The following is a 72,089-nucleotide window of genomic DNA, read 5'->3' as shown; positions in this document are numbered from 1 at the left end:
TTTGGACCTTTCTCTATAGCATCTAGCTTTTACATGTTCCATAACTTGAAATTATGCATACATTCAACATACATAACTTTAGCATATTAATAGTTCAACTAATTGGTGTTTTTCCCCACAATTAGAAGTTAAAAGAAAAATTTCCATGACTTTGTGAGCATTATATAACCAAAATCATCACAAATCGTGCCTCAACATTAGTAAGTTTGCAAAGTGACTTTGGGCTTTTGCAGCTCTGCACAAATTCAGGTTACAACTTACAACATGATCAACAAAAGTATTTGTAGATAGGGGTGGCAGTTTTTTATGCAACCCGCTGAACCCACCCAACCCACCCAATTCACCTAATCCACCCATTTATTTGGTGGGTTGAAAATGGGATGATCACCCATTGGATCAATTTAAATGGGTTGGGTTGGGTTGGGTTGTGGATAATCATTGGGTTAACCACTAAAGACATAAGTATTAATTCTTTAGCCATTTTTTTAAATTTTCTTCATTTGAATGAAATAATTTATAATTAATGCATTATTTTTCTATTAATTGTTGAATAAAATTAGTTGGATCGAATCAACACACTTCATCCAAATCGACATAAATCCAAATCAACTTGACCCAAGTCCAGACTAGCTCAAGTGCTCAACTTGATCTAAATATGAATAAGCTCGATCACCTTGGGTCGGTTAGCCTAGTCTAAACCCAACCTAGGACAGACTGATCCAGATCGACTCGAATCCGAAATGGGGTTGTCTGATCTGAACCCAAAATCTGCTCCACTTGCTTTGCCCACTTTGGATCGTCTAGTCTAGCTTGTACTTGCACAACCGACCCGAATCCAGACCAGTCCGATTTACTTCTCTTGACCTGTTTCAGGCCAGTTGGTTTGGCCCCAAACCTGTGCACAAACCTGATATGGGCTGGTCCAAGTCAATCTACCATTAATTGAACCAATTTGGTCTGGTTTGATTGGACTGATCTGGATCTAAATGGTTCAACCACTCTTGATGTGATTAACTCGAAGGCAATCCAATTAGAACCTTCATCACTTATATAAATAACAAATATTATTACCACCAAGCTATTGTCAAGAGGGAGTTAGTTTTTTGTTTTAAGTACATAAATATAAGATTAATGAGTTTGGACGGGTTGAATTGGGTTAATGTGGGTTTGGGTTGAACCCAACAAATTTAATTTTATATAACTAGGTCAATGGGTTGGTGGGTTAGACGGGTTGAGTTGAAACTCAACCCAAATCAAACCCAACCCAACCCGCCCGCCCAATTGCTACCGCTGGTTGTAGACCAAAGGGGCCAAAGCAACTATGTAATGATCAAGGATGTTATTAACACGTCTCTTGACTCTCATCCTTATACTAAAAAGGATTCTTAGTTAAGGATTCCATACAGTAACAAATCCACTGCAATCTTCCAAACCATGGATAACTGATTCTTAGTTAAGACATCAATGTATTGGATCCTCTGGCACCATTAGGAATCGATCTAGGACAACTGATGCCATGATGAACAATACAGGAAATTAATAATGAAGGGTACACGGATCTTAAATCCAGAGAGAGACTATCTGAATTTCTGGTGCTTTTTCTTCATCACTGATTAATCCTGAAAAACAAAGTATTTATGGATATTGGTAGATGAATATTTGCTGGGGCAACAACCTAAGGCCTCACAATATATGTCATGGGTTCATTATAGCTATAAGTTTCTCACCACATGACAAATCAGGAGGAATTGGTCGTCATTGGAAGCTCTTCAGTTGATTACAATTAACAATTGGTGGATGGCGAATCTGGCCAACTGCAATTACAATTGCTTCTACATTCTCTATTTACACTGGTTTTCAGCAAACTGAGGGGACAAAACTAACCTAACTATGAGATCTGCAAGCCTGTCTGAACCTGGTCCTGGTTTAAGATGGTATGGATCACCCACCTCGGAGCAAGGAGGGTTGCCAGAGCACCAACCACCAGGCGTGAAGCTTGTGTTTTTCCGGCCAAGGAGTTCGACATCAATCTTATCCAAGACAGGGTCATCTTGTTTGAATTTTCTAGCAAAGGGGGCATTGCTTTCAATCATCTTGCTTGTGTGGTTAACATCAAGGGTTAGAGGATGCTGTTTTGGGGGAATGTCCCATGCTATGTAGTGCATATCATGGTTGACAGTAGTATTTGCAAACTCTGGCACATTGCAGATGACTGTTTGGAAGTACCCTTCAGGAGAAGAGATGAAGTTGGTGTAGTACATGAGGAGGATTCTTGGCAAATTATCCCAGCCCCATATGCAGTACTGTACAAATGAACGCGATAGAACCATCCATGCTGATCCTGAACCAACAATAGAGGTGAATTGTATGAGTACAACATTTTAAATTACAGCTCCTTGACAGCCATTTCATTGATCTTTCACTCAGCAGATTGTGCCTGGTAAGTTTCTATACCATTAGCTATCTTGGCTTGCTTAATACTTTCTGACATTTTATCACAGGCTGGGGCTACTCTTAGGTTCCCTCCTTATATTGCAACTAAATACCCCTCACCTGATACTTGACCTAATAAAATAAAGATGCTCAGATGGTGGAAAATCCATGAACCCAGGCTTGGGTAAAACTTATATAGGAATAATCTATGGGACACACTGACTCATTGTTACCAGTTATAGCTGAAAAAGAAAAGGCAATAATTCTTGACTTTGGACAATCTGTGTGGGGCATAGAATGCTGAATTGCTCAAATGTCAATGAATTTGTAGCTGATTACCACAAGATAGGCAGGGGAAAGGAGGCTAACCAGTGAATAGCTTGAATGTTGTTGGCAGTGATCTCTTTTCAGAAGCCCAGAAAACATCTGACTTTGTTGACATGTAGAGTCCAGGATCAAAAATCAATGGCATTGCTCTATGTTCCCTGTGCATCACAACCAAATGCAAAGTTAATCACTTCTTAAATCTTAATTGAGGAAGAAAGTGAACAACAAGAAACTAAACTCACTCTTTCCACCCTAGCTGACTTGTATGCTCTATGAAATTCAGGTTTCTGTCCAAAGTAGAAAATGTGTGCAGAATATCTGCATCCCAACAAATCTGATCACTTGCAAGAACACCTAAAGATGCTTGAATCGAAATATTTTCTCATCCATCACCCAATAAAATAATGAGCTTGCATGCATATAGATGATAACTAAAAGGACTGAATTCAGGAAAAAAGTGGATAAAAAAACAAACCATCCTGTGTTACAAGAGGATAATCTGAAGCACTGAGGTTTATGAACCAATCCCATTCCTTATTTTCCTTGAGAAGAATGGCACAGGCGTGAAGAGTATTAGCAACCATTGTGGGTCCTCTGTAAGTAACCATATTAGCTTTCGTAATCATGCGAACATTCCCAACTTTTGTAAAAACTGTATCATTTTCCACGCGAGAAGCCAGCTCCAATCTTTCTGCAGCCGATGCCTCCAAGTCCATATGAATAATGTACAGGTTCAATGGGTGATACAATGCACGGAGCGTCCTCCAGAGCTTCTCCAAATCACCTTTTGATCCAGAGACAAGATAAGCTAGCCGAGGAATAGGAGGGGCAGCAGGTGGGGGTGCTAATTGTGAAAGCTTTGATTCAAAATAAATAGGCTCTGTTTGGTTTAAAGAGATGCGCAGTGGAAGGATGGAGAAGAATGAGTTGATTTTGTGCAATGAAGATATAAGACCCATGTTGAAGGATGTAGCGATGAGGAAGATGAAAATTAGACAGGTCACAACAAGCGGGAACACCCATTTCTTCTCTGCGTTATGGGTTCCCATTACAAAACCATATTATGTGCTCTGCTCAATTCTGTTAATTAACTGCTGAGCTGACACCTCAAGCTTCTCCCAAAGTATAGATCAAATCCAGCGCCAAATTCAGGTCATCATAGTTGCACTGATCACAGTTTAGTTTACCTGATGCACCAAACCTAGAAAAAGCAAAGGTTAGACCCCATTGATAAAGGAAGATGAAACCTTTAAGCAGCCACGGAAGATGATGAAAAAGAAGAAGTAAAAAAAAAAAAAAAACAAACAAAAACAAAAATGTAATTCCTAAAAGAACTAACACAGACACTAAGACAGTTGAAGGCTTTCTATGAATGAGCGGATACAAATCCAAGTTTTAGGAACAAAGAATAATTCAAACAAGCCAAACACTTCAGATACACGACGAAATCTAATTATGGTGGCAAGCATGCAAATCCGAAGGAAAATTTAAACAAATAGAAGAAATCCCAAAATTATAAATCATCAAATTTGCACCGTAATTCAATAAATAACGTCAATATTTTTTCACAATAGAACAAAAAAGAATTGAACCCAGAAACAACACAGGAAAGAGAAGAATTAAACAAGAACGACGGAGCCATATTTAATTATTTATGAATCAAACAAGAAACATTTGAAAAGAAATTCTCTAAATACAGAACTTGAGGGTGATGCATGAGGAGTATGAGAACGCAGTTTGTAGCACGTCCTCGGAGAGAGAGAGAGAGAGAGAGAGAGAACCAGGACATGTACGAATAGATGTTCTCCTGTCTGTGTCTGTGGTAGAACCTTCACTACTTCCGCTCTTAATAAATCGATTTCTCTGAGCAAGAAAATATATACAATTGGAGTTTCTTTAACGATTTGATTAAATAAATGGGAACGAGGAACGAAGCCCAATTTGCAGACGTCCCTTGTGCGTTTCTTGCCTTCTCTTTCATCTTCACGTTCTAGTTGTTTTTAGTTTATTCGGAGAGAGCACCGGTCTCGGAACTTGATTGACCCAGCGATATCTGTCTACAACTAAATCTGCTTTGACCTTTTAGCATACTACCGGATTTTTATCATCCACACGATCAGTCGACCAAATTATTTTGACACTGATGGTCCAATCCAACGGCTTATAAGAAGTTTCTGTTGTGTATCGTTTGACTGAATTCTTGCTAGTTTGGTCTTGTTGTATGCGCACACGTAAAGGTTATGACTTCACTATTTCGGTAGGGACCATCGGATCTACAGTTTCGTTGACGTACCATACCATCTAGGCATCTATCGTTCTTTGGGTTGTTTTGTTATGTGTGACTGTGTGTGTCGTCAAGAGAAGTGTAAGAGAGTTGGAATCTTCCACGTGGCAACTTGTTTGCTTTCAAAAGGGCCCGAACGGTGGATGTTCATGCCGCGTAGCCTATAGATGTTTAAGATCCTCTCAACATGGTCGATCCACCATAGAAAGAGCATTTTCGCTTTTCTAAAAGGAGTGGAAACAAGAAAAAAACTAGCCACGTGGCCAAGTAATGGATACCTGGTTCGTCAACATACACGTCCCCACTTGTAAGTTAGAATCTGGATCCACACGTGTGCAAATCCAAAGCTGACATTAAGAGTGCACTGTTCACATATACCCTAAATTATAAAACGTTGATTGCAAGAATGAAGGGCTCAAGATCAAAGAGCTTGAATGAGGGGAATACTGATGGTCTGATGGGCTGATGGGCTGAAAGGTGAACCTATTTGATAACTTGAAGTGGAATACTGATGACACGTGCAGTAATCGTGATTCATACGATTTTTTTCTGAACGTGGATGGAGATGAGATAACACGCCAAACTCCAAATTCGAAAGTCTCACCACCATCGGTTAGGGTCTGATTATTCGACCCGAACGATCGGCTTGTTTAAAAAAAATATATAAAATAAAAAATTGGAAAACGATGGAAACCATTCAAACAATTAACTGGTTGGTTCAATGATTTATTGACCAAAAAGAACGATTTTAAAAGAAAACGGAACCAATTAAGTGATCAATTTCCGATTTTTCCAGTCCAACCGTCTAATCCGATCCGATTTTGAAAAGTGCTCACCACCGCGTGCGTACACGTTGATACTTTCCTTGTCAACTTCATTCATCCTCCTCTTATCAATTCTACTACGTCAATTAGTCATCTGTAATGTATAGAAAGAATATGATTGTTATTATGCAAGTGTATAGCATGGAGAAAGAGCAAATAAGGAAAGATTTGGACCCACCAGGCATCTTGCCATTCACGTGTTGAGATCAGGATAGATTACAGCTAAGCGTTTGATTGGGTGAGGTGGGTCCCTTTGATTTAATGATGTTATCAAGTTTTTAAGACAAAACAGCACAACTACTCAATTCAATCTGGACCGTTTGGTACCATTTTATGAAAACTCCATACATAATGCAGTGCAATAATACATATATCTGATATTTGGCCTCAGGGCTTCATTATGATACCCGAAAGACATTATTGATGTCTGAAAAAACTTGTGATCAATCAACCTATATTAACGAATCAGGAGATATTTATCAAAATTAATTTATGGATGAATTTTCACTGATCAAAATTCTTTGGGTACCGTATCTTTTTGGCATCATAAAATTTCCCTTGGCCATAACGGGATCATTTTCTTGAAGAGTTTTCCAAGAGTGCATGAGAGAGAGAAGGTTTTCATTATTTTCACAACCATCTGAAAATATTGGTGGGAGAGCATAGACATCAAAGCCAACACAGACCCGGTTTAAATTACAAACATACCGTAGGAAACTATGGGATCCAGCCACTTCCATCTTCTCCAACCCATTCCTTTTTAGACCTTTAGAACTGACTCTCACTGCCATATTCATGGGGCTTACAATTGGAAATTTGTTTTTTTTTTTTTTTTATTGTTAGTTTTTTTTTTCATTTTTAATAATAGATCCTTTATCAACAAGTAAGCAAAAAAGAAAAAAGAAAAATAATAATAAAAAAAGCTCTCATATGGTAATTTGTTTATTTATTTGCAACACACAATTTCTAAAATTTGAAATCAAAGACCATAATCTATATTTAATTTATTTATGGTCCTTTGCTTAATATCAAAAACTAATTTTCTTTATTATTATTATTATTATTCATAGATAAAGGAGTTTGTGATAATTACATGCAGACCTGATTGGGGGACCCAATATGAGACCAGAAACACAATATTTACCTAATATCCAGATGTTGTGTTTAAAAAATCTAATAAAAAATTAAGGGGTGTTTGGCTACATGATTGGTTTGGTTTATCAAAACAAAAACTATAGCCACATCAGAAAAAATCAATATATTTCCAACCTGCAAGGTAAGTGGCAACCAACCTTAACCTATAGCATTTATTTTATTTTATTTTATTAAAGAAAAAAGGTACCTTTATACTCTTTTTTTTTCAGTGATGCGATTTTAACTACCATAAGGGCCAAATCCTATACGCCAGACCTAGTCAATGGATTAGTGGTGTAGTTACAAAGTGCATACAGGAATCATCGGGACACAACATGGAGAACCTGCCTTTCCGTGGTTTGAAACCAACTTGAAGTTGAATGGATTGACAATAACTTTAGATTCAAGCTTAGAGATTCATTGTATTTCTTCTGGGAAGAGTTGAAGTTAGAAATTAAATGGAAGTGAATTAAACAATGTTTCAGCTCTTTAGTGAGACTTTATTTATATTTTCTTATTCTATGTTAACAAATGTTTGGCAAGAAATCAGTGGGCTGCAGATATATTTGGCTACTCATGTAGACCCAATTGACATTATTTTTTTCTTTCTTTCATCTTCTTCCCTGATACTCTTGAGTGTTCCTATCTCTTATCCCTTAAATAAATATACTTCATCTTTATCTTAATGTGGCTGAGGTTTGCCTAAACTTGCTTCACACCCTAAAATTTGTAGCGTTTTAGAAGTAAATTAATACTTAAAATCTAAAACTTCCAAATGCAATTGACCTAATAAGCAAAGAATATTAGCCATGTTGAATGGCAGATAATTCTATCTATATATGCAATGAATGGAACCCAGGATCCAGATTGTACCAAAAAAATTAACTAGTAGTTTGGACTTGGACCCACAAGCCCACAAATTGGACCCAAAATGATCATGCACCCATTGAACACATGAAGCTCATTTGCTTAACAACAATATATTATAGATGATTTGATTGATTTCTTTTATACTTTTTAGTACACAGAGTACAAATGACGACTAGCACAAATAATTCATGCTAGGGGCCAATAATAATACAAATGAAGTACCGAAAAATTATTTTAGTTAGGTTCTTTTTGTTTTCTAAACTTCATCTTAAATCGTAATCCTTTCTTTAGCAACATACTCATTAGATCGTGTTGTAAATATTAAACTATCATATCTAGAGGATTCCATAAAAAGCACCCAGGTCTATGAAATATTGCATGGTTTGCTTAAAATCGCCTGATTCAATCACAGACCAATGGACTTTATGAAAATCAGGATCTTGATTTAAACACCAGAATCCTTTCTAGGCCATGGTTTAATTTGTCAGGTTCCTTCTGTGTCTTTCCTCCAGGCATGACAACAGCCATATATTGCACCATCTAATGGAGGGTCGTGGTGGGATGAGGTGGCAGATTAAGGGGGTGCGCTTTTGTTTTCATTTTGTTTTCAGAATCGCCACGTCAGCAAAAAAAAAAACAAAAATATGTTTTTAAACTTTGTTTTTGTTTTCAAAGGAAAAAAACGAGTTGGGTTTGTTTCAAAAAAACAGTATATGTTTTCGAAATCAACAAAATATTGGTTTTTGAAACTAGACAAATATTTTAGTATAAAAAGTATATAATTTATGGAATAGGATGTTGAATAATCAGATAAAAACATGTTTTTGATTTTAGTTTTGAAAATAGAAAACATAACCACAATCAAGAACATATTTTTAATGTTTTTATTTTAAGAAGCAATTTAGGTTTTGATTTATTTTTAAAAACCGACAACAAGAAAAACAATTCACGTTGTAGAATGCCCCTAAAATGACGTATTATTGTTGTTATACCAAGGCCATTCTGGCTGTTATATGTCCTCTTTATTTGTTTGTTTGTATCGCAGGCTAGTAAATATAATCATTGTAGTGGTTCATGGGAGTCAAATATTGGATAATTCAATAGACATTATCAACTCATTTCTTTTATTTATTTGTTTTCAAAGCTCACCTTAACCATTTCACTTGCACACGTCTATTGAATTAGTTTTAGCTGGAATTGAATTAACTTTATTGTATTAGTCAACTTTCTATTGGACTACCCACAGTGTCCCAACAACTCCCACGAAGTAACAATACACACACGAAAGAAAAAAAGAAAATTCTGTACTGACATTTCTATACTTTTATTGTTCATATCTCTCTCTATATATATATATATGAAATGTGTATGAAGAAAAGCTCACTATTTTTTTTTGTTTTTTTTTTAGAAATTACAAAAATGCTACATAAAGACAAATCCCTTTATGTGATTGATTTGTAATTGACCTTATGTTATTCGAAAATTACATAAATATCACATATAAGACAAATCTCCAACTTGTAATTGACTCCATAATATTCAAAAATTATAAAATTACCATATATAAGATAAACTTTCTAATTTAATTGACTCTCTTTATAAGGCATTCAAAAATTACAGGAATGCCATATATAAGACACATTTACTCTCTTTATAATAATGCCTCTATGATATTTGAAAATTACAAGAATGCCATATATAACTATTTACTATTATGCCATCCTACAAAATAAAATGTCATCCCTATTCTCTCATGCTTAATTCTCTCTCCTATTCTTTTTCTCAACTTTTATTTATTATCTAAGCATTTATTTATATAATAAAATTGAATAAACTATTTATAAATCAATAAAATAAAATAGATTTGACATTATGAGAAAGATTTTAATAGACATTAATTTAGGTATTTATTTTACTAAATTATTTACTAACAAATTATTCTCTCCCCTTCAGCCCAATATTTAGGTAGGGTTGTCAATGGATAGGTTCGACCCGATAGACCCAATGGATCTGAACCGGTTGGGCCAGTTCTAGTTTTGGGAATTGGAACCAACGAGTCGATTTATGGGTCCTAATATAGGGTATCAATTACTACCGGTTTGGAATATATATATATTAAATAAATAAATTATATATACTATACATATAACACATATATAATATTTAATGTATATCATACATAAATATTTATTTTTTATTTACTATAATCTAGTCTGTCGGATCAAACCCGATTGTCTCGAGAAACGGTCGATTCAGTTCTCATCCAAAAATTACAGACCCTATCCGGTCCAAGTCCAGATCCGGGTCCTCAACATTTCATGTTGGGTCAGTTCTAGTTCTAACCGGTTCTGACCCAGACCCAACTTGTTGACAGTCCTATATTTAGGGCTATTAATAGGTAGGTGTGAGTCCAATATTTATGAGGGGGGCCAAAATGTAAGTGGAATGGGGGACCATGGCTTCCTTGGGTTCCCTTGGCTCCACTCCTGGGGTTACGATTAAACCTATTCACAGGTCCCGTCGGAATGCGACCTTTGCCTTTATATCAATCGTACATATTCAAGTCCAAGTTTAAGCATGACTGGACTATTAGGCCTAGATCTTGAGCCCAAGCCTAACCCCCATCTAAAGCCCAAAACTCGATCAAGAAATTGAGAAAAAAGATTTATATTTTTTAATCTGTAGTTGATTCACGTGCCCACGCTTCACACATGCAAAAATGTATTTTAATTGTATAAAAGATGTGTGTCTCTAGTTTTCTGTATCCCTCCTTTTGAACCACTTATCCTCTCTTTTCTTCTTCCAGATCTTTCTTCCCATTCTCCCTGTCAATCTCCCGCCTCTTCCCTCCACTGAATGCAAGATTTAGGGGTGTTGCATTTCTCTACAACAACCCTCAACTCTTTTCTCCGTTTCCTCTGCCTCTCTCTTCATTTATCTATTTTTTATTATTTATTTATTTATTTTTTTTATTGAAGAAGGCTAAATTGCAGTCCGTATTGAACTTTCTAGTTTCCACCTCAAAACCTAAACCCTAATCCCGCGCTTTTGTTCGTTAGCTCAGAAGTCAAAACGATGTCTCATTTTGGGAGATCTGGTCCTCCAGATATTAGAGACACCTATTCTTCTCTTCTTGTGCTCAACATTACTTTCAGTAAATACTTATGTTCAATTTTGCTTCACCAGGAACCATTGCAGATGATCTCTTCCCTCTTTTTGACAAGTATGGAAAGGTCGTTGACATCTTCATCCCAAGAGGTCGAAGGGTTCTTGAAACTTCTATGCTCTTTATATATTTTTTCTTGCAATGAATCCTTCATTAAAGTGCCAAAAATTTCCTCTTGTTTATGCTAAAATGTGCTTTCTTTATGTCTGCATTTTTTCGGTACAAGTACACTGATGAAGCACAGAAGGTGGTGGACCGGAGAATCACGTTGGTTTTCATTTGATGGCAGGTCTTCTGAGGGCAACTGGCTTTTTGTTGCACTGTTGCAGTGCTTCACTTAATCGGCATAGCCTATTAGCCTTAGCCCTCGAAGGAGTCCAAGTCCACGCAAGACACCACCTTCCAGAGGTGAAAGCCTTGAAAGACGTAGACTTGTTGAGCGATCTACATCTCCCAGGAGTGTTTCTCCCCGTGGTCAACCTGCTGATTCTTAAAGTCCATCCCCTAGGAATTTAGATGTTGATGTAAGTCCTTTCACTTGGCATTCTGGTTTTGATTACAACTAGAATTTGGAAACTATTTTTAATTTATATCAATGTGTCTCTCTTGTAGGAAAGATGGAGAGGCATGACATGGGGTGACAAGCGTTGCTCACGTGCATGTGCATCTTGTGTAATCGTATATGTTTGGTTTGAAGAAAAAGGTAGGGAAAGGAAGGGAAAGACAGGAACAAGATATGCAAAAGTCTCCCTACCTTTCCTTTTCCTACATTTTCCTTCAAACCAAACATAGCCTTAATGTATCCTTCTCTTTAGTTAGGTGGTTGATTAATATCTGGACTCTTTGTAGTTTGTTGGAGATATGGAAATTTTCTAATGTCCATAATAGATCCCATATACTATTTCTATTTCAATATATCCTCTATTGTTTTTTAATCATCTCAAGCATGTGTGTTTTTAATTGTAGCCATTCTTCCTTTAATGGAAATTCTGACTTGAGATGAATCATATATTGGGATTTTATAGTTATGATCATGAAAAGAGTTAGTGTGTCTTATTGGGAAATGGGGTCATTGAAAGTTGGAGGAGAAGTTTTGAGGCATGTCTGAAAGCATTGTCTCTAGAATGTCAATTATTTCCCCCACTCAGTTCTACTGAATTTGCTGTTGAGTTATAGGCAAATCCGTTCCCAAGATATAACAGAGCCTAGGGCGAGAATCTACAACTAGCAAAGTTGAAGATTCTCCGAATAAACCTTCTGTGAGATAGTAGCAAACCGGACTGAGAAAGGGACAAAGTGATTTTCGAAAATTGTGTGTGCAAATGCTTGATTCATGCTCCTTAAATAATTTCTTAAGAGTCTTGGAGTAGAGGAAGGTGCTAGTTCAAAAAATGCTCCTTGAACAGTCACACTTTCAAAAATTGTGACTATTAAAAGGTATTTAATAATTAATGGCTATTAATTTTGAATGGTGCCTCTTGATCATATCTGATCGAATTGTGGCTATTGATCACACCAACGATCAGCCTCGCACCAAAAGCCAAAGCCATCCTTCATGCACGCCCGTTGCACAGTAGGAAGCCTCTGTATTCTCCTTTTTATATCTAAGGAGTGTAATTAGCTCCTATTAAAATATCCAAAACAATTCTTGTAATTTTTCAATGTGGGACAAGTTAAAAACTGGTTTTAGTAAGAGGAAAAGCTTTTTTTTGAAAAATGTGTGCATGTGTGTTTTTTCATATAATTGATCAATCAAACCCCATTGGATTTAATCTCTAATGAGATTAAAAATCCAATAATCCCCCACTTTGATTGAGCAATTACACAAGTCTCTCTCGATCCAAACTACTATGGCATAATTACACATACAAAATGTGTTCTATAACTTAAACCATTTATTAGTACAGATATCTCAAAGCTTTGTCAAAGTTATTGGTGGCAATACCTTAAACCAACTACTCTCAAGGTAGACCAGAGATACTCGTACACATAAAATGTATCGTCTCTACAACAGTTTCAAATTTTGCTTAGAATTGTTATGGTCATGTGCTTCTTTCCTGGTTTCATAAACAATCTTGAGAGAAAACCCAACCTCTCATGAGAAGCGACACCATTTCTATGTTCGCGTAGGTGAAATTTCACTATGTGTTTTGTTATTTGATACATTTTAGAACTTCATTAAGAGTTTAACTCAATATCTCATTATAATGAACAACACAATTTATGTTGTGATAGAAAATTTCTCAATGTCAATGCTAACAGTCACATTGTTGTAACTTGTTTTTACCCATTAAACCCAATACTAATGTTTTTAGTTTAGGTCGAGTTACCATTATAGGTGATTAAGTAAAGGGTTTTAATTTTGTCTCTTTAGTTATCATTCTTACCAATTCTTTAGGCAAACCTTTGGTAAGAGGATCAACTAAGTTTTTACTTAACCTCACATAAGTTATAGTGATGACTCCATCTTAAATCAATTGCCTAACAATTTCATGTCTCATACTTATATGTTTGGATTTACCACTATAGGTACCACTATAGTCTCTCAACAAAGTTGTCTTATTATTATAGTAAATGGAAATTGGAGGCATAGGACTAGGCTAAAGTTTTATATCCAATAATAAATTTCTAATCCATTCAGTCTCTTTTCCAGCAGTTGTCAAGGCTATGGATTAGGATTCCATGGTCGAGTGAGATATACAAGTTTGTTTCTTGGATGCCCAAGAAATCACACTCCCACCAAGGACAAAAATCCATTCAGAGGTGGACTTGTTATCTCCATTACCAATAATCCAACTCCCATTAGTGTACCCTTCTAGTACATCTAGATAATCACAGTAGAATAAGCCAAGTTCCACAGTTCTTTTGAGGTACCCAAGAACTCTCCCAATTGTCTTTCAATGTTCTGCACCGAGATTACTTGTAAACTAAATTTACTTACTACAAATGCAATATCAGGTCTAGTACAAAGCATAGCATACATTAAACTTCTTACTGCACTAACATACTCAAATTGTGCAATTGCTCTATCGGAATTCTCTACTAGCTTTATACTATAATCATATACTATGCTATATTCTTTAAATCCTAAATGCTTAAATTTCTCAAGTATTCTCTCAATATAATGTGATTGGCTGAATGCATAACCCCTACTATGCTTTTTAACATTTATTCCCAAGATGGTATCTATTTCTCCTAAATATTTCATCTTGAAGACAGAGGATAAATAGTTTTTAATTTCATTTATGCCAACCGTATTAGTACCTACAATAAGAATGTCATCAACATCAAGACATACAATTACATCATAATTTTCAGTAAACTTTGAGTAAATGCATCTATCAACACTATTGTGTTTAAAACCAAAATCTAGAATAAAAGAATCAAATTTCTCATGCCATTGTTTGGGTACTTGTTTTAAACCATACAATGATTTAACCAATTTATAGACTTTTTTTTCATTTCTAGGAGGAACAAATCCCTCTGGTTATTCCATATAGAGTTCTTCATTTAAATCATCGTTTAAAAAAATAGCTTTAACATCCATTTGATGAACAGATAAGTGATAAATGGAAGCTAATGCTATAAGTGTTCTAGTAGAAGTTGTTCTAGCCACTGGCGCATAAGTGTCAAAGTAGTCAACCCCTTCCTTTTGATTGAATACTTTAGCTACCAATCTAGCCTTAAGAGTTTGTACAACTCCACCAGTGTTGTATTTTCTTCTAAACACTCATTTACATTTGATTGATTTTGATCCTAGAGATAAATCTACTAGTACCCATGTGTTATTTGGCATTATTGAATCAATTTCATCATTTATAGCTTCCTTCCAAAATGCAGTGTCTCTAGAGGTCATGGCCTCATTGTAAGTCTTCGAATCATCTTCAATATTTAGTACAATGGGTACCTTATTTAAAATATTTTTTCTATTAGCTTCGACTAAGAATACAATTGACTGAGTAGAGATAAAATCAGAACTAAAGTGTTTCTCTATTTTTTGTCTTTGACTTCTTGTAGGTTCTACTGTAGGTGTTACAGTTGTGTCATTTCTTTTTTCAATCTCATTGTTATAATTGTATCTTTGACTTCTTGCAGTCTCATGGTGATGTAGTTGCTGCTGACGATCTTTTATACTTCCTAGATGGACGATGTTTACTTTGACGTTGGTCAAACAACATTAATCTTGTGGTTGCCTTTGCCTAAATGTTTAATTTTATATGATGATTTCTTGATGGGTAGGGTTGTAAAATTTATCTTTTAACCTCGTCATGCTCCCTGATCTTAAACGGTTGTAAAATTTTGGGCTGTAAGGAAAATAGGCATAGTTGTGATGGCCTAAAGATTGTTGAAAATATGCATGTTTTTATTTGTAGTTGATGGTGCCATTGGGAGTGGATCTGATGTTCAATTATGTTGCTCTTGGTATTTAAGTAGTCACTTAATATGCTGAGCTGGACAGGGTAACAAATGCATGGTTGCATTGCTTACATTCCTTTGATCATGTACTAGCATGTAATAAGACATGGGGTTGTGGTTGTACCTGTGAAGTGGTGGCTAATATCGATTTAGACTGAGTTTAGCTATCATTAAATATGGTGGAAATGATTTTGGTGTTGTGGCTAATTGACTGGTTTAGTTGCTAAGTTGTAGTCTCCAATAGATTTGTTTCCCTTGGTATACTTGTATTTGTTTCATGAAGATCAGTTGGAGCGGTTTGGATGAAGTAAATCTCATAGTATTGATGGTTTTGAAGGGAAGTAATGGAAGAACAAGAACATGAATTGGGTAAGAATGGAAAATAGGGCAATGTGTAGACAAATCTCATAATTGAGGCAAGGTTTCATTGAATTAAAGTGCTTTCTTTGTGTCACATGGAGGTTTCTTTTTTTTTTTTTTTTTTTTTCATTTTGCTTGTATTTTATTGATCAATGAGAAATATAATTTGCTATAGGATAGTGTTTTAAAAGGCATGTCTCTACGATTGGGCAAAAGAATCATTTTGTAGGGTGCCATGAACTAAGGGGGTGCTTGTTTGGGTTGTTATGTTTTGGCAAATTATCCTTGAATTTGATGTTGAATACATAATTTATAATATCTTAGATTGTATATGTGATGCTAGTAAATGCATAATCTTCGATAGGAGACAAAATTTCACAAGTAGACGATATTAAATTTACATGTTGATTGGTTGGGATTTAATGTGTTCTAGTATAAAGCTCTTATCACCTATATTTTTTGTGAGATTACTGAAATACTTGCTTCAAGCTTTCAAATTCACGAGTGCCTTGGGTCTCAACAATTATATTGCAATTTCAATCTCTCTTTCAAACATTCATAATTTCAATAGAGTTTTATATTATTGATCATAAAAGAAAACATATAGCAATACAAATTAGGCTACTACTTATGGATGCAGGATAACCTCCAATTTTAAGCAGGGGCAAGTGTGTTAATGCTCAAAGAACCTGAGGTTATAAACTTGTAATCAGATTGAATTTGGATTAAATCCAACTACATTTGAATCCAATTCGATTATTGTAACTTCAAATCTAACTTCCATGTGAAATTCGAAATATGAGACTCAAATATGCACCCAATTAAACCTTAATTCAATTTGGTTATTAATTGGATCAGATGGGGTCAAAACTGCATCTGGCCCCATTATTAAACAATTAGGATATATGGCTTTCAAAGTCCATTGGCAACCCTAATAGCGCCATGGTGCAAATTGATACCATGAGAGAGAGAGAGAAACCAATGAGGAAGTGAAGTTTGCTAGGCAATGGTGACCAACCACCATGTAGTCAAGTGTCACTATACAGTGCCATGTTAATAAACGATTCCCTCTTTTCATCCAATCTATAGTTGGAGAGTGACTCATGTCACTTTTTTAAAGGAATCCCCTTAAGTTGACCCTTCTCTTTCATTTTTATCTTCTAAATTTAATTTGTAATAAATACTGAAATTTGAGATTCTTTTACTTGAATTTACGTTTCATGCTATTGCATTCACCATGGGATAATGGGTATCTAAAATCCCATATTTGAGGTAATCTATGTTCCCTTGGCTTGAGTGGGATATAATTGGAATATGTGATGGTGGAATGTTTTATTCATAATAGTGTTCATCCCATATAATAACCTCCTAGGCCCTATTTAATAAGTGGAAATTGGGGATTATTGAAAATTCAACCTCCATATCTCATTATTCTTTGGACATTTGAGAGAGTCAATAGGATTCCATTATAGTCAATGGTCTTTGTAGTGTTTCTTGGGTTTGGATTCCTGTTCAAAACTATTATTTCCATTTTCTAAAAAATGAAAGAAATTATAGGAAAAAGAAGTTTCCTAAATTTTATAATTATTACATTTTTTGCAGCTCTACATCTATTAATAAGTTTAATTAATATACACAAAAATACTTAGGTGTATTACAGTAGGTACACACTTTTAGTAACTACATATTTGTTCAACACCTTCAATTGTGAAGCATGAACCAAATTACTTTGCTAGCCTGTGATTAGCACTACCAATAGTAACTACATATTCTGCTCCCCTAGTTACTGGGTATTACTCGCCCGTGCTGAGCACGACTGCCCCTTGCTAGTATAATACTAGGCCAATATTAGCTCAATATAGCAATATGACGTGGTGTGTCATAATTGGCCTAGTATCCTATGTTTTCGTAGAGGATTAGAATTTGTTGCTGCCAAGGATGGGTCAGGGTAACAATGTAATTATGCTTCCGTGGACGAGGGCTTGCTGATGAGTCCAAAGGCTGATGGAGCCAAGGGCCTATAAGTCTGACCTATGAAGGGAGAGGGACGTCAAAGGCCGCAGGTGTTAACCCAGGGGTGGAAACTTCGACGATCAAGTTAGTAAGTGCATACTGAGGGGGTGGACAAAGCCCAAGTGGAATAGCTCAAACGAAGTCACCAAGGAACTATAAATCTTAAAGCCATAAATGGCAAAATAACTTACCTAGGAAGTGACACTACTTATTTATACTTGAACCTGCTGGAGTTAGTTATGAGCGACGACCAAGATACAATAAGGGTTGTGCCACATGTCCTCATCCTGGGCCTGCCATGTGCGCCTACATCAGAACTGAATCTTCCTTTGGTGCCCACACTAAGGTCTAAAACACTTCTCTACTTTTTTTTTTTTTTCGTTTCAGAAATCGCATTGCATTTAGTTGACTTCATTCTCTTCTTTGTGTTTGTATCGTTTCCACCCAAACAAAATAAAAACAATGTCTTCCATAGAATATATTATAATGGGCTTCTTTGACTTGAACTAATTTAAATATCAAAAGAACCCAAATCAATATTACCATTCATGCATCAAATGAACAGTGTTTTATTGTTAAGTGAAAAATCAATTCTTAAATTACTTCTAGCTTGCAATTGTTTCACTTTTTTTTTCCTTTCTCTTTTATATGATCAATGTTTGAAAAGGCCCCAGAAAGGTAATTAAGAATTAATTAGCATGGCTTTGTAGATAGATCAAAGAATTGTCGTCCACGACATGATGACAAATGAAATCCCTATTTTTTTCTTACTAAATTGTGAAGCTTCTATGGCTGATATCATGAGAGAGAGAGACTCCAACCATGACAAAGAACTAAGAAGGGAGACCCATCACCCATCTTTGTGGTTATCCGTAATAGATACCTGAGTGTTTGAGTCAGGCTTGTCCTTGATGTTGGCTTGGTCTTTCCGTCTTTGGTTATTAGAATTGAGTGGGCCTCTTGGTCTAATAGATAAGTCAGATAAGATAATGCTTCCTCCATTTTTTAGCATTTGGGCTTCTATGTACACAAATGAGTTAGACCTAACTTTAATTTTCCTCTTTGTAAAGTAAGAGTGGGTATAATTCGGATTTATGGGGTATTTTGTATTGTGGATTGCTTCCTTTTGAACTTCACCCACAACCCATCAAGCATTTTGTTAAGGGCGTAGCATGTTAATTTGAAATCATCTGTGGATGATTTTGAAAATACAAAATATCACATTTCTCTTTCATACCATGATCTAAGGGGGTGTTCTGTAGTGTAAATGGGAAATTGGTTGGTGTGTTGTCATCCACACCACACCTATAGTGTGGATGAAAACATACTACACCCCAACAAGGTAGTTGTTCTGCACCGTGGACAAAGATGTGTGGATTGATCCACACTATAGGCCCATGGGCATTCTACAAGGTGTAGTGCATTTCAGTCCACATCTTGTGTTTGATTCTATAAATCTCAACTAGAACATTTGAGATGATCTATGTTGTAAAATAAATTATTTTTTTAATAATTACACAATAGAACAATATAAGTAAACTACTAATGTTTTTAGTAATTAATAAAAATAATATTAATAATATTTATTACCAACTAATGATATTAATAATATTAGCAATAATAATTGATAATATTTAATAATATTGTTAATGATTAATAATAGTAATAAAAAGTAATATTTAAAACTTATTAATTAATAAAAATATTATTAATATTGTTTTATGAAGTTATTGACATTATTAATATTTATTTATGTAAAAAAAATAAATAATCAAATATGCATTTATTCGATTAAAATGTACTTGCTTTTTCCATGCAAGCACATATATCATGATATATGCAATTCCAAAAAAACATGTTGATTTCATCCAAGTCCATACTTCTAATATGTTGTTATAGCTTACCTTGGTAAGACTCGTTATTGCCTTGTATTGCAGATCATAGCTTCTCAAAAGTAAAATAGTGGTTACTCATGTAATGATACAACACAAGTATGCACATCTCACTCTGAATACATTGTTGTAATGAAATCAATCTATAATCTCTGATATAACAAAATTTTCATATAAACAAATATAAGACTTATTAGATGAATCTGTCAAATAGAAATTAGTTGTAATAGTTCAGAGGCATACCCTAAATATTGCCGTTTGAGAATAGCTCAAGTAGTTGAGATGAAAAACTTGAAATGCATGCCGGTGACAATAGATTATTGGAGATCAAAATATGATTTAAACCTATTCTTGTTTGAACTTTGAACCAAATCATATCAAGCCTAGAGAACTTTAAATGATGGGAGCTTACTAGAAATTTATTACAGGGGTTTCACCTGTTCGAATATGGAATGGGGGTTTCTCATCTACAGCTCCGATTTGCAAAGGAAATAGTCGGTTGTAAAAGGAATATGGAACAAGGGTTTCACTTGTTCAAATAGACTTAAAGCGAGATAAGAAAGATAATAAAAAAACAAAATGAGATAGTGGTAGCAACAATAGTCGAATGAGAGCTTTATATCACTAGCAAAGTAGCAACTACAAAACTTGATAATAAATGATAGGGGTATCAGAAAACAAAATGGTAATGTAACATGGTAATAAATGGAGAAGGAATACTTAGCACTGGCAATTCGGTGCAGCAATGATCGGAGGAGTAGCAATGAGTGGTGCAAGAATAGTAATAGCAGTGAGCTCACATGCAATAGTAAAAAGAAAAAAGTTTGTATTAGGGTAAAACATGAAGCATGGGGTCATTACTAAAGAGTTAAAATGGTGTAGCATAGATGAGCCCACGAAAAAAAACTCGTGGATGAGAAAATGGGTTGTGGTGTGGACTGGTCCACGAGATAGCGTGGATCAATCCACACAACACCTCAACCAAACACACTAAACAGGCATGGTGTGGATTGAAACGCAAAATATCATGGCCCATCCACACCATAGAAGACCACCTAAGTAGATCAATCTACACCACAGGTACCTTATAGAGCGTCAAGTGGTTCAAACCATGCGGTTTCAACTAAACACATGTGGCCCAATAGATTCAAACACACCACACATTATAGACCATACTACCAAACACTCCCTAACTAAGCCTGCTTACACTCACTATTCTTGGGTGGACCAAGAGTATTATGATCCTATATATGATGTTGTAGGATATTAGTCCCCTTTGGCTGATGAGGGTGTGATTGAAACCAATGTGTCAATCTTATTCCTAATTTTCAATCTATTCTAGTGTCTTATCATTCCTTAGACCCTTTCTAGTATTTTATTTTAGGTTTTAAGCATGCACTTAGCTAGATACCTTTCACATAAGATGCTGAAGCTGCTAATGCAAAAATTTGCAACCACTTACGAGCTTGACACCACAATTAAATAGTTGAGAAATAGGATAAAATAAGGTAGGTTGTATTTGGCATTCCTTATTTTAAGGATTTATCTCCTTTTCACAATTAAAAACTCAGTATTTATAGAGGTATCTTAACAACAAAATGAAGATAAGTCCTTAAAATTACAAATGCCAAATGCAATCGTAATTGCCTCCATTGTTTATGCAAGCTTGGGAGTTGGGCTAGCATCATATACCTTTTGCATATTGAAGGAAGCAAGCAAGGAAAGAACAAGGCTAAGCAAAGTAACTTTCAACCAGATCAGAGGAGATTAGTCCATTTTTAAAACCTTGACTTTTAGTTAAGATGAAGATACATTACAATTAATATACTCTAAACTTTGTAAGCCAATAAGTGTAGAAAATTTCTGCATGTAAAAAGGAGTTCAAATCAGCGCCCCCCCCCCCACAAGATTGCCCCCCACAACGTCCCATAGCACATCCCGGCCATGTATTGGGAACACCTCCCGATGATGACATTATCATTTCTGGTATTATCATTGGGAGATGTTCCTAGTACACGGCGGGGATGTGCTGTGGGACATTGTGAGGGCTGATTTGATCTCTGTAAAAAGAGTATATTTAACAGGATTTGCCATTTATCGATCCCAACATCATAGGGAAGAAAGGCCCATAAATAATTATGAATATATAGTGGCCCTAGACTTCCTTAAGGTGCTTGTCCATAGCTTATTATACCAAATTCTTTGCATCCAAATATGATAATCTAGTCAAAAGAAAATCATGTCTAGTTGTTGTTATCCCTCTCTCTAAAGTTATGGCTGCAAAATGGTGTATTTCAGTTTGAATCATATCCTATCTGCTTTGGATATATTTCAAGTTTTCATAAGATGATTTTTAGTTTAATTTATTAATGTGGTATTTGATATTTGGATTCAATTATAGATCTGATGGATAAAATCCGATTCAAGTATGAATAATAACAAATCCAATTTTAAGTTACGTGTATTATTGAATCTAATCCATTTATAGCCCCTATCTCAAGGATTTTTGTGACTTATTTTAATCTTTGCACACACACACAGAGGAAATAAATGGATGATATTCTTTACATGGTGAATTGGATGTGAAGTCATGGCACATTGGCAGTATATAATAAAGCTGATGAAAGTTGGACAATGTTTACAACAGACCTGTATGAGAAAGACTAGGCCCGGACCCAATAAATATAGGCACAGAAGGCTCGAGTGGTTGAGCCTGGTCTATATAAGGCTGCACCTGGGCCTATGTTTCAAGCCTAGGGGTGTAAGCTTGGGTTGGCCCTGCCCATCATCACCTTGGGCAATAAGCCAAATCTTATAATGGTATATTAGTAAATAATTCAATAAAACATGAAAGAATGATTCCGACAAGATTATTTTCTCCATATGCAACATATTCTACATCCCTTTGCATTTAGTGGAGAACATCGTGTTGCCAAAATGATTATTTCTTATTTCAGAAGATTATTTTTGGTTTTCACCTAACTTACAAAGATCTGGGAGCAAATTCTTATTTACATTTATCTATTGTCAAGCATGAAACCGAAGACACCAAAGAGTAAAAAATTGAACCGAATGAAGTTTGTTAGACTGAAATTCTAGGGGGGTGTTTGTGAATGTATAATTTTGATTTCAAAACCAAGACAACCGTCACATCTTATTGAGCATTTTTTTCAAGACTTTCTTTTTTTTTTTTAATTTCTGTATAGGTATGGCCGTCTTAACTTGTGAACTGAGTTCAAGGATCAAAATTCACAACGTATCGGCCGATACGTGTGATCATAGATACACTGTTCTAAAGGTTTTTTTCTTAAAGTCTTTATTTTAAATGTTAAATAACATTATTTCCACCCCATCAGAAATTTTGAAAAAAAAATCATTAGATTCAAAGTACCAATACACCCCTTCCAACATATTGGGGTGTATTGATATTTAAAACCTTGGTTGAATTCATCGTAGATGGGCTAATGTTTTGTCTTTCAATTAAATCGCATGGGCCCGATTGGACTTGTGAACTAAAATCAATTAGATAGGTGGATATAGGCCCAAGTTTAGTAGAAGTGAAGTTGGTTTCATAGAGTATTATCAGACTGCAAAAGGATCGGATATCAATCCAATTCGAATTCGAACGTCATCGAATTAGGTAGGATTGAGAGAATTTTTGGAAATGCCACGTTACAATGAGAATGGGTAAACTGCACAGAACGTGCCCAGCCCAGGAACTGTCTTCACAGCCTATGCTGTTGGGCCCCATTAGCCAAAGTTAACCCAGATTCAGATATCCTCTTAGAGCTAATCAAATCGGAGAGGTGGTGTGTTAAGTTATCGAATCACATATACCACCAATACCCTTGGCATGGGGCAACATCTCCCGATTGGGAACATCTACCACCAATACCATCAGCCTCCCACAACATCTCACAGCACATCCCTACCATGTATTAGGAACATCTCCCGATGATGATATCATTTCTAGTATTATCATTGGAAGATTTTCCCAATACACGGCGAGGATGTGCTGTGGAACATTGTGGGGGGCAATCTTGTAAAGGGCTGATTTGATCTCAGCATGAGGTGCTTCACTTGGCTAACTAAATTTCATTTTATGCCAAGTGTCCGCTTGAACTATCACAGGTTAACAAATAAATACCTATGTTGGCATTTTGTCATGAAAACGGAAGGAAAATATCCCTATGCCCATCATTTAATGTATTAGATGTTTTTAAATGGCTCAATTATGCTTATCAATCATATTTTTCTTAAATAGGATGGATAATTTTGTCAAACTAATTAATTTAACAATGTGTTAATTACATATGAAATAAAGAAAGATAAGGGTGAAATCATCTAAAAGGGTAAATTGAGCATTCATAAATGTATAATGCATCCGTTATGCACACATTAGCATTTTCTCTCTTTTTTTTTTTATGAAATGCTAATGTAAGGTGGCGTTTGATAATACTTTTTGGACCTCTGAAGTCTGAAAATGTTACTTTTCAGATACCACATATGTTTGGATTGAGTCTAAAAAAAGGATCTGAAATGCATTTTAATTTCAGATCTAAACTTGTAAGAGGCGAACCAGTGACTTAACGCACTCAAACACGTTTCAAACCATGCTAAAAGACAAAAATGCCCATAAAAGTTATGCCCCCCATTCTTCTTCTTCTTCTTCACTTGAGGGCGAACCAGCAACACAAGCTTCTCTCTCTTTCCCCCTCTTCTTCTTCTTCCTCTTCACTTGACGGGGAACCAACGGTGCAAGCTTCTCCCTCCGCCCTTCTCTCTCTCCCCCCCCCCTCTCTTCTTCTTCGACGTTCTCTACATCCTCTGCTTCACAGATCCGCAGGTCCGTCCAAAGGGAACTCGCAGATCCACATGGCACCCATGGAGGGAACTCGCAGATCCGTCATGATGTTCTTTGCCCCAACATTCTCTGTAACTCTGTTGTCTAATCTGCCTTGCTGAAATTTTGGTTTAGAAGTTCAGGAATGTCGGTGATGATCCCAGCGATGTGATGGCGAAGGCACCATGACTAGTTACAACACTATCCCTACAACAATAGCTTCGACTTCAACCTCTGCAATCAAGTTTATATCCTGCACAAAGCAAAGAGGGAAATCGATATGCACTTCTTCTATGATGAGCCACTTGTAGTTTCTCTTCCATATCCTCCCGCCACCGCCGCTGCTGGGAAATCGATATACACTTCTTTCGTGATGAGCTACTTGTAGTCTCTCTCCCCTGTCTTCCCGTCACTGCTGTTGTAACTCTCAATAACAACGGTTAACACTCTCTCCCCTGTCTTCCTATACGTACTTTCCAACTGTATTCTTATTTTAATAAATTGTTTTTATAATTTTTATTTGTATTAATTATTTTAATTTTTATTAATTATTAAATATTTTAATAGTTTTAATATATTATTTGCTAATTATTAAACTTTTTCATTACTTCATGAACTTTATTACTATTTTTATTATTATTTTAACTTTTAATACTTTTATTTTTAATTTATAAATTTATATGTATTTTAAAATTTTTCTTATTTTAATAAATTATTTTTTATTTTTTATTAATTTATTCATTTTCTAATATTATTTTGAATTTAATAAATTATATTTTATAAAATAGTACAAATTAAACTCAAAATTACCAAATAGTTTGTTTTAGGTTAAAATAGTAAAAACATGGAATTTTAGATGTTGAAATTTTAATCCAACACAAACAACCTTCTCTATTCAGAGCCTCTAAAAACTCATAAAACATCTATGTCTCCTTTCAGATTTCAAACACTTTTAATATCTTTTGAACTTTTCAAACAATGAATTAAAATCAAGGTAAATTTATGTTTAACCTTTCTTCTGTTAATTAAATTACTCAACCATTGACCAAGGACCCAATTCACTGCCCAAACTTGGCAAACATGAGGCCTATGTAATACACCCATGAGCCCTATCAAAGCAAAATTGAAGAAAATAACATTTTCTCGAGTTGGGTGAGCAAATTCAAATCCAAGGAAACCATTATTTTATTAATGGGTAGCATTATCAACTTTTAATTGGCGTTTAATTTTATGAAAACAAATAGATTTGTATAATCATCTGAAGTTAGTTTTCTAGGTCATAGAAAATTCCAATATTTTCAAGAATAGCCATTGATTAATGAGTTATAGCTTTTTTTTGTCAAAATTAACTATTATTTATATATTAATTAATTATTAGTTGCAGTTCAATACCTTGCTTTATGCTAATAGCACTATTCTTTTTGAACCTTCTGGCATTGTTGCATCTACACCCCTCCATTATCTTGAGATGATGAAAGTGGCAAAATTACCAAAAACATTCAATGTTGATCATTTGAATGGTAATTGGCTTCTAAATTTACTATTCCCTATTACATTCACCATAATGTTCATAAAATACTATTCCCTATTACATTCCCTATTACTATTCCCTATTCCCTATTACAGCCCAAAGTTGAACATGTCAATCTAAAATTTTGTCCAAGCCTAATAAAAAACAGACAAATCAGACCAACCTATTAGGTTACTCGACCAATGAATATTGCCGCGCAACTTCCACAAACATATCTTTTCTTGACAAATAGAAATTCATTAAAGAGTAAAAATACAATAGCTAGTCATTTATTAATACATATTTACGCATAGCTCTAAAGTTCCTGTTAAAATATTTGATGCCTTACCTCATTCAAAAACTCTAATATATGGCCAATTGATGGTGGGTCAATGTAAATCCGAATGTTCTTTCTTCTTCAACCGACATCACATATGGATTAACCCGAACACATTTAGGTATTGTATTACAGGCTAGATCAATCATAAAATGGTCGGTGGTGGTTAATTTCCTACCAAACATTGGCCATTTTATCAAATCAAAATTGATCAGCGTTTACCTCTTTAGACCAACTCTTTCCCTAATTCAGGAGTAACATTGCTTTAACATTCCCGCTTGGCACCGCTACTTCCATATAAAACACAAACCCTTTTAAACCTCAAAAAACCATTATGAAGTCTGAAAAACTCTATAAAATCAGATCAGTAGTATACCTGCAATGCAAAAAACTTTCCTTTTAAGAGAAATTACGGGACTGTACTCAAAGTGACAACTTTTCTGCAACAAAAAAATAATAAATAAATATATGGAAACTTAAAACTTGAAGCAAAAGTTTCAAACTAATCTGTATTTAGGCAAAAACTTAAAACTGGCTTTAATGAATGGTTTACCTGCAACATTCCTACGACCTTATGTTATCGATGGTTTCTTTTGTACTTAATTTCTATTGCATTAGTTTCAAGAGATGTTGCGCTGAGTTTTTCTTTGTGGAATAATGGGGATGACGAAGATCAAAAGCGGCAAAAAGAGGGAGGTTTGTGAGTTTTTTAAGACAAGGAAAAAAGGAAGAAGAAGAACAAGTGCATCACGTTCGTGAACTGTGAATGAATAAAGAGAGAGGGAGCTTATGCTATGGGTATAATCTAGGAGAGAGAGAGAGAGAGAGAGAAAGGGATTGCTGCCTATAATCAGGGGGACTAGATTTCTTAGGGAAGAGGTTGTTTCCCAATCCATTACATTTGTGAAATTTAACTGAATAGAGAGAAGGGGATTACTGACTTGGCTTAATAGGAGTGGTGTAAGGGGGGAGGGAGAGAGAATTAAGGAGAGAGTAGCATGGGGTCTTGGAGTGAGAAGCAAGGTGACATGGACCATCTTGCTATATACATATAGATAGATATATAGATGTATATGTATTTATGGAGTTTATTTTATATATAATTCTTTTCAAATGTAGATATACATCTATACATCTATCTATATATAGCAAGATGGTCCACATCACCTTGCTTCTCCTTGCTCCATTACCCCAATCCTGCATTTCTCCTTGACTCTCTCTCCTCTCCCCCTTCCCACCACTCCTAGTTTGCCATCTCAGCATGGACCCCGGATCTCCTACCCACGTCCCACAATACACTACCCCCCGTGAATTGGGAACATCTCCCCCTGCATAATACTATGCAAAGTATGAGATGTTCTCCATGTATGGCTGCGAAAAACGTGGGCAGAGTTCTCGTGGGCAGGAGATCCGGACGACTCAGCATGCTCTCTCTTAATTCCTCTCCCTTGCCATTGAGTTCTTCCTCTCCCTACAGTTCGTGTCTCACACTTTCTATAACAACCTAATTTCTCTCCTTAATTAGCTCACTATATGTTGTATCTTCTCATTCACTTCTATGTCTAACCCCCCTCTATCCTCTCCACTTTCCCATAAAGATAGGTTCATAATTTATTAAGATTTGGTTTTCTAAATCAAAACAATATTTATATCTACAAACGTGATTTTAAGCAAAAAGAGGGGAATAAGGGGAATTCAATGTTTCCTACATATTCATGGTATCTTCCATTATTATTAAATAATCTATTCTGAAATAATAATCTATTGTTAAATAATCCATTAGTTATGAAAATTATTAAAAAATTCTAAAAAATATTCTACCAAAATTATGAAATAATTAAATAATCCATTATTTAACAATTATTAAATAACTTAATAATCTACCAAAATTAATAAACAATCCATTATTTAATAATTTTTTGTTATTAATAAATGTTCAAAATTTCAATGTTTAGTGTAATTTACATTAATCATTGTAATTTAGTAGACTTTCATTACTTTTTATAATAATAATTTATTAATAAAAGATATTACTAATTAGCGTAATTTACTAATTTGTATAAAATCAATACTTTTTTGCAAAAAAAATGACCAAGTTTGGTCAATTGACAATTTTAGTTACATTTTAGAAATAATAGGAAATTGAGTGAACAGGAGAAAACATGATGTTTTTAGGACAAAATTACCCTTTTGTTGAAAACAAAATCCACCAAATCCAAAAAGCATTCATGTTTTGTTGTCTTCTCCAAGTTCGAATTTGACTCCATCCATTCAACTAGAAGCATCTCCAAGTTCAAATTCGACTCCATCCATTCAAACAGCAGTTGGCTAGAGGCATCAACTCCAGCCATTCGAACGACTTCAAATTGTGAAGCATCAGCTCTATCTAGCTAGGAAGCATCAACTCGATCGATTCAAACTATGGCTAGTTGGGAAGCATCAACTCCATCCATTCAAATGACTTTAGATTGGAAATCATCAACTCCATCTAGCTGGAAAGCATCAACTCCATTAATTCAAACTACGGTTGGCTAGGAAGCATCGACTCCATCATCAAAGCAAGTGTACTAGAGGAAGGTGGTGAATGATAATGCTAGATTGGCTAAAACAACAAGACAATTGAATAAAGATCATAATGCTTATCTATTTGATTAATACCCAAACTACATATCTACTTATATGATCAACAACAAGAATATATTTTATACCTAGACTATCTGGTATGGAGCAACCCGGGTGGTGTTTAACATATTTAGGCACCATCCGGCATGGGGAAGACCAAATGATTTATTATAGAGTTGAAAATCATCCAACATCACATAGACCGGATAGTGTTTTACAGAGTTGGAAACCATTCGACATCACACAGACCAGATGGTTTATTGCAGTTTTGAATCTACAATTCCAGTTGTAAATTTCAGACCCTCGTGTGATAAAATAGTATTTACACCCTCAAAATCATCTAAAACCCAACATTCCATAAAGTAGTATATGATTCTTGATTCTCACAAGTGTATAAACCATTCGGCATGGAGAAGATCGGATGGTTTATTACAGAGTTGGATAGCATCCAGCATTACACAGACCATATGGTTTATTGTAGTTTTGAATCTTCAATTCCAGTTGTAAATTTCAACCCCTTAGGTGATAAAATAATATTTACATCCTCAAAATCATCTAAAGCCCAACATTCCATAAGATAGTATATGATTCTCACAAGTGTATAAACCATCTGACATGGAGAAGACCGGATGGTTTATTACAAAGTTGGAAACCATTCGGCATTACACAAACTGGATGGTTTATTGCAATTTTGAATCTTCAATTGAAGTTGTAAATTTCATCCTTCGGGTGATAAAATTGTATTTACACTCTCAAAATCATCTAAAGCCCAACATTCCGTAAGGTAGTATATGATTCTCATAAGTGTATAAACCATCTAGCATGGAGAAGACCGGATGGTTTAATAGAGTTGGAAACCATCCGACATTACATAGACCAGATAGTTTTTTATAGAGTTGGATACCATTCAACATTACACAGATCGAATTATTATTTACAATTTTGAAACATAATTGTTCTAAATGCTTTTTGAAACATAAATTATAGTTGCAAACATCTATTCCTCCGCATCATAGTTACACCATCAAAATCATTTAGAACCTACTAAACCTCTTTTTTTTGTATGATTCTTATATGTTTACAGACTTAGAAACCATCTGACACTAAACAAATTGGATAATTGTTTGCAATTTTGATACATAAATTACAATTTGGAACATCTATCGCCCTGAAGGTCGTTACACCATCAAAACCATTTAGAACTCAATGAACATCTTGGTTCTGTATGATTCTCATATTTATAGACTTAGAAACCCTAATTACATCATGCATCTATTGGGCAGATGCCATTCCACGATGTTAAAGCACACAAGCCATGTTTGTGCATGACCATAAATCTCTACCTCTAGTGCCTTTATTGGGACTTCTTCAGCATTCAAATCATCATATGGTCAAGGATTAAAGTATTGGTATCAAGTGTCGTATTAGGCAACTTGGATACGAATATGGATACGGATACACTTTGGAAATGCATGGATACGGACGAAAAATATGGATACACTAGAGAAACATAAAAAAATCATAATACATTAATAATATTAAATTTAAGGTCAAATAACCATGAATAATGTAGAACTACATAGAAATGTATTTTTTAATGATGTATATGAAAAAATATATTACAATTAATATAATATGATGCATAAATGTCATGCAATTTTATTGATAATGTATCAATCAAGACTCCAAAATGCAAAACATATTTTCTTATTATATTTTAATTATTATATCAATTACTTTTTACTTTACTATTTTTACTTCTTTACATTAACAAAGAGGTCAACCGAATATTAAATTCTCTATGTAAATTAAAATATCCATTAATAATTTATAAAATGTATAATCTCAACTTAAAATATATCAAATATATTAAAATTTCTAAGATACATATCATATGCAAATTCATAATTTTTAACTTTTAAAATGATTATTCCATTATTATATTTTTATTCCTATAATTTTCTAATTAAAAAACTTTTTTTGGTATAAATGTAGATTAGTAGATTTGATAGATTCAATTTAAGATTATATTCTTGAATATTTTGTAAACAATGTTTTTATTTTCTAAATAATAAATATTATTTTATGTAACATAAATTAATATTATATATATATATATATATATATATATATATATATATATATATATATATCATGTGCAACTTTATAAATTTTAAGTACTAAAATAATTATTCTCTTATTAATATTATATTTTTATAATTCTTTTGAGATTCAAATAATATTTTGATATAAATGTGGATTTTATATATTATTTATTTCTATTATTTTCTAAAATACTGATTTTAAGTATTACTTTTTAAATTTTTAGTTAAAGCTAGCTGTAATGTGTATTATTTATTTGAATTACATTTAAGTAATAAAGAAATAAAGTTTTTATTCATTTGTTTATAAACAATAAAGATGGAATGGCGTAGTGGCTTATAAGTGCTGATGGTAAGTTCTCTTTTACTTCTTGACATGGGTTCGAATGTTAGCAAGGGAGTTTATCCTTTTAGGCATTTCATCATATAGGTGGGAGTTTAACTTTCTATAACACTAAAATTTAGTAACTAGTGAAGGAAACCATTCATTTACAACTTTCTATTCACTTCTAAGTCTTATTTCTTTTACTTAAATTTTGTAAATACTCAACTAAATCATCATTTAAAAGAGAAAAAAATAGAGGGAATGGGACCTAAAATCGAGGTTAGAAGAAGAAACCCCTTGCCAACTCCGAAATTTGCAAGAAGATAAACAATCAAACAGTAATTTTGAACTTGAACTTGGAGAATGGGGCTCCAAATCACTCAAACTCGAACTTGGACAGAGAATGGGATCCCAAATCACTTGAACTCAAACTTGGATGAAGAATGGGACGCCAAATCGCTTGAACTCAAACTTGGATGAAGAATGGGACCTAATTCAAATTAGGAGGGATATTGCTTTAAAGATGGAGTCTTCCTAGCCAACCATAGTTTGAATCGATTGAGTTGATGCTTATCAGCCAGATGGAATCGATGTTTCCCAATCTAAAGTTGTTTGAATGGATGGAGTAGATCTTTCCAGCGAAGGTTCAAAAAATCGACACGTATCAGCTCGTATCATATGTATCATATTGGGAGTTTCCCGATACACCCCTATAGAGGGTGTATTGGGGTTTTGACCGGTTCAGGGGGTGGACGAACCTTAAACCGACTCCTCTGAACCGGATTTGAAAAAACTAAAAAAAACTTAAAAAAAATAATTGATATTGCCTGATGCGCCTCTACTAGCATATTGGGCATATCGATATTTTGAACCTTGCTTCCAACCAGCCGCATTTTGAATGGACAAAGTCAAACTTGAACTTGGGGATGCTTCTAGTCAGCCACAATTTGAATGGATGGAGTGAACGAACGAAACATGAATGCTCTTTGGATTTAGTGGATTTTGTTTGTAACAAAAGTGTAATTTTGTCCTAAAAACTCCATGTTTCCTCTCGCTTAATTTTCTATTATTTTTAAAACATAACTGAAATTGTCAATTGACCAAACTTGGTCTTTTTTTTTTGCAAAAGTCAATAGAAATTTCAATAATTTTTTGGAAGTTATCATAAAATATTGTAATTTATTGTTATTTAATTTACTATTAGTTAATTAGTTATAGAAAATTATTAGAAATGTAGGAATGACAATTTTTCCTATAAAATTGGGGCCTTTCCCTGCCCCGCCCCAAACAAGGGAAGTTTTATCAAATCTTAAACGAAGATGAGGTAAAGACAGAGTGGGGACAGGGAAAATATTTTTGCCCCAAATTAAGGATGGGATTTGCATATAATTCCCCAAACCCGATGGTAAATTAAAAAAAATATCCAAAGATTTAATATTGATTTTTAAAATATCTTTAAGTTTTCCTCATATTCTTATAATCCTACGATCCCATAATTTCATTTTATAAAATATCTAAATTGTCATAATCCAATTCCTAAAATACCCCAAAATTCCCATGATCATATTTTTAAAGGGAAAAGATTTTTATATATCACACATGTTTTGTTTAAAAGATTTTTATGCCCCGTTTTAACACATTGTAAACTTGTAATTTCAATTTAAAGTTGAGCATAAAAATGCCCATCTAAAAATTAAAACCCTAACTCCATTTGAAAGAAAAATAAAAATGATTAAAGTCGATTCTTCATTTATTTTCTCACCAACAAGCCATACTCCAAACCCTAAACCAGTTGTTGGTTCAAGGTCGTCACTAGATTTGCCACATGGCTTTAGCGTCGCTGTCGCTGATGGTTGGGCTTGGTCAATTTAGTTTGGATGGAGTACCCCCGTCTCTGAAAATAGTCGTTGTTTACCAATGACCACCCAATGGCCCAAGATTGTTTTCTCAATGTTATTTGACGCGAAAGTATGATCTCTCTTCTTCTTTCTCAATTAGTCATCAATCTTCAATCTTTGATCTTCTTATAGAGTTGCAGATTGAATTGAATATCCAATAACAGCCAAAATTTATGGTGCACGAATTATACCGTGAGGCAAAAATGTGAACCAGTGATAAAATGATAAGTCACTGACTCGCAGCAAATATCCTTAATATTGTTTAAGTTTACGATCTTGATGATAATGTTAAATATATCTTATAAAACGTAAACAAATAAAGAATAAATAGACCATGCCATATGGCCATATCTTTAACACATTAATATGATTGAATCAAATATGAATAATTTTGCGTTTTAGTAGAACAGTTAAACTTTTGTTACATCAACAAAATAGTTTATATACATAACCAATAATATAATCAAATGCAACCGGATCCAAATACGGGTCTTTAAATATCCATCGGATCTGAATCAAAATCACATGTTGTTTTTTCTTGATTGTACGCGATTTGGAAATTCCTAGCTGGAAGGCAGTTTGGACGTCGGTTTGTTCTATTGGCTAAGCAAACTGCAAGAAAATGGATGCTCAGAGGACCCGAGTGGCTTATTCGGCGTGGGCGATCCGATGCTTAAGTTAGGATTCTGTAGTGCAAACTGAAAGTTTGTAGACTAGTAAGCTTGTAAACAAATAGTTGCACATACCTTATGTCGTTGAGGTAGATACCTTTATATAGGCGAACTATTGTGGGTTTCACAAAACACCTCCGAGATCTTCAGTCGCACTGTTAGAAGTCTACTCTGCACTCGAAGGAGGACTTTGTACTAACCGATAAGACTTATCAAACCCGTCCAATCCAGGCAATATAAGTATAAGAATCACAGATGTGCGACATGATCCCAAAGAACTCACAAGACAAATGATTTACTTGGACCTCAGTCATGCCCGAAGTATCGGAGGTAATCTAAGTAATCTAGCCTACTGAGATGGCATAAAGTGCCGAATCAAGATTCCATCATTAGGTCACTATTACGTATCCGTACATTAATACGCCGAGCCAAATTATCCTTCGTCATTCTCCATATAAAAAGTTTTGCTGTCAAATGCCAATATAAAAAGTTATGATGACAATAGTGACGATGATTCGTGGCGAGAGCATAGCATTAAGAAAAGATAAAAGGAAAGATTCCTGATACACCACGTCAGCATTTTGTTGATTGAGTATTGATTCGTTTATCTATTCACTCTTTCTACACTAAAGTGAGGCCCTGAGGATACACCACACTCAACATGTATACGACCAACAGATTCTATTCTATTCTTCAACAACCACGCCTCCCATCCTTTAAAACAGTGGGGATCGGTGGATACCGGGCCAATCATGATACGCCACCTCAGCCTAACAATCAGCTGACGTGGTGTTTCAAGATTGATATGTATTTCCTAAAAAATGGGCTTGGACATGACTTTGTCGCTTTAACAATCAGTACACTGCACCTCTCTATAAACCGCATCTATGGTCGAGATTCATCCCACATGCCGCATTTATGGTCGAGATTCATCTCACACTAAGAATTCTGAGGTGAGCTGAATAGTTTTTCTCCCTTTCTTTTCAACCATCCAAATGATTGATGGGTTTTGCGCGGGTTGGGCCTTGCCATAGCCCGATCCAACCTGATCAAACCCGCCATAGACCCAGATTGACATTTTATAACCGTCAACGGGATAAGACACTGATGAGGCTATTTCCATGGATTCAGCCGCAGATGTCGAGCATGAGTTGATTGAAGCTTGAAACAGCTTTCATATCGAGGAACAGAAATCCACATGACGAACACGGCTGTGGGCCCAGTAATTGGGCTGGTATTAGCCCAGATGCAGAGAGACAGAGCCCCTGAATCCAGCACATTACACACGAGACACAACAAAACTGAGCAAATTTGCTTTGCCCTTATTAAGCCCGCCCATTGGGGGGCACATGACAAATCCTGCATCAGAACGAGGGGGCACAAAATGAAACAATTAGAATATAGGAGGAGAATGCATCCAATAAAATTTTGGGCCTGAAAAAACAAAACAATTAGCCATTTGTTCCCCACATTCTCACCCATAATAAAGTAGTCGTGCCGCGGTCACCACCAGGTCCAGGACTAATCATTTTGCCTGTACTGATTGACCTAGACCCCAGGCCTAGGCCCAGACCCACGCCCCATAACCAGACTTTTGCTTTTGTGCTCGCTTTGGAGCCTGTCTCCTCTTCTCTTAGTTACTAAAATGCCCTTCTTCTATCTGTTTGTGCTGGTAGGTAGCAAGTCTGTAGGAGTGTAAATTAGATACCTGGTTCTGATTTGAAGATTTTACACTACATCAGGCCTTCATTTCCGAGTTGGGCTGGGCCTGCCCGTTTAGATTTTAACAAAATTTTAATCCCAGAACATCGAGATCTGTTCCCAACAAAACCCATTTCAACATGTTTCCAACATGTTTTTGACATCGTTACTGGGACATACCATACATAAGATGTGTGATGTTAGATTACGTTGGAAGCGTGTTGGGAAACGGTCCAAGTTGCATCCCTGGTAACAAATATAGGGCTGGCTACATAATCAAATTCAAATCTGAATCCTGTTTGATGAGAAATCAATAATGAGGGATATGTGAAACATAAATTTGACCAAAACGTCAATAAATTTATATGTCCTAAATCCAACATAATTCCAAAGATTTTTAATGATAAAGCAACATTTTATTTTATATATATGGATCATGTAATTCAGATCCGATTATTGAAATAGATTTTCTATCGGGATATACAGTCGATCCATTTTGCAAGCCTTTAAATTCACGTCCAAACTCCAGTCATATCATGATTCATCTTCTGCGGAACTTTATCGAAGTTCAAATCCTCAAGGTCAAGACATTGACAACCTCCAAATCCACCCTTCAAACCTCTGACCGAGCCATCCGAATTCAGCACGTAACCATGGTCCATTGGATTGCCGATTGGAGTTGGAATTCTAGGGTTTGGGCCTCGGAGTCACGTTTTAACTGTGTGAATTGGTGTGGTGGAGCGTTCGTACGAACGCAATATGAATAGCTGCGGGGATTTAGACTACTAATGGCTATGGCCCCAACCGTCTGCAGTTAAAAGAGTCAGTTGACCCCCTCATGTAAAAGGGCCGTTTCGTACGCCAACGAAAACAAGGATCAGGAGGGTAATTTCGTCAATTCATTGAAAATTTTCAGTTATTCGGTTAACTACGGTACGGCTATAGCCTATACTTTAGTATTATACAACTTGTATATATGTATAAAATATGTCGCATACTCGTCGGCCTTTAAGATTGCCATCGGGTCGGTTTCGTCGTGTGTTATTCAACCCGACCCTCATCCAAATGCCCACCCACAATTTATATATTTACAAATATTGTGATGCAGCTGCAATGGCAATTCTCCCGAGTTCATATCTGCGCGCCACGATACCACATAGCACATCTCCACCTGGGAAAACCGCCACGAACGCAATATGAATAGCTGCGGGGATCTCCTGATGATGTTTCATTATCAATGGCACTTGTTATTGGAAGGTGTTTCTAATTAGACCTGTTTATGGGCCGGATTGGGTTCGGGCTGCGTTTTATTCTTCATAAATATGATTTTGTTAGGTCCGAGCCTGAGTTCAGCCGATCAATAAGCCTACAACATGGGCCTGAGTTTGGCCCTAATAAAAGGTCCAAAGCCCAAAACCTGACTTAACGGAAGAAAGAATTCACCGTTAGTGACTATGTTTGTCGGTGTTGAGTTTGCATCTGTGAGAAAGAGAGAGAGAAATAGAGGATTCACGACAGCCGCCAGTGCCGAGTTCACGATGAGATGCGATTTTGACAGTGAAAAGTATAGTTAGTTCACATCTGAGAGAGGGAGAGGAGTCACCGCCGGTTTGTCGGAGTTGTTGCACCGGTGAATGTTCGCCAATTCTACGATTGCTTGATAATGTGAAGAGGATGTGAAGAGAAGAGAGGTTCGACACTGGGTAGTTCAGCTAACTAGAAAAGTGGAAAGAGATGAATGAGAAGGGTTACTTAGGATATTTGGGTTTTTGGGTTTAGTCTATAGGTCGAGTCAAGCTACTTTGGCAAATCCCGATTCCGGCTCGAATTTATTACGGGCCAAGCATTTTGGCCCGAGGTCAAACTTGTAGGCTCATTTGCGTGTTCAAACCCATCCGAAGGGCCAGGCCGACCTGTTAGGCCACCCAGCCCATGAACAAGTCTATTCCCAATAGAATGTGATGTGGGGCATTGTGGGCGCATATGTGAACTCAAATCTCCCCACCCCCCAAATTGGCTGATCCGGGTCGGGTCAGTTCGGGTTAACCCGACCCACTGACATCCGGCTATCCAGCTATTTCCTACACGAGTCCGTGTGCTAGTGCTACCGTACGAGTTTCCGTGTAGAGGAGAGAGAGGGAGAGGTGGGGTCCGTACCGCATTTCTGATCGTGTCGTTTCTTTTTTAAATTCGTTTCGTCCCCGTCCGTCGTTTCTGACTTTGGGAGGGTGGGCCCTCCACTGCCTACGTCGCCCAGACAAAACGGGGGGAGGGTCCCATGGAATCTATCATCGTATTCTTTCCGTATAATATACGTATACGTTTTCCGAGATGACATTTGCCTCTTAGGAGCCATGGGGGAGCAATTGTTGCAGAGGCCCTAGGATTTATTGACGTTTACAGAGAGACCGAACCGAGAGGAGATGAAGAGCAGACGAATATCCCAACATGGAGATCCGATTCAGGTTCCTTTCTTCTGTTTTTCTTTTCCTGCTTCAATAAGAGTTCTCTTCTTCTTCTTGTGTTTTTTTTTTTGGTTTTTTCCTCCAAGTGGAGAGGTTTCTATGTTTTTTTCAATGTATTTGTGATTGCTCTGATTCATTGATTGGTGGTTATTTTCTTCGTTTAATGGTGTTGTAATCATGGGTAGATTTTTTTTTTTTTTTTCTCCTTGTTCAATTGGGTAATTTTTTTCCTGGGTATTTTAATTATTTTTAATTTGTTTATTTATATGGGTTTTTTTCCTTCCAGGTGTTGACAAAGGAGTATTTGACTTTGAAGCTGAAAGGTTTTCTTTTAGGGTTTCTGACAATGCTGGATATGGGGATTTAGGATTTGCGAAGTCTCTGTGTTTCTTTCTTTCCTTTTGTGGGTTTCAATAGATTCTGCTGATATTACAGATGAAAACAAGGTGTCAGAGGAATGTGTTTCGATGGGCTTCGGTGTGTTGAAGGAATTTTGTGTTTAGATGAGAATGAAGTTGGGCTTTTCTGTTTTTGTTGATTGTTTTTGATGGGTTTGGAGGAATTTGGTATTTGGAGTTGGATTGTGCTTGCAGAATCTTTTGGAGGTCTCTGTTTTGATCTGGATGCATCTTCTTCTTCTCTATTGAAGAAGAACAAGGAGGAGTATCAAGGAGTTGGTAGGAGCACCAAAGATGGACGAAGAGCCTACCTCTTGGGTGAGGAGGGCGAAATTCTCTCACACAGTTTATCACCGGTTGGATTCTCTGAAAGTGCCGTCGGCTCCACTCTCCATTCCATCAAATTGTGAATCCGGAGGATTGAAGTCAAGGCCACCATCCGTTGCTGTTAATAACAGACCGGCATCTCTGGAGGGGGAAATTCCAAAAAGTCGTAAAACCATCAAACAGAGGTCTGCATCGCCTCTTCCTGAAACAGTCCTATCGGATGAGTTTAAGGAAGCTCGGTCTGATCGGAAGAGATTCTCTACTCCTAACCCTCGAAGAAGAGAACCCGAGAAGGGAGTTTCTTATCAAGTGTTTGACAAATATTCCCAAGATACTCGGGCATCTGATTCTTTAAAATCCTCGATTCCTGCCCCTCCGAAGCACCTTTCTTCTAAGAAAAATTCTGAGAAATATAGCCGAAAAGAATCATCGTGGACAAAGTACTTTGAACATGGAGGGGTAAAGGTCACAGCCGTGGAAACAACAGATGAATGGACAGTTGATCTATCCAAGTTGTTCCTTGGGATTAAATTCGCCAGTGGGGCGCACAGTAGGCTTTACCATGGAATATACAAGGATCAACCTGTTGCAGTGAAAATTATTAGACAACCAGATGATGACGAAAATGGATTTATGGCAGCTCGAATAGAGAAAGAATTCAGTAGAGAAGTTACTATCCTGTCTCATCTCCACCATCAAAATGTAATAAAGGTATCTTTTCTTTATAAAATTTCCCCCCTTAATTATATATGCTTGTGTTTGATCATTTTTTCTCTTCTGTAATTAGTTCCATGGATTTCTGTAAACCTATAATCAGCTACATTTGGTATTCACTTGTTATTTTGTTTTCTGCACATTTCATAGCCATGCTCCAATTATCTTTGATTTTTTGTTGATCCCAACAAATGGAACTACTAGTTCTGTTGCTTTTATTTTCCCTGCAATCCTGCTTCCTAAAGGCCATTGATACAGAATACTTTTATCTTGAATAGTTAAATGAGGTTTTTAAATTTATACTTGGTTATCTTTTGATGAGTATACCATTAATTAGTTCACTTACTGTCTTTAGATAAAGGGATTTTAGCAATCTTCTTTTGAAAATTATACTTTGTTCCTTGATTGATTCACCTTATTGATTGTTGGTTTCCTTTCATTTCCCCTGGAATTGTTGACCTTTTATGGATGCTTACCAGTGGAAAAGAAGAATGATTGTTTATAATAACAAGTTGGTCCATTCTTCTTGCCCCATCTCATCATGGTCTTTTAATCTTAAATGCAGCTGGTTGCTGCATGTAGAAAGCCACCTGTCTTCTGTATCATTACGGAGTATCTTTCGGGGGGTTCGTTGAGGGCTTTCTTACGCAAGCTCGATCATAAATCTCTTCCCTTAGAGAAGCTGGTTACAACTGCTCTGGAAATTGCTCAGGGGATGGAGTACGTTCATTCACAAGGTGTTATTCATCGTGACCTTAAACCTGAGAACATCCTCTTTGATGAAGACTTCCACCTCAAAATTGCTGATTTTGGAATAGCATGTGAGGAGGCTTATTGTGATTCTGTAGCTGAGGACCCAGGGACATATCGTTGGATGGCACCAGAGGTTATCAAACACAAACCCCATGGACGGAAGGTTGATGTCTACAGCTTTGGACTAATTTTATGGGAAATGGTAGCTGGAACAATCCCTTACGAGGATATGAATCCCATCCAGGCTGCTTTTGCTGTAGTAAACAAGGTACCTTTTTGAGTTCTTGGTCTTTGCTTTTAAGATAGTATAGATTCCAATAAGAAATTAGGGCTTCTTCCATCATTGGCATTTTGCATTCACTGGTTACCTGTTCCTGCTTTAAGTGCCCATTCTGCTCAGTAAGGGCAGTTGGTAGTACTGGAAAATGTGTACACATCTACAGAAAGTTAAAGAAATTTGCCCTCTGGCTTGTTGCAACCTTTGGAGGTGGATGCCTATTCTATATTCTACAACTCCAAACATGCAGTTGCAATAATTTCAAAAACTTTAGGACAGTTTTTCCTCAATACTTTTTTTTTTTTTTTAATTTCTCTATTCTTTACTGACACCAGCAAGCTCTGGTGGTAAATCTCTTTTTCTAATACATGCAGTTTATTTTGTAACTTGTTAGCCTCCAAAGGTCTCAAACCACCCCCAAAAGAAAAGGAATAATAAAAATAAAACCCCCAAACTAAACTAAAGGGAGTCATTTCAAAAATACCAGTAATAAGTGGGCTCATTGAAGAGAGACTTTTTTGTTTTGGTAGGTGGTTGTGCTGACAACCTGGTAAGCTTTGCTAACTGAACAAATTGTGATTTGCAGAATCTAAGACCTGTTATTCCATGTGACTGCCCACCTGCACTGCGAACTTTGATTGAGCAATGCTGGGCCTTGCAACCAGATAAGCGACCCGAATTTTGGCAGATTGTGAAGGTATTAGAGCAATTCGAGTCTTCACTTGCCCGTGATGGCACATTGAACCTGGTCCAAAACTCGACATGCCAAGATCACAAGAAGCGGTTGTTTCATTGGATTCAAAGGCTTAGTAATGTGAGTATAGATGGTTCAGTCATGTCTAAACCCAAATTCTAACTTTCCCATCAAATCCTGGTTTTTTATAGTTTTACCAGGTTATTTATGTAATTAATGGCTTTGCTTTGAAAGCATCTGTGCCTCTGTGGGTTTCTCTGGCACAAGGATGTTCATACTAATTGATACACAACATGCATTCAGGATGCCTTTCATCTCTTGTGCCATGCACACATGCTTCTCAACCTGGGCTTGATCAATTCTTTCTTGACTGTATATAGAAAAAATCAAATGGAATTTGTCTAAATTGAACAGTCCAGAAGAAACAAATAGGTTTTGAAAAAAAATAAAAGCATCAAATAAAAAGAATCATATTAAAAGGAAATGATGATAGAGAAGGAAAAACAAATTAGTTAGGGCTGTTCAGATGATGATTTAGGACCAGGGCGTTTGATTGATTTAGACAACAAAGATGGGTTGCTGTAGAGGATGTATTAGGACAATCTATAGTTGGGGCCGCGTTGTCCCTGGATTATGACTTTGAAATAGCGAGTGTACAAAATTGATATAACATGGTGCTATTTTCTTTCTTTTCGTTTTCTCTTCTTCTCCATTCATTTCTGGGTTAACATCCGGGAGAGAGTGCTGGAAAGGGTGACTTGGGTTGGATGTTGCAGGTATAGCACGCTACACCGTTGAATCCAGAACCCGTTTGAGCAGAGTCTTGCTTGTCCAATTCAATGGACCACATTCTGTTCTAATCACTTGAAATTTGTGTTGACAATTAACTTTTTTACTAACATAAAATATTCAGTCCTTCCTCTACCTCCTTTAAGCCCTCCTCCATTTAAAAAAAATAATCTTGGTGGGATATCTTAACAGTCAATCAAAACACTCCTCTGGATGGTTTGCTTCTTTCTTTTTTTTCTTTCCTCCCAATCCAAGGATCCAATTGGTTGGGAACCAAGAATTTTAGGGGAATTTATACAATTGCTTCCTGCATATTGTCAATCAAAGATTTTGGAAATCCATGTTGATATGCAATTCATTCAGGCTGGGTTCAATGTCATTGAACCTTAGTCAAGGTGTTTAACGGAGCTATTGAGTCTATTGACCAGAAATATTTGATAATAGAGAAATGTTGATTACTACCATACGGACAACCAGAATGCCATTTAAGAGAATTGGTTGGAGACTTGGCCCAGTCCTGGTCTGCACTGATACGTGTCCTCAGGAATCAGGACAGCAAACCTAAGGGTGCCCGACCATGGCCATGAGTCTGAATAGAGGCATGACAAGCCGGCACCATAAGCCAGGAGCGGTCTATGCTCTCCCCAGCAATCTACATCTCATTTAATGAAGGGCCCCTTACTAAATCATTCCTTGCAATGTCAGTGTGTGTTTTCTTTCTCTATTTTTTTTTTTTTTTGGTAATCAAAATATCGAGCCAAGGTTTAGATCCTGCCTAGCCTAGAGATGATTGTTACATCTGGCACCCCAACTTGGGTTTCTGTGGTTATGCAATTTGACCTTTTCATCTGGTGAGTTGCAGCCTTCAGCCTTTGGTTTCTTCTTGATCAGCCTTGTTTAGCTGAAAAGAAAATTTTGTGGTCAATTATTTATTCGTGGAGAGGATGATGATGATGTGGATGAATACACTTGGTTGATCTACAAGAACCCCAATTACTTGATTATGTGGATTTCTTCTTCTTGTTCCTTTGTCTTTTTTTTCTAGGCTCTGGTTGTCGTTTCTTAGAGGGCAAGATCCCTCAGGAAAATGAAATGTTCATCTTTTAGTTGGCCACTACATCATGAGGACATTAAACCTAAAACCATTTGTCCTTGAAGGGACCAGTTATGCTAGTGGTATTTTTGTTTTATGAAGATAAAGAGGCATTCATGGACCACTTCAATCAAAGTATTTGTTTTGGACAGTGACCATCAAAGTACAGATTCAAAGTATATTCAACAATCGGGAGGAAGATATATGTTTAAAAATGGCTTGAGTAGTTGACTCTCAGCTAGAAGAATTCTGATAGAAATAGGATCCTCCTTAAACAATTATAGAGAAGAGCCCGGATCTCCTGCATGCAACAACTCTGTGCACATGGCATCCAATCACACATCGAGAATATCTCTCATATATATATATATATATATATATATATATATATATATATATATATATATTAAATTCATAATGAGATGTTCCCAAAGTGCAATTGAATGCTCGTGCTCAGATCCTGTTGCTACAATGAAAAAAGCTACTTTGGACTCAAATTTGAGGTTAAATGGTTGAAGGGGAAAACCAGTATTTCATTTAAAAGCTATTTTTTATTTATCCTAGTAGTAGTAAGTTGGCTTGATCTATAGCAGATATGATGATTTCTCTTCTTTGTAAATCCTCATGAATGGCTCAGATGTTGGAGCTAGTAAGAATTATTGATTTGAAGGGCATTGGAACCGAACACTATTATCCTGTCTATGCATTGTTCGGTCAAGTTCTTTCTAGACATTTTAGCATTAAAAACCTTTTGGAAATAGAAGCCCTATCTTTTCTAATCGTATTTTCATCAAATTTCATTTATTTTTTAACCAAGTTCCTGTCTAAAGTGCTTTTTTCAGTCTATTCCATATTGGAAAGGATACAAATGCGGGAAAATCTATGGTATAAACTGGTCAGAATTTTTTTAGATATTATATCTTTTTTATATTATGGTCCAACCCTGTAAATAGGGGTGATAGTTTTTCACCCAAAATGTCCATTTACTTGGCAGGTTGTGTTATCAATTCATCACCCAATTCGCCCATTTAAATGGGTTGGGTTGTGGATAATCATTGGGTTAACCATTACAGACATTAAGTATTAATTCCTTAGCCTTTTTTTTAATTTTCTTTATTTGAATTAAATAATTTATAATTAATGCATTAATTTTCTATTAATTATTGACTAAATTTAATTTTGTCTTGAATCAACACACTTCACCCAATATAAATCCAAATCAATTTGACCCGAGTCCTAACCAGTTCAACGTAGTCTGACCCGATCCAGCATATATCATTCTAGGTCGACTCGAATCCGAAATAGACCTGGACAGGATGGTTCGGTACTACTTGTTTTGCCCGGTTTTGGTTGTTTGGTCCAACCAGTATTCACACAGACCGACCTGATCCAGTACAACCCGATCTAGGTAGACCCGAATCCAAAATGGTTTCTGGCGGGATGGTTCGATGTTTGCGTGCTTTGCTCGATCTGGACCGTCCGGTCGACCAATATCCACACAACCCGACCCGAATCCAAACCGACCCAATTTACTTACGTTGACCCGCTTCAGGTCAGTCAGTTTGGTCCCAAACCCATGCACAAACCTAATATGGTATGGTTCAAATCAATCCACCATTGACTGAACCGGTCCACTCTGATCTAACCAAACAGATCTAGATCTAAACAGTTCAACCACTCTTGATGTGATTAGTTTGAAGATAATCCAATTAGATAGTTCAAGTTGATATGACCGGTTTGAACCTAAGTGGTTCAGTCAAACACGAAATCCGAACATAGTCAAATGGCTTCACCACTTGTGTAAAAATAACATGCATGTAATGTGATTTGAACCTTCACCACTTGTGTAAATAATAACTACAATTACCACCAAATTATGACCAATTTATTTATTAAAAGAGAGTTAGTTTGTTCTTTAAGTCCATAAATATAAGATTAATGGGTTTGGGCAGGTTGGATTAGGTTAAAGCAGGTTTGGGTTGAATCCAACCCATTTAATTTTATATAACTGGATCATTAATGGGTTAGCAGGTTAGATGGATTGCATTGAAGCTCAACCTAAACCAAACCCAACCCAACCTGCCCAATTGCCACTGCTACCTACAAATGCAGATATGAACACTGCAAATATAAGTTTAGAAATACAAAATACAAGGATATGCATCGCACATATTTTTATTTGCACTCTTTCCAAAGCTTTCTCTTTGTAGGACAAGGCATTAAAAATAAAGTTAGAAAAATCTATAAATCTGAAGAGAATATCAATAGTTTTACATTCATCAAAATTTTGAAGAATTTGGTATAGAATGGCCAAAATTATTAAAAAAGTTAAAAGGATAAATATAAATTTTGCCTTTCACAATTGGAGAAATGGTGAGAAGTCATAAAATACGTATCTAGGAGAGTGGTAGCTGGGTTAGGAAGAGCAGCAGTTGGATTAAGCATCTACTCCATCAATCACTTCTTAAGTCCCTTAAGCGATTACATCTAAGGTGACGGGATTTCCTTGAAAGCAAAGACTCTACACATACTCTGCAAGCTAGATGCTATGTGGACAGACAAGAGATCCCGTGTCCTAAATCACTAATGAATGAGAGAGCTTTTTATTACCTGCAACCCCTCTGTAGCAAAGATCGAAAACAACCTTCTCCTCCCTTGAATTCTGATGAAGAACTCTATTATTAATGCAGAAGAAAATTTCCATGGGGTGTTGGTCTTATTTACCCTTTCATAAAACACACCTCCACCATCTGCATTTCAGAAAATAAAGTCTACATTTGACATGCTTTCAAAGAATAATTCCATTGAATTTTGTGATTCTAATAAAAAATATTGAAGTCTAAGTTTTATGACATTGTGGGAAAACATTCTTTTTATGGGTTCAAATTCATTCAAAGAACCGATTCTTTAAAGCCAAATATTATTTTTGCTTCAACCAGTGTAGAGCCAAAATGATACAAGATCTCTGTTCCTAACTCTCAAGGAAAAATTACTAATCGTTTAAAAGTAAGGATGAAAAATCAAACGAAGTTGAGGAGCAGTGGGAAGGATAACTGAAAAATATAATAAAAAATTAGGGTCATTTACTACAACACCCCTTATAGTTTCATAGATTTACTTAAACCATCTCTATAATTTGTATTTTACTAAAACACCTCTTATAGTTTACAATCCATTTTACTTAGGTGGTGTTTGACAAATCTGAAATCTGAAAAAAGATATCAAAAGTGTCTGAAATCTGAAAAGATACATAAATACTTTTTGACTTTTTTGAGGCTTTGAATAGAATAAGTTGTTTGTGTTGGATCAAACCTTCAACATCTAGAGTTTCCTAATTTTATTATTTTACCCCTAAAATACACTTTTTGGTAATTTTGAGTTCAATTTGTACTATTCCATAAAAAATAATTTATTAAATTCAAAATAATATTGAAAAATATGAATAAATTATAAAAAATAAAAAATAATAATTTATTAAAATAAGAATAAAATTGAAAATACATAAAAATTTATAAATTAAAAATAAATTATTAAAAGTTAAAATAATAATGAAAATAATAATAAAGTCCATGAAGTACTAAAAAATATTTAATAATTAGAAAAAATATATTTTGAAACTATTAAAATATTTAATAATTAATAAAAATTATAAAAAATAAAAAATAATTTATGAAAATAAGAATAAAATTGGAAAGTATGTATAGGAAGATAGAGAGAGGGTGTTAATCGTTATTGCTGAGAGTTGCAGCGACGGTGGTGGAAAGACAGGTGGAGACCACAAGTGGCTCATCACGTAAGAAATGTAGATCGATTTCCCTCTTTCCTTTGCGCAGGATATGAACTTGACCACAAAGGTCGAAGTCAAAGCTGCCGTTGAAGGGATGTTGTCATAACCAGTATGTGGTGCCTTCTCCGTCACGTCGCTGGAAGCTTTATCAACATTCCTAAACTTCCCAAACTATAGGTAGGTTTTAGTAAATTCATGAACATAAGGACAAACCATTTGAAGTTTTACATAAGTCATTATTTTGGTTTGTTCTTCTTATGTAATTATTAATACATTGCAACTCATTGTTTTGTAGTTTTCTTACAAAAGAACTTAGGCTTTGTTTGGTTTGAAAGGAAATAGGAGACAAATAGAAAAACTTTTCCTCAACTTTCTGCCTCTCTCATTTTCTATCAACCAAACATAGATTTAATGAACAATAAAAAAAAAGGAAAATCATCCTTCTTAAACCATTAATTAATGGTTTAATATTCTTTCTTTTCTCCCGCTTTAAGATAATAATAGTTAGTTGGAACCCAGGTTCAAACCTAGCCATCTCTTTAGGGTATGTTTGTACAGATTTCTCTATCTTTCCCTTCCTTCTCCTTTAAACCAAACACAGCCTTACCGTTTGGTCATTAGAATAGAATGAACCTCAGACTCGACCTGCATGCTAAAATTTGCAGCTGTGAGACGGGTTGGCCTTCTGGGTGCATGTCCATTTGTTTAATTGCTACCGGGATTTTATCTTTGGCATCATAGCGGTCATTTTTTTTTTAATCCTATATCAGCCATCCAGGTGGGAATTACCGAGATGACGAGATTATATCAGTTGCATTGGACATATCTCCTGTACTTATCATTGGAAGATGTTATCAATACAATACACTGTTAGGCTCAGTTTAGAAGCAATACAAATGCAAATATATAAAGCATAAATACATACAAAATATAAGGTTCTGCACTCTACATATTTACATTTGTACTTCTTCCAAACTCAGCCTTATGTGCTATAGGGCACCAGTAGGGCATTACCAGTGGGGTGCAGATCTGAACATGTTTCTATCCATACATCTTAGGCATGGTAGGTCCCACTCTTATGGTGAGTGGTCTGAGATGTGCGGATACAGATCCTGTTAGGAATTTTTTTTCTTTTTTAAAGCAGCTCCAATCTCAAAATGTAGGAAGCTCGCAGATAAATAGCATTGCGACTGTGACAGGATCTGCTCCTCACTCATGGGCGCCTCACAGGCACATCCACCATGCATTAGGAACATCTCCCATGAATAATAACTTATAAATATGGGAGATGTTCTCAATGCATGGTAGAATGTGCATGTGAGATCAGTGTGAGGCGCCCTATGTGAGGAGCAGATCCGCTTTCATTTCGACTTACGACTTACAAGTGGGTCTGACATAACTATCCACCTCTCCCACCTGATGTAGCAGTTGTTTTATTTTGAAAAAAGAAAATCATAATATAGCAGTATGATGCTACCAAATTTGGAGCCAAGGGCAGCCAAGTAATTTCCAAGCCTCGGGAGTGTTCTTAGGGGTGGGGACGCCGACGATCAAGTTAGTAGAGGGTTCAAGGAGAATAGAGGTCACACACAAGAGTGAAGTGATAGTTTGACTAAGTGTGTATACCTCTGGTTGCAGTGATAGCTCGACAGGGGAGTAATGCACAACATGTAACCATTCCGTGTATCGCGGTCACGTAAGGGGATAAGAAGGGGTGTCAATTAGTCATGACCCCAAGCTACTTGCCCAAGAGTAAATGCACCTAGGACATGTGGGAAGGTGTTAGGCACCCCACACGCATCCGGTTAGACCGACCTCTACTTCACCAGTTTTCAATAAAGATTTAATAATTTTTTAGGGTATAAAAAATTAAATATAACTAACACACATCATAGAAATCCACAAGAGATATTCCAACCACATTCAAAAAATTAAAGAAAATTATAAACACTAATTAGGTCATTCATGCAAGTGGACCGAATAAAAGAAAACGATTTAACGTTATTCAATTGACAAGTGACTTAAACTACATATCTAAAGAAATGAAGGTAAAGGTTTTAGGAGACGAAATGAAGGATTTCCTATAGACTTACCCACGGTCATGTTCATATAGCCATTTAAGAAAATGATAAAGAATGAACTTAGGAGGGTTGACTTTGTTAAAAGAGATTTGTTAAAGAAGAGAAATAATATTGAAATAGATAAAAACAAAAAAAACATTAAAGGATTAAAAAAAGAAATCAGGTTAAAACAAAGGAGCGAATGAATCATACTAATGTATTTTAGAATTACCTAAGTGTATGAATGAAGCTTGGTAAATCATGTGAGTTAAAAAAAAAAAAAAGAAAATCCATGCGTTGGTATAAGCTAAGAGTATTCATTGCCAAACTGCTAAACATCTTTAGAAAAAAATAGAGGCGATTAAGAAAAGAAGCTTTACCTTTAATGAGGAGAAGCATACAAAATGATTTTAGACGTTACCCCATTAAGTTAATAAAAAAAAGCTCAAAATCTAAATATGAAAAAGGTGTATGCTATTTGGGGAAATTAACAAATTACTATTCACCTTCGGGCAACCTATGAATAAACTTACCTAAATACTTAGAGTTAAAAAACGAAAATATCTAAATGCAGCATGTGATTAAGTGGAACCCAAAAACTGCATACCTAATGAAGGGATTCAAGAAGTAGACCAATTCAGACATTGAGTATTGCACTTGTTGAGTTCTTCTTGGGAACTTTAACTCCTTGAGAAATGCCTCAGCTTGAAGATGAATTCCGGTCATTTGGGAGGTCAAAGACGTTTATTATGTAGCTCAAATGATATAGGATTGATGTTATATAATTATCATTTTGTTGCATCTTGTCACTTCAAGAATGGTTCATACTTCGCCTCTTGGATGTATGCATCACTATATGAGGTTTTTTGCTCTCAAATCTCTCTTGGACTCTCTAAGGACGTGGGGAGGGTGAATGGAGAAGGTTTTGGACGTAAAGGGGAGTGGTGTCTAGCCTAATAGGTGTAAAATTCTCTCTTTAGGCTAGGATTGTGTGTAGGATGAGAGAAAGGAGTGATACTTATAGATATTTTGAGAGGGAAATGAAGGGTTGAGATGACAAACAAGGGAGATCAATGGTTGATGTTTAAATAGTTTTTGGAGGGAGATTGATTGAAAGAATGGGTTGTCAAGACAGCTTTGTGACAGATTCTTTCAATCAATCAAGACAAAGAGTGAAAGATTTCACCAATTTACCTAAATTAGACATTCCAAGTTTAGGTGATTGGTTTGATTGATTGGAAGCTATAGCTAGTCAAATATTAGATTTTTAAGATGTTTCTAGAGGCCGAGGGGAAGTTTTGGTCGTGAAATGCCCTAGGTTTGAAGTTATTGTGAAGAGGATTCTGAACGGAGAGCTCGAATTGAGTCTAACTCCGGGTCTCAAGATGGAGGGGCTAACGGTGTCAAAATTGGACGACCTTGGTACTGTTGGACTTGGAATTTAGAGATCTATCCATCTATAGGGTTGGATTTTAGATTTTTTGGGGGTTAGGATTTAGGATCAGAGATAATCCCGATTGGATGATCGGAATCGGTTTTGACTTTGGGTCTTGAGATGAAGGGGTAAGCAGTGTTGGATTTGAGTGATCTTGGTGTTGCTGGATTTGGATTTTTGGGCTCCACGTACCTATGGTCTCATATTTTGGATTTGATGTTAAATGAGGATTATGATCAAAATGACTCCAATCGAACGGTCGGAATCGATTCCGAATTTGGGTCTTAGGATGATGGGGTAAACGGTGTCGGACTCGAGTGATCTTGGTGTTGTTGGATTTGGACTTTGGGGCTCTACGTACCTATGGTCTCGGATTTTGGATTTTGTTTGAAATGAGGACTATGATCAAAATGGCTCTAATCGGATGATCAGAATCGGTTCTGGCTTTGGGACTTAGGATGATGTGGTAAATGGTGTCAGACTTGGGTGATCTTGGTGTCGTTGGATTTGGGTTTTTGAGCTCTACGTAGCTATGATATCGGATTTTGGATTTTATTTGAAATGAGGATTAGCATCAAAATGACTCCGATTGGATGATCGGAATTAGTTTCGGATTTGGGTTTTAGGATGATGGGGTAAACAGTGTCGGACTTGGGCGATCTTGGTGTTGTTGGATTTAGATTTTCAAGCTTTACGTACCTATGGTTTTGGATTTCTGATTTGGTGTGAAATGTGGTTTAGGGTCAAAATGACTCTGATCGAACAATTAGAATCGGTTCTGGCTTTGGGTCTAAAGATTAAGGGGTAAACAATGTCGAATTTGGGTGACATTGGTGTAATTAGGTTTGGTTTTTCGATCTCTATGTACCTATGGTTTTGGATCATTGACGCCCCAACTTTTATAAAATTCCAAAAATACCCCCAGGGCTACCTCGAAATTAATTGAAGTATGTTTCAAGCTCAAAGTGCTACAAAAAAAACTAAAGAAACGAAAAATAAGGTATCTACGAGGAGTATCGTATCGTATCAACCATACCTGATACAAGATACATTATAATTGGAAAGTATACCTATCAATTAGTGTAATATTATAGTTCCTTTCTACTAAAAAAAATTAGAAAGTAGGGATTCAAACCCAAGTCACCCAACACGTAGCACGCCATAACCTTAAATCGACCCTTAAACCCAGTACAAGAAAATATGACTTAGAAATATTGATCTTTAGCGGCAGTCGATTAAAACTGCCGCTACATATAAAAAGCGCGAGGTAGAATTTTAACTTTTCCTTCCTTTCCCATGCCTCTTCCCGCCCTCCCTCTCTCTCTCTCAGTCATCCCTCTCTCGCTCAATCGTCTCTCTCCTCTCGATCTCTCTCTCTCTCCCTCTTTCTTTCTATCTCTTTCTTTCTCTGTAAACTCTAGAAATAGAATCAGCACCTTCGCCCTTCCTCTATCCTGCAGAAGCTAGAACCAACACCAGGTGGGGCTATTCCACCGATTGTAGCAGCGCAAACCAACGCATATCTACAGTTCACTGGTATTAGATCTCTCTTTCTCACTGTACATATTTTGTCATGTGTATTAACCTGTAATGGTCTTTACCTATTGAAGTACTTGAATTCAGGAAGCAAAGCCCTAATTTCTTGCTTGTGTTTTGGAAGATGGCAGATGGATTTTGATTTGAAAGTTATCTAATTAGTGGAAAGTTTGTTCTTTCTGTAACTTAGTTGATCCATTTAGAAGAACTTTTCTTTTTGCTAAATATAATGGATGACTTAAATGGTTTTCTTTGTTTCGAAACTGTACTTCAATCTCTTTTTCTAACAGGATTTCCTTCTCTGGTTTGCTGGTCTCCACTTGGAGTTGAAGCATCGAAAGTACAGTTTCTCTGACATGCTTCAATGATTTGGAGATGTCACTTCCCCCTGCATTGAAGGCCTGTTCAGGATAGATCAGAAAACTTTCCCATTTTCAGTTCATGGCATTAGCAGTGCCTTTTAAAAGAAATAAAAACAGATTGGATCTGTTTTGGAACATGATATAGAAGTGGATCATAGTTGACCTCCCTTGTGTAAACATATATTGTCCACCCTTTTGGAATAACAAATCCTGAAAATAACGAAAAACAAATGTTCACACATTTTGGTAATAAACTTTTAGTAATACTCAGTGAGCATCATGTGATGGGAGGACATGAAATTGATTATCCCCAGCCCCAATGGGGCTTAGCAACCGGAAGACCCAACTCATCGATCAGATCACTTAATTGGTCTCCACAGTTTGAAAGAGCGAAAGGAAACTCTGGAAGCACCAGAGGAACCTAACTCTCTGATCTAGAAACAGAAATGGAACATGATAATGTTCTTGAACTCTATTTTTGTTTTGGAAGGCAAAAACAAGTTGGTTTTGGTTTAAAAAACAATGCATGTTTCTTGGAATCATCAAAATATTGTTTTTTAAAAACATAACAATTTTTGTAGTGTAGAAATTATATGATTTATGGAAGACATGAAATACAAAACGATATATAAGTCCAGAAACTGTATTATAAAAATGCAGTAAATTCACCTCAAAGTAATGATAAAAACATATGTTTTGTCTTAAATGCATTTATGCCTTGAAGTTTACAAAGCAAAATAGAAATTCAAGTTGATTAGTATTAAATAATTTGATAGATTTCAGTTTTAATGTTAAACGCCCTTCTCTAATTTCATACATAAAGAAAGCATTTCATCCAACTCGACATATTATTAATTTATTAGATTTTGATGGAATATGATTTGGTTACAGGGCCAGGTCTGATGTTCCACAGAAACCATGTTGCCTGCATGAACTTTCATTTAAGGTTTTTCTTAGATAACCAAAAGAGTTACAATAGATCTGCTATGTATTTAGCAGGAAAAAAGGGAAGAGAGAATTTAAAATCAATGACACAATTAGTTGCTTTCCAGGAGTATTGCCCTTAAAGTTACATATGAAGTTATTGAATATAGACATTTCATAGGTGTGGATAAATAGGAGAAAATTTCAAAGGGTCAAATTAAATTATAGTCTTATTAGAAAATTTTAAGAATTTTAAAAGTTGAAATGAAATCATCTCATTTTTCTTTCAGCCTACTTTTCAGGGGCCAAAATTCATCCATCTTGCATTAGTTATCTTGTAAATCTTATGTGTTTTGGGAGAGTTATGGCTGTTCAATTGATAGGGCATTGATCTATGATAGGAATTTAGTCTTTCTATCTTCTTTGTCTTTCTTGGAGCTGTTTTGGGTTTGTTTAGTTACAATTGGATTAGTATGCTGTTCTTGTTGTCCTTTATTAATTTGATTCCTCTATAGATATGTAGCTGGTTTAGAATTTCATTGAAGTATAACATGCTGGTAAACTAAAGTAATTTTGGTTGTTACCAATTCTGATGATTTCTTACAATTTTGGTCTTTCTGTGTTCAGGCTGCTGTCGGTTACCCACTTACAGTATATGGAAAAGGATGCCCGATAAAATTGATAGTTTGTGAATATCCTACCACTACAGCACAAAGTAGTTTCATAGTTTGCTTTGAATTCACTTTACTTGTTCTGGGATGGAGAAAATGGGAAAGTCATCTTCTTTGATTCCATCTATACATGGAAAAATCATCTTCAGGATTTAGCATGATATAACGAACCCAACATCTGAGATCCAAACTTCCTTGGGAGGAGCGGCGGGGGGAGGGGCACAAAATGCAGGGACAAAATACTTAATGAGCCAAGTATCTGGTCCTGGGATAAAAAAGGATAATGACGATAAATTTTCTGGTAGCACCAATGTAATTATGAGTGCCAGTGAATCCTGAATATACCATGCATAAAACAAACATAGTAGTAGCAAGAATTAGGAAGGGGGTAGGGAGGACATGACTGCATCTTGGAGGGAGCTGTCTAGCTTCATGGCAGCTTTAAACTCTTCAAAACTGATCTTCCATCACTTTTGATATTGATCCTATCAAAAATCTCATCCAGTTTGCCGGGTTCTGTTATATCTGGAGGAAGGCGCTCCTCCGGCAAAGCCTTCACAATGGAACCAATGATTCACCCAATCAAGATCAGTTGAAAAAGCAAAAGATGGTTTACAAGGAGAGAGAGAGAGAGAGAGAGGTTACTCTCATCATGGATGTTACTTCTTCCTTGGTGATACATCCTGACCTGTCTATGTCATACATCTGATTTATGGCCACATTACACAAGAAATAAGTTTCAACCTTCTTAATATATTTACTACAAAGTTTAGCCCTATTTAAGAGAAGAAAAGAGCAAAGCTGGTTTCAATTATCAAAAGATCAAAAGATACCTCACACATTTCTGTTGGTATGGACCAACTTGGCCAAAATAAATCATATGGTAATCATTGTTCATCATTGTCATTATCATGTGTTACAGAAAACTGTATGGCTTTAATTTAGAAAACTGCATTGGCTATTTGAATTCAATTAAATATTTTAACCTCTTACAGTTGGCAGGCCACCTCTAATTGTCCTTTTGATGACAAAAAAAAACTCTAATCACCCTTCTTGACCAAACAGATTGAATTCTAAATTTCACCCTGTCTTTAAAACACAGTTATGATATTTGTTGAGGTTCTTTTGATGGGAACAACAGAAAATTTGTCTACTCTCAGACTCAAACCCATTTCTCACACTTGTCAGCCTGAGATTTTACCATTACACCAGGAAATGGCCCCTACACATGTACAAGAGTGTCCAACTGCTGACCTATGGCTTAAGCAATCCAACAATTAGATAGCATTAGTTAATTTATTTGTTTTTCTTTGGGACGTCAAGTAAAACTGAGGTACTGATGGTCTAATCTACAAAACTGTTAAGCTTGCTAACATATTGAATGAATGAAATAATGGTGAGAGGAGAAAACTTAAATATTCTGAAATGCATTATCAGTTTCTCAAGTTCCTCAAAAGTAAGATTATGGTTCCCTAAGAGAGTCCTTAGCTGTTTTGTTCTCACAAGTAATTTCTATTCTTGATGAAGAAGCATGCTGTGTGACTACAGAAAGTCATTCTTATCATACTGATCTTTAAGTATAGTCAAATGGATGCAATGCATAATTCTTATGTAGAGTTGTTCGTTGTAAAAATCACATGCTTTCTATATTGATGATAAGCACTGCAACTGATATGTTTTACTTGTGAAAAATTTTGACATGTTCAATTTAGATTTAAAAGAGAAATAGAAGAGAAGCGGAAGAGAACTAAGAAGAAAAAAATGTTGAGAGGGAAAATTATGAGGTGGCAGCCTTTATTTCACTTACAAGGGAGATCTATATTGATATGAAAATGACCAGAATGCCCCCTGGGTGTATAACATCCCAAATAATAATATAAAACTGGAAATAAAAACAGGGCAATATGGTAAACAATAATAAATCATCTTTCAACAATTTTCTTCTTAAAAAAAATGTTCTTATTTAAGTTCTTTGTGAAGTAGCACTATTATTGATCCTCCCACTTGATTTGAAATCAAGACTTTAACAATGCTGTATAAAATGTTCTCAACCATTCATAGTTTTTTCTACAGGCTACTTTTCCACTTTCTGGAGACAGGCCAATGAACATGCTTGGAGTCGTACAGGTAGGCCATATTTTCCAATTGCATTTAAGAGCATCTTATTAATTTTATATATGCCACTTAGGGCACATGGGTTCTCATGGTCTGATTTTCTCTGATGCACGTATTACAGTCCCAAAAAGTTGCAGAACTACTTCTAGATTTTAAAGTGAGCTCAATAATATTAAATCCTCAGAATGCCTCTATTGAAACAGCAATTTCCATCTCCAAGGTGAAGCTTTTCATTGCTACTGGTCTTGTGTCATATATCTCAAATTTCCTCAGTGAAGATGTATTAAATTTTGCTCCGAGAGTTCTTTATTTATTCCAACTGGCAGACTTGATTGTACTTAGGAATGCCAATTAGTTGTAGCTTGATTGTACTTGATTGTCCTATGAAACTTGTGTACAGATATGGTGTAAAGGGTGCTGACAATGCTGTGAGAAGATTGAATTTTGTTTGGATTTCTCATATTCATGCCGATCATCATACCGGTCTACCCAGAATACTTGCTCTTCGTCGAGAGTTGTTAAAGGAAGTTGCTCATGAACCATTACTTGTTATTGGGCCAAGGAAGCTTAAAAGATTTTTGGATGCATAACAAAAACACAAGGATCTAGATATGCAGTTCCTTGACTGCAGGCACACAACAGAAGCTTCATTGGATGCCTTCAAGGATGCTCTTGAATCTATTCAAAATAACTTCGTTTCAAGAACTAATGTTGAAAACTTAAATAGCAGAGATGGACAAGGTGTTCCAGTGCAAAATATTGAGACAACCTTGTTTGCAAGAGGCAGCCCCATGCAGAGCTTTTGGAAGAGAACTAGTAGTCCAGTTGACTCTGGAATGAGCTCTGAGTTTGAGCTCCTAATGAACTTGAAGAAGGTTCTTGGTGAAGCAGGTTTGGAGGCTCCGGTCAGTGTGCCTGTTGTGTATTGTCCATAGGCATTTGGTGTTGTCCTGAAGGCAGCAGATAGAGTCAACACCATTGGAAGAACTACTCCAGGTTGGAAGATTGTCTACTCTGGTGACACTAACCCTATCTCTTTATCTTTTGAACTCAGTCCCTTTTTCACTGTAAGATTACATCAAGAATTTAGATCTAGAAGGATTCTTCTTAGTTTCTTGTTCTTGGATTCGTAACAGACCTCTTCTGCGAATTGGGCTTCAGCCAGGCTTTTCTGCGAGTTGGGCTTCAGCTGCGGATTGGGCCTTCCTACGAAATTGCTCAGACTTCGGTCCCGGATTAGACTTCGATGTAGGCCGAATCTGTGAAAGCCCAAAACATGAAAGTTGTGGCTTTTTCTCTTATCTTTCCAATGGATCTTGAATCAGCCCGTTCGGAGTTCGGAGATGCGAGTTAGGCCTAGATCACTGAACGATGTCGAAACTGTGAAAAATCATCCGATTTATCTTTCTTTGCTCTTGATGCCTTCTTTTATACCCTGGACCAAAATACAAGAGATATGAGTCCAATTAGATGCTAATTTAGTATAAAAGACAGAATAATTAGAGATAAAAATATGATAAATTCTACTCTCATCAGATAGGGCCCTGAGGTTATGGATGTGGAAGATCTTATATACTTTAACCCTAAACTTTTCTTCAGAGTGCTGATTGTACCAATTTATTAATTTTAGCCACCCAAGTTCTTTGTATTGATTTTATTTTATTTTTGTTCCATGATTTGGTACTAAAAATCATTGTTTTGTTAATTTTGTTTTCTACAGGGCTTTTGGTTCAAATAACTTTTCAGGGCCACTCCCTCCGGAAATTGGGAATTTAGTCAAACTTGAACAAATGTAAGTAGGTTTGTAAAGGTTTTTCTACCTTTTTCTTCCTTTCCCTACCTTTTCCTTCAAATCAAAAACAGCCTAAGGAAAGAAATATAAGGGTTGATGTTAAATTTAATGATATTCTTTTTTTTTTAACTTGTCAGTTACATAGATAGCTCTGGAGTGAGTGGTGAAATTCCTGCAACATTTGCTAAACTAGTAAACATGCAGACTTTGTAAGGCATTGTGATTATGATCATGCTTAATTTTTAATGTTTTGATCTTTAATGTTTAGAAATAATTTATTTATCTCACATTTCCATAAAAAATTGGATGTTAGGTGGGCATCAGATAACAACTTCACAGGCAAATTACCTGAATTTATCAGGAATTGGACAAAGCTCAAAACTTTGTAAGATACCATTTTGTTTGTTTTTCTGTCACATAATCATTTTCTGGGCCTAGGGAAGTTGTTTACTTAGGTAAATGCATTTATTCGTGTTCTTTTCTTGGGAAAGAGCCTTAATTTTTTTTTGTAGTAGTAGTAGTAGAGGAATTTCAGTCTCACAATAGTTTGGTCAGTATTCCTCCTATGTCGATAAATTTACCTAGAAAAGTGATAAAAAATTTACATTTTCCATGGGCATTGCGAAAGAACGTGAGAAAATTGGTCAATTGGCACATTGACTAACCCCCTCCCCCAAACTTGTAGCATGATTATTATTTTATAGTTTTCTCTAAATTTACATTCAACAAGGTTTTTCTTAATAAAATAAATTTGGTAATGTAGGAGATTCCAAGGGAATTCTTTGGAAGGTCCAATACCATCAAGTTATTCAAAGTTGACTTCATTAACAATTAGGTTCATCTGTTTGTTGTTATTATTTTTCTGCTTTTTATTTTTGGCAAATCTCAATAGATATCATTGAATGGTGAATCAAAGTTTTATACATGTGCAATTTCATGCACAACCATTTTTAACTACTTTTTTGTTTTTATTTTTATGACTTAAGTAATTACTAACAAATTTTAATATGCTCTATATTCAGTGATTTGTCCTATAATCAATTATCAGGAAACTTTCCTTGGGAGGCAGAAGATTTACAATTGTATGTATGAAGAAGTATTTCACAATACTAAGTACTATGAAAGCACGTAAATTATAATGTTGCACTCAAGAACTATAAATGGTTCATCCATTATTTACAAGATTTACAACATAAATACATAGTGGTCTAGGAATTAGGGGTGATTTTGGGGTCTAGCCTAATCCCATCCCACAAAAATTTGGGCTTGGGCCTAAGTTTTATATTTAGGCCTGGCCCAACCAGCAATATATTTATATCATCAACATTAGCATTAAAACCTTATCCTAACAATATAGGGTCAGCTATTCTAATCTTGTTTAATGTTATATCCATTGTTAAATTATGAGCAATTAAATAATTTGTTATTACTTCAACCATGTCCTTTTTTTTTTATCTACCTCTAGGCTTTCTAGCCCCTTCAGCTTGTAACTGATGGCTTTTTCTTATGGGGCCGGCTATTCGAATCCTGTTTTTTATTCCATTAATTCTGTTGAATGCTATATCCATTATTAAATTATAAGCACTTAAATCATTTGCCACTACTTCAATCCATGCTCCTTTTGATCTACCCCTAGCCTTTCTAGTCCCTTCAACTTGTAATTGATCACTTTTATTATGGGTGCTATATATGGTCCTCTATGCATGTGACCAAACCCTTCAAGTCTACATTTGTAATAGTGTTATTTTTACACGAATTATGTTTATATATAATTTCTGTAATAAAAAAGGCCCTCTTTCCATTTTTTATTATATAGTGAGAAATGGTATAGTTCAATATGATGTTGTGTATGTTTTCCCTTACACTAATATATAAAATAAAAGTATATACATCCATACTTTTAAATACAAGCTACTTGTGTGGTGAAATTTGCAGGAATTTGGTTGCCAACAATTTTGTATTTGATGATTCATATTCTAGGTAAGTTATTATATTTTTCTTTTCTTTTTTCTAGTATAAATTGAAATCTTTCTTCATTCTCAAAAATTATCGTTGTGTATATACAGTCTTCCTTTTGCAGGCCTACATTGCCTTCAACGGAATTTTCCATGCAATAGAGATTCTCCACGTTGTAAGTATTTTCATATTTATTGTTGTGTATATACAATCTTCTTTCTTATTTAGCTTGTAGTATTTTCATATTTCCCTTCAATATATAATTATGATGCTCAGAATTTCTTCTTTAGGTTGTAGTCATTTCATATTTTTATTCTGTAATTGTGAAAATGTCCTTAACCTACATCATGAGACCAAAATTACTTCTGAAAAGGATTTTTTTTTTTTGTTAAGCTCCACGTTCTGTATAAGAGAAATTGGGTTAAAATAAGCAACTGCACTTTTGTAAAGCTTTAATTTTATTCATGGAATGCCATTTAGCCTTGAGAGTGTCACATTAAATTCATGAGCAACAGATGACTAATAGCATTCCTCATTGGATGGTTGTCAAGAACCCAAGATACAGGCAATAGAACCAATCATTTTATATGCAAAACAAAGTTTTGATCTTTATAGTTTAGCATCTTTTTCCATATAACCTATATCTATTCTACTATTAAAAGTGTGAATGAGTGTAGAACTTCTGTTTGAGTAAAATAACTCAATTTTTTAATTTGGTCACAATTTAATTGCAAGCACTAAAATGTAATTTGAACAATCACTTTGTTCTTATTCAAATCCATTTCATTAAATCTTATTTTTAAAGTATTAATTCCCATTATCATTCACTGAATCCTACTCGTGACTATAATATCCTTGTTTTTGAATTTAGTATTTATTTAATTGTGAAGGCACAAAATGTAATTTGAACTACTCCATTTCTCTTCATTCAATTCCCGCTCATTAAGTCTTATTTTTAGGGTACTAAGTCTCATTCTCTCATTGAATTCCATGTTTAAGTTTTTTTTTTACCAATAAATTCTATTAATTAAACCTATATCCACTACTTTTAATAACATAAAATACATGCTTTTTAAATTTGACCCAAAAATGGAACTATTGTTCCATCCTTGTGACAAGTAAGCAATATAATTCAACCATTTAGGTCAAATGGGTCAATCCATGATGACATAATGAAATAAAAATCTTTTATTAAAGTTTTACATTAATCATAAATAAAGATAATTCTTATTATGTTAAAATAAAATATAAATTTAAAACCAGTCCATGGTGGTAGGTCAACAATTCAACATTTTGAGTCAAATGTGCCAACCCTTGATATCAAAATTAAATAAAAATTAAAAAAGATAAAAACAGAAAAGAACAATGTAATATTATAGAAATTTGTAAAAAACATTTGCGCACTTATCTAATATTTTCTATTAATCATATCAAATAAGAATAAGTGTGATAAATAATAGTTGTTTTTATTGATGTTGAAAATAAAATATAAAATTTCAAACCAACCCAAAATGAAATCGTTTTCCTGGTGGCGGGTCAACAATTCAACCTTTTGGGTTATGTGTGTCGACCTTTGACCCATAATTAAATAATAAAAATTAAAAAACATAAAAAATACAAAAAATATGAAAAATATAGAAACTCTATAAAAATTTATTTGGACACATCTCTAATATTTCATATTAATCATATAAAAAACTAGACATGATAATAAGAATTGTTTTAACTTTTTATTGGTGATGAAAATAAAATACAACTTTAAAACCAACACAAAAATGGAGTTGCTTTTTGTTTGATGGTGAATCAACAATTTAACCATTTAGGTAAAATTTGTCAACCCTTGATGTCACAATTAAAAGATGAAAACACAAAAAATTATTGGGCACATCTTGAATATTGTATAGGGTTCTACTATGATACGAAAAGACAACATATCTGAAAATATTCTTACCAATCAATTGGTATCATAAACATGTTAACCAATAAGATGCTATTTATCAAAATTTATGGGTGGGCTCTGATTGGTCAAAGTTCTTCTGGTACCATGTCTTTGGGCATCATAGATTTTTCCTGTACTGTATATTCATTATATATTAAACAAAAATAAGTATGGCAAATAAGAATATTTTTTTTGACAAAAAAATATAAAATAATTGTAGAAAATGTTGGAAACATATTATTTACTATCATCATCATCATCAAAAATTGTCACATGCAAAGCACATGCTCACTTACTAGTCAAGTAAAATCCCTTCCAAGCAATTCATTCGGTTATTCCTTGAACATCTGATTTCATGAACATTCAGCATCAGTGATGCATATGCAAACTTTTCAATCGAGTGGAAGATAGGTCTATCCTATATCTAGTTGATACAAATTTATGCTTATGCCCTATATTGGAACTAACTTGGACATTGACAACTTGTTATGACAGATGCATACATTTCAATCAAGTGTGGTGGTCAATCCATGGCATCTACTGCCGGTCGACTTTTTGATAGAGAAAATGAAACTCTGGGACCAGCATCATATTATATAACAGATACCCAAAAATGGGGAGTTAGCAATGTTGGACTCCTCAAAGATAGAAAGACCCCAAGTTATTTCCAAAAGACCTTATCACAAATTTCAGGTTCAGGTATTTTAACCGTTGAGTTCTTCCAAACATCAAGGCTATCTCCAGGATAACTAAGATACTATGGCCTAGGTTTGGAAAATGGAGTCTACACGATAAGCCTTTGGTTTGCAGAGACAGGAATCGATGAAGCAAGCTCAGAAACTTGGCAAAGTCTTGGCAGGCGTGTTTTTGACATTTATATACAGGTATACATAATAGTGGGTTTATGTCCTAATCTTACAGAATACCAGAAGTAAACCAAAAAGCCTGTTTGTCGATGTGCATGTGCTTTTAGTTTGTATATATACTTGATGCTATGAGAGATTTTCTTGATTGTTGAAACTATGTTCTTAAATTTTTAGGGGAATCGAGAATTAAAAGACTTTAATATAAGGAAGGAGACAGGTGGAGCCTTGAAATTTGCTGTTCAGAAAGACTTTAAGGCAAATGTGTCTGAGAATTTTCTTGAAATTCATCTTTTCTGGGCTGGAAAAGGTACTTGCTGCATACCTGAACAAGGTTACTATGGACCATCTATCTCTGCCCTGGCTGTAACTTCAGGTAATATTAGGAATTGATGGATGAATCTATTTTAATGAATGGATGTAAAGAATCAAGTCTTCTTTTATTTTTTTTTTAAATTACTGATTATGGATTTCTTGGACAGACTTCACACCAACTGTAAGTGGCCTTCCACCAACAACCACAACAAGTAAGGGAAAGACAGGATTGATTGTTGGACTAGTAGTTGGCGTTTCAGTTGCAGTCTATTTTAATGAATGGATGTAAAGAATCAAGTCTTCTTTTATTTTTTTTTAAATTACTGATTATGGATTTCTTGGACAGGCTTCACACCAACTGTAAGTGGCCTTCCACCAACAACCACAACAAGGGAAAGACAGGATTGATTGTTGGACTAGTAGTTGGTGTTTCAGTTGCAATCTTTCTGGCAGTTTTTATAGTTTTTTACTTAAAAAGGAATAGATCAAGTGCCAATGAGGAAGAAGGTAAAATATTCTAATTTTAACATTAGTTAACTGGTAAATTGGTAATGCTGGTTTCTTTTTTTCTTTTTCTTTTTTAATTTTTTGACTCACTCCTCAGGTGATACCCAAGTAATAATATGATAAAAAAATCTCTCTCTGGCTGTTATACTGTCTATCTAATTCAATTAGATTTTAGTATAAATGCTGAAAGGCAAACTAATCTAAATTTTCTCAATTTTGATGCTCGACAAGCTACAACATAGAGCAGGCCATTGATCCTATATATAGGAGGTTATATCTATTTGGTTTCAATTTCTTTTACTATTACTAAGTGGATAATAAGTGATGGAAATACAGAGAAACCCTGATTAAAGTTATAATCCACATTTTTGTGTTTATTCGCAGAGTTTATGGGAATGGGTCCCAGATCAAACACATTTAGTTATGCTGAACTGAAAAATGCTACAGAAGACTTCCATTCGAAAAATAAGCTAGGAGAGGGGGGCTTCGGGCCAGTTTACAAGGTAAGTTGCATTTCATCTACCAATCTTATAATGAACTACAGAATAACATAACATCATATTTAGAAAACTTAATTTCTCCTTTAAAGCTCAAATCCCAGGGTTAGTATGGTGATCATAAAATTAGAAAAAACAAGTGAGCTTCCATAGAAATTTTTGGCTCATTTCTTACTATAGAACAGGACATGGAATTATTGTTTGATATTAGAATACAATGAATTTTATTAGGTGACATGAAAAGAGCATTATTACACACCTTATCTATCATGCACATATGCATGAATACTTATGTTTACATAAATACATAAGTATACAAACATAAAGAGGGGAGATAAGTGGTTTTAGTATCTATGCATGAATAACATTCACACAATTTCTAGTTGTTTGTTATACATATATTATCAATATTTGTATGTATGAGTGTGTCTTTGAAGGTTTCTCTGTCATAATCTGTATGTATATTTAGATATGTATACGAATGCATGCACGTAAGTAAATACATACCCACATAAAGGGGGGAGAAGTTTATGTAGTTTCAAGTATTTGTGCATAAATACAAACACATTCAAATTGAATACATATATACAGACAAAGAGCTCAAATTGAATTGTATGGTTTCTACAGGGTACCCTTCTTGATGGGAGGGTAGTGGCTGTGAAGCAACTCTCAGTGGCATCCCATCAAGGAAGAAGTCAATTTGTAACAGAGATTGCTACCATATCTGCAGTCCAACAACGTAACCTTGTCAGATTATATGGATGCTGCATTGAAGGAGAGAAGCGTCTCTTGGTCTATGAGTATCTTGAAAACAAAAGCCTTGATCAAGCGCTTTTTGGTATGAACCTTTTCAAGATTTATTCTTTCACCTTGAAACTCCATAAATTTATTCATATATATGGAACATATTAGATGCTATAAAGATCATGTATATCCAAATGGTGCCTCTGGTTTTCAGGGAAGACTTCTTTGAATCTTGATTGGCGAACTCACTATGAGATATGCTTGGGAATTGCAAGAGGGCTAGCTTATCTTCATGAAGAGTCAAGACCTAGGATTGTACACAGAGATGTCAAGGCTAGTAATATTCTACTTGATGCTGAGTTAAATCCCAAAATTTCAGATTTTGGTTTGGCCAAGCTGTATGATGACAAGAAGACCCACATTAGCACCAGAGTTGCAGGAACAATGTAATCATACGAAAACATTTACTTGCATCATTTTCTAGCTTGAATTACTTTCTATTTATACTTATGATACTAAATCTATGTAACTAAGTAACCTCAGTTTCGGTTAATGTCTGTGAATTGGCTATCTCGCACCAGAGTATGCTATGCGTGGACATCTAACCGAGAAGGCTGATGTGTTTGGGTTTGGAATTGTCGCTCTAGAGATCATTAGTGGGCGGCCAAATTCTGACTCCAGCTTGGCTCCAGAGAAGATTTATCTTCTTGAATGGGTAAGAATGAATGGAATATGAAATTTATAGTTTTCAAGTTTGCATCAGTTAAACATACATAATCCATTACCAATGTTTGCAATTTTTGTTTGATCATTTAGGTATGGAATCTACATGAAAATAGCCACGAGCTTGAATTTGTTGATCCAAAATTAAGTGAATTTGATGAAGGAGAAGTTCTTCGACTTATAGGAATAGCCCTGTTATGCACTCAGACTTCACCAGCACTGCGCCCCTCCATGTCACGCGTTGTGGCCATGCTTTCAGGAGATATTGAAGTGAGCACCATCACATCCAAACCAAGTTATTTAACAGATTGGCAATTTAATGATATCACTAGTAGCTTTTTGAGTGAGAATTCTTTGGGGAAGTCAATGTCAGAGTCAATTGACAGCCAATTCAAGACATCATCAGATACTACCATGGTGAATGCAGACACTTCCCCAAACAATGTTTCTCAACCAATACTCCATAATATCATTGGAGATGGAAGGTGATAATTGGCTTCCATGTTATCATCTCCCTGATAACTTAGTGTACTTAGTGTCTTGCTATCATCTCCCTGATAACTTAGTCTTTAGTCTTCCTTTAGGTTAATACCCTTGGGCTAATGATCACCATGAGCTCATATTTTCGAGGAGTAGCTCACGGCAGGGCTGCACTTCCCGCTTCACCCCTTCCTGATAGAGATAGTCAAGTTTTTTAACATTACCATTGACCAACTACACCCAAACTCTATTCGGAATATAGTTGGCACCATTTCCTTGTTCTATGCATACAACTGACCCCTATCCCTAGATACCTTTAGCTTGATCTATGCGATCAAGAGAAACTCTACCTATCTATGCAGGGACGCTAGACAGAGCTACTATATCTCACCCCGACCTAGATTTAAAATTCTATTCGGCTGCCCAAACAAGGTTCCAGCCTGAAAAAGGAGATACTTCATCATCCGGAATCCGGAAGGGTGGTCTTTTCCAACCCACTTGAGGGTAGCTATTAAGGACCCCAGGGTGAGCTTGGACATAGAGACTAGGGCAGTAATCAACTCATGGAGGGACCTTGACCTCGAGATGAAAGACTTCTTGGCCAAGGAGAAGCTGGTGCGAGCTGGTTTGAGCCCTCCTAGTAGGTTTCTCCTTGATTTTTGTTTAAGATTCCATTTAGTTCGTGACTAACTCTTTTGTTCTTGTTGTTACCATGCCAGAAGTCTATGCTGAGAGCCTTTTATAGAGTTCCTAGAAAGGGAAGAAGAGGAAGGCCTTGAAGAGGCTTCACCGGAAGCTGGGTTTAGGCACCATAACTTTGTGAAGAACCAGGTCTCCGACGCAGAAGTTCTGCTTCTTGACCCAGGCATTATAGCACCAAGCCACTCTTTGCTAGTAGGTTGCGGTCTGGATGTATGTGAGGTCCCATACTTCTTCTACCAGGTTGAGGTTGGTACATAGCTTGTCATCATTTACGTCTTCGTCATACGCTTCCAGGCATAACGTCAGCACCTCGATCTCAGCTAGGATTACTGCCTTCGTGCCATAAGTGAAGTCAGAAGGGGGTTTCACTCGTGGCAGTTTTCATAGTAGTTCGATAGGCCCATAGTACACTAGGCAGCTCATCTACCCATAGTTTCTTAGCTCGGGCTAAGCAGACTTTCAGTCCATGAAGTATAGCCTTGTTTGTGACTTTCGCCTGCCCATTTGCTTGAGGGTGTGCCACTGAAGTGAAATGCTACTGTATCCCCATCTTGTTACACTAGTTCTGAAACTTGATATCTTCGAACTGCTTACTGTTGTTAGAGATGAGCACCCGAGGTAGTCCAAAGCGGCATATTATTTTTCTCCAAAAGAAGTTTTGTACACTTCGGGCTGTGACTGTTGCCGGGGGTTCTGCCTCCACCCACTTTGTGAAGTAATTCACTGCTACCACCAGGAATGTCCTTTGTCCTATTGCTAGTAAGAATGGTCCAAGGATGTCGATTCCCCACTGTGTGAAGGGCCTTGGGATAGTGAGGTACTTCAGGTCGGCAGTAAGCTTGTGGTGGATGTTGGCGTGCCTTTGACATTTATCACACCTCTTGATGAGCTCAAGTGCATCCGCCTTCATTGTGGGCTAGTAGTACCACAGTCGTAGTGCTTTCTGAGCGAGAGCCTTGCCCCAAGTGTGCGCCATACAGTCCTTCATGAGTGTCATGGAGAACGAGTTCAGCATCTAAGGGTTGCAAGTACTGCAAGTAGGGGAGCATGTAGGACCTTTAGTACAGCCGTTTGTCTATAATGACGTACTTGGCTGCCTGTTGCTCTACCCTTTTGACTACGTTGCAATCTGTAGGGAGGGTCCCGTGAAGTAGGTAGTTTGTGAGTGGGTCAATCCAACTTGACTCTATTTGTGCAACATGAGCGACTTCTTCTGCCCCCCCCCTCGAGAATGATGGGCCGATGTAGGTTTTTTATATACATGGTTCTCATGGTATTGGTGCTTGTGCTGGCTAATCGGGATTAGACATCGGCCTCAGTGTTCTCGGACCTCAGAATCTGCTTGATGAAGTATGACTAGAAGCCGCATAGAACTTTCTTGACTTTGGCCAGATAAGCATCCATGCTAGGGTCACGAGCTTCATAGTCTCCAGTGACCTGGTTAACCACGAGCTAGGAGTCGTTGCATATGACAATGTGTTTTGCTTGTACCTCGTTTGCTAGAGCGAGCCCAACTATTAGTGCTTCATACTCTGCTTCATTATTGGATGTCGCGAACTCGACCGAAGTGCGTACTCTAGCTTTACCCTGCTTGGTCTATACAAAATAACTCTAATCCCACTTCCTTGCTGATTTGATGAGCCATCTACTTGGAGGATCCAAGGCTCTTCGTCCCAAATTGGCCTTGCTCTAACTAGGATTGATGCCGCACTGGTTGAACTTCTTCTTTATGTTTGGGCTCGATTGATTCAGGGACTGCATTGCTGAAGGAGCATTCTGCAACGAAGTCGGCTAAGGCTTGGGCCTTAATCGCCATTCAAGGCTCGTACTGGATGTTGTACTCACTGAGTTCGATGGCCCATTTCATCAGTCTGCCAGAGACCTCGGGTTTAAGTAAGATTTGCCTTATAGGTTTGTTGGTGAAGATAACAATGGAATGAAGGGATATGAAATCCATCATATGGATGCCCAAGATTGCGGAATAAAGGGGGCGAATTTCAAAATTTTTTCTTTCCCTTCAATTGGGAATCGAATTCCCTATTTAGAAAATCTTATTTTCAATGATCATTCTTGAACCATAAATTGAACCAGATCTGAACCAAAACAAGGAGAGAGAGATAATACCTGATACAGAGAAATAATATCTCTCAATGGAGGTGTTCACGCCCAGGGTAGGATCCGAAATCTGCTCCCACTGAAGATGGCGCAATGCAAGGTGGAGCAGAATCAATAGTGTCCTTCCTAAGAACTTGATTCTTCCCAAGAATCACCTGGATGGCTTGTGAATACATCTTCTACCAATTTTTCTACAAAAGATTGGAATCAAGATCCAATCTTGATTTCTCCAAACAATGGAGATCGAACTGCTATAGGCGGCGGCTGTAGGAAGGAGGCGGCTAGAGAGAATTTGCAGGGTGCAGAATTCTCTCCTCTGTGATCTCAGCTCTGAAGACTAGACTTGTGTCTGTTGGATGTTGTGTCTAAAGGTTGCCGCCCCCTCTTCCTTTTATAGACTTAAAGGGATCAGCTCCTAATCCCATTAGGAGTTGCTAACCCAAATCATATCTGGATTAGAAGTCCCTTTAAGATAAGGGATAATCCTTATCTTATCTGCAGATTAGATCAACCATCTCTTAATCTAATTAGGAAGTTTCCAAATCTAAATCTCATTTAGATCTTGGACTCTCTGAGTGGATAGGGTGTGGGCTCAATCCTATCAGTTGATCTTATCTTAGAATTCGCCCCTTAAAGACTAATCAAATTAGCCCAGTTCGAAATGGGCTTAAGGCCCATTTAGGGTTATGTATTCATTAAGCCTTCCAAACTGTTGCCCAGTTGGACTTCCTTGTATGGCGTGGGACCCAAACATTGATCTACACATCAGCCACATAGGTTCAGCCCAGCTTTTGTTACAAAGCCTGGCCGAATACACTGTTATGGACAGTGCACCCCCTGAAACCCATCAGATGGGCTCTATGGGCCCAACACTTACCCTAAGTGGTCCCTGGGCCAAGCCACCTTGTAACACCCAGGGATTGTGGGCAGATGCAAGATTAGCCCATCAGGTATTATCCTCAATGGCCTTACACTTAACCTCTCAACCCATAATGATCATACATTGCCCGACAAGAGATGACCTCTCCCTCAGCTGCAAGGAATAGTGTTGCACTCTCTCAAATATGGATCCCGAGAATTAAAACCTTTTGCAAACATTTCGAAACCATAATATATATATATATATATATATATATATATATATATATATATATATATATATATAACTTTTATATCTTATATAAAATATATTTTGCAAAACAAATCTCAACGATTGAATCGGCTGCCAACAGTCTTGGTTTCCATTAGTGAGAGTGCATCCCCGATCATTACCTTTGTCCGACAAAAAGGTTGATTCTGTCACTATGATCACCCACTCAGATGAATTCTCAGACTGTCCCAACATACCCAGGTTTTGACCCCCGCTAAGGATCTCAATGATTGATACTCAAAGACAGCCCAATCCGACACCTAGTGCAGTATCACAATCGAGTCTAGGGGTCGGGTGTAACCTTTCAGTTTTGCCTATCAATTTCCAAGGTCCAAGGCAATACTGGAAATCTGGTCCAGTTCAAAGATTCAATTAATCCCACACTGTATGTGCCTAGGGTCTCACCCTGGTAGCTAAGACAAGCCACCCCAACCGACTTGGTGGCACCACAGTGTCAGCCTTGTTAAGATAGGTCTCCCTAGACCGACCCACTGGCTATGAACATTCTAAACTAACACGAGTCTCATTAAGTGTCCAGTTTAAGGGTATTACACAGAAACATACCAATGGAACATGAATCAAATATGCACTTTTATTCATTTACAATAAACTCATAAAGTGCATCATTTTGATTGAAGCTAAGGGCATACAAAACTGTCTTACATGGAATGGGCTTGGAAGTATGGTCGAAGCTTCAGAGCTACGATGACTAATGGGTACGTCAGTTTCTTGATCTTTGGGTATCTTGTTTCTATGCCCTACAAAACCTTACTGATGTAGTAGATGGGTCATTGAACCCGATCTACCTCCTTTATTAGTACCGAGCTGACTAATTCATCACTTGTGGAGAGGTACAACCTCAAAACCTCTCCCTCCTCAAGTCGGGTTAGAACCAGGATACTAGCTAAGTATTTTTTCAGCTCGTCGAAGGCGAGCTGGCATTTTTCGGTCCATTTGAAGTCTCTACTTTTCTTAATTGCCTTGAAGAAGGGTAGACAGCGATCTGTTGACTTGGACATGAAGCGGCTTAGTGCAGCTATGCGGCCATTTAGCCTCTGAACCTCTTTCAACTTGTGAGGTGCCTCCATATCTAGGTTGGCTTTTATTTTTTCGGGATTGGCTTCGATACCACGTCAGTTAACTATGTAACCTAGGAATTTTCCCGAGGTGACACTGAAGACACATTTGTTAGGATTTAATTTAATATTGTATTTACGTAAAATTTCAAAAACACATTACAAGTCACTTGTCAAGCAATTTGAAAATCTGGTTTTGACAACCATATTGTTTACATAGCATTCAACCTTGTCGCCGATCAATGGCTCAAAAATTCGGTTCACAAGTCTTTGGTAGGTTTCCTCGGTGTTCTTCAGTCAAAAGGCATGACCTTGTAATAGTAAAGGCCTAGTTTGGTAATGAAAGCCATTTTTTCTTCATGAGTAGGGTCCATCTTGATCTGATTATAACCCGAGTACGCGTCTAGAAAACTTAGCAACTCGTGCCTTGAGGTCGCGTCCACTAGATGGTCGATCTTAGGGAGTGGAAAACAATCCTTCGGGCAAGTTCAATTTAGGTCAATATAGTCGATGCACATGCGCCATTTGCCATTGGCCTTTTTTATCAGAACGGGGTTAGCTACCCTGCTCGGATAATGGACCACCCTGATAAAATCAGTTTCGAGAAGTTTTTTGACCTCCTCGTCGACTATCCTCTCGCATTCCGAGGCAATGTTGCATTTCTTCTGCCTAACGGGCCTGACTATAGGATCAGTATTTAATTTGTGAGTTATTACCTTTGTGTCTATTCTAGGTATCTCTGCCACGGACCATGTGAATATGTCTAAATTTTTGAGTAAAAAACTTGCCACCCCAACCTAGAGAGTCCTAGCAGGATCTTCTTTTGAGGTTGGGATGTAGATTGTTTCTTCGGTTGGTGTAGCTCGCTCCTCGAGATACTCCACAGGTCACTCTAGCTTGATGTCATCCACCAGCCTAGCTTTCCCTTAGAGGGTCACGACGTAGCATTTCTGAGACTCAAGCTAGTTGCCTCGCGCTACCTCTACTCCGAAGTCCGTGGGTGATGGACCGCCCTATGATGGCATTGTATGGGGAGGGAGTCGCGACCACCAAGAAGGTATGCTCAAACCTCGCGATGTTGGGCCACGTGCCAACCTCCACG

At 36.1% G+C, this 72,089-nt stretch overlaps 3 protein-coding genes and 1 long non-coding RNA gene across 6 annotated transcripts; 3 read left to right on the top strand and 1 right to left on the bottom strand.

The window, feature by feature from the left end:
• Nucleotides 1-1,575: 1,575 nt before the first annotated feature.
• LOC148877753 (beta-glucuronosyltransferase GlcAT14B-like) lies at nt 1,576-4,815 on the bottom strand. 3 transcript variants are annotated; one of them, XM_088943454.1, is made up of 5 exons: nt 4,463-4,815; nt 3,236-3,961; nt 3,003-3,078; nt 2,803-2,918; nt 1,576-2,341 (listed from the first exon to the last, which is right to left on the bottom strand). In XM_088943454.1, exons 2-5 carry the CDS (start codon nt 3,807-3,809, stop codon nt 1,842-1,844), a joined length of 1,266 nt encoding a protein of 421 aa, XP_088799580.1. In that variant the 5' UTR covers nt 3,810-3,961; nt 4,463-4,815; the 3' UTR covers nt 1,576-1,841. The 3 variants fall into 3 exon arrangements, with proteins under 3 accessions (XP_088799580.1, XP_088799587.1, XP_088799592.1); XM_088943461.1 differs by having other exon boundaries at nt 4,542-4,815; XM_088943466.1 differs by having other exon boundaries at nt 4,548-4,815.
• Nucleotides 4,816-10,671: 5,856 nt separating this feature from the next.
• LOC148877752 (uncharacterized) lies at nt 10,672-12,049 on the top strand. The gene is made up of 3 exons (XR_016110609.1): nt 10,672-11,138; nt 11,328-11,562; nt 11,651-12,049. It is a non-coding gene; the product is annotated as an uncharacterized LOC148877752 (long non-coding RNA).
• A 25,851-nt stretch (nt 12,050-37,900) lies between these two features.
• LOC148877751 (serine/threonine/tyrosine-protein kinase HT1-like) lies at nt 37,901-41,700 on the top strand. Its single transcript, XM_088943444.1, has 4 exons — nt 37,901-38,193; nt 38,480-39,629; nt 40,198-40,653; nt 41,249-41,700. Exons 2-4 carry the CDS (start codon nt 38,886-38,888, stop codon nt 41,516-41,518), a joined length of 1,470 nt encoding a protein of 489 aa, XP_088799570.1. The 5' UTR covers nt 37,901-38,193; nt 38,480-38,885; the 3' UTR covers nt 41,519-41,700.
• A 10,099-nt stretch (nt 41,701-51,799) lies between these two features.
• On the top strand, nt 51,800-65,863 carry LOC148877750 (putative LRR receptor-like serine/threonine-protein kinase At1g56140). Its single transcript, XM_088943430.1, has 21 exons — nt 51,800-52,056; nt 53,970-54,896; nt 56,087-56,140; nt 56,250-56,348; nt 56,529-57,124; nt 57,849-57,920; nt 58,058-58,129; nt 58,234-58,305; nt 58,943-59,002; nt 59,856-59,900; nt 59,987-60,051; nt 62,311-62,514; nt 62,584-62,699; nt 62,856-63,054; nt 63,161-63,278; nt 63,340-63,500; nt 63,885-64,003; nt 64,625-64,835; nt 64,956-65,187; nt 65,323-65,456; nt 65,558-65,863. Exons 7-20 carry the CDS (start codon nt 58,119-58,121, stop codon nt 65,357-65,359), a joined length of 1,650 nt encoding a protein of 549 aa, XP_088799556.1. The 5' UTR covers nt 51,800-52,056; nt 53,970-54,896; nt 56,087-56,140; nt 56,250-56,348; nt 56,529-57,124; nt 57,849-57,920; nt 58,058-58,118; the 3' UTR covers nt 65,360-65,456; nt 65,558-65,863.
• The last annotated feature ends 6,226 nt before the right edge of the window (nt 65,864-72,089 follow it).

Source organism: Nelumbo lutea, chromosome 1 (genome assembly GCF_056320005.1).
Source record: "Nelumbo lutea isolate HS-2025 chromosome 1, American lotus-T2T, whole genome shotgun sequence".
Lineage (NCBI taxonomy): Eukaryota > Viridiplantae > Streptophyta > Magnoliopsida > Proteales > Nelumbonaceae > Nelumbo > Nelumbo lutea.
The sequence above is the reverse complement of the archived record's forward strand: the minus strand, read 5'-3'. Positions and strand labels throughout refer to the sequence as shown.

Coding starts and splice junctions, on each gene's coding strand:
- LOC148877753 (XM_088943454.1), bottom strand. CDS start 3,809: ATGGGAACCCATAACGCAGAGAAGAAATGGGTGTTCCCGCTTGTTGTG. Junction 3,079..3,235: donor TCCTCTTGTAACACAGGATG/GTTTGTTTTTTT, acceptor GTTGGGATGCAG/ATATTCTGCACACATTTTCT. Junction 2,919..3,002: donor AGTCAGCTAGGGTGGAAAGA/GTGAGTTTAGTT, acceptor TGTGATGCACAG/GGAACATAGAGCAATGCCAT.
- LOC148877751 (XM_088943444.1), top strand. CDS start 38,886: ATGGACGAAGAGCCTACCTCTTGGGTGAGGAGGGCGAAATTCTCTCAC. Junction 39,630..40,197: donor ACCATCAAAATGTAATAAAG/GTATCTTTTCTT, acceptor TCTTAAATGCAG/CTGGTTGCTGCATGTAGAAA. Junction 40,654..41,248: donor CTTTTGCTGTAGTAAACAAG/GTACCTTTTTGA, acceptor TGTGATTTGCAG/AATCTAAGACCTGTTATTCC.
- LOC148877750 (XM_088943430.1), top strand. Junction 62,515..62,583: donor ATCACAAATTTCAGGTTCAG/GTATTTTAACCG, acceptor ACTATGGCCTAG/GTTTGGAAAATGGAGTCTAC. Junction 64,004..64,624: donor GCTTCGGGCCAGTTTACAAG/GTAAGTTGCATT, acceptor TGGTTTCTACAG/GGTACCCTTCTTGATGGGAG.